The sequence below is a fragment of the Oncorhynchus tshawytscha genome, linkage group LG12 (assembly GCF_018296145.1).
Source record: "Oncorhynchus tshawytscha isolate Ot180627B linkage group LG12, Otsh_v2.0, whole genome shotgun sequence".
NCBI lineage: Eukaryota > Metazoa > Chordata > Actinopteri > Salmoniformes > Salmonidae > Oncorhynchus > Oncorhynchus tshawytscha.
Window position 1 is genome coordinate 27,169,145 of NC_056440.1, and position 60,997 is coordinate 27,230,141.

The 60,997-nt window shown below is 42.9% G+C and overlaps 2 protein-coding genes across 3 annotated transcripts; both read left to right on the forward strand.

Moving 5' to 3' along the window:
• The first annotated feature begins 4,854 nt into the window (after positions 1-4,854).
• On the forward strand, positions 4,855-9,961 carry tctn2 (tectonic family member 2). Of its 2 annotated transcripts, none has more exons than XM_024417619.2 (17): positions 4,855-5,015; positions 5,128-5,256; positions 5,359-5,429; positions 5,733-5,931; positions 6,037-6,137; positions 6,254-6,453; positions 6,598-6,718; positions 6,906-7,062; positions 7,160-7,354; positions 7,492-7,566; positions 7,685-7,780; positions 7,992-8,106; positions 8,469-8,572; positions 8,712-8,859; positions 9,042-9,179; positions 9,308-9,396; positions 9,492-9,961. In XM_024417619.2, the coding sequence occupies exons 1-17, from the start codon at positions 4,928-4,930 to the stop codon at positions 9,611-9,613; spliced, it is 2,148 nt and encodes a 715-aa protein (XP_024273387.1). In that variant the 5' UTR covers positions 4,855-4,927; the 3' UTR covers positions 9,614-9,961. The 2 variants fall into 2 exon arrangements, with proteins under 2 accessions (XP_024273387.1, XP_024273388.1); XM_024417620.2 differs by having other exon boundaries at positions 5,143-5,256.
• Positions 9,962-18,302: 8,341 nt separating this feature from the next.
• Positions 18,303-38,311, forward strand: LOC112248517 (V-type proton ATPase 116 kDa subunit a2). Its single transcript, XM_024417617.2, has 20 exons — positions 18,303-19,026; positions 20,889-20,967; positions 22,404-22,501; positions 23,834-23,971; positions 24,319-24,413; positions 24,504-24,630; positions 24,848-24,930; positions 25,090-25,183; positions 26,745-26,957; positions 27,604-27,754; positions 27,970-28,109; positions 28,271-28,431; positions 29,020-29,110; positions 29,401-29,519; positions 29,711-29,921; positions 30,173-30,295; positions 30,552-30,671; positions 37,081-37,198; positions 37,442-37,613; positions 37,747-38,311. The coding sequence occupies exons 1-20, from the start codon at positions 18,910-18,912 to the stop codon at positions 37,847-37,849; spliced, it is 2,553 nt and encodes an 850-aa protein (XP_024273385.2). The 5' UTR covers positions 18,303-18,909; the 3' UTR covers positions 37,850-38,311.
• The last annotated feature ends 22,686 nt before the right edge of the window (positions 38,312-60,997 follow it).

Below are 60,997 nucleotides of genomic sequence, written 5' to 3' on the forward strand. Positions count from 1 at the left end.
AAATTACACTGAAATGTGATATTTGACTCTGTGTGTGTGCATTACAGTTGTGAGAGGAGAGGAGGTCTTACAGTAGGGCAGCATTCCTCATGGTCCAGCAGTGGGAGCTGAGAAGGGTCAGGGACAGCATTGCCACAGCCTGGGTAAGCTGCAGCACACCTACCCTCAGCCCAGAGCCCCGTACCAGGGCCTGTAGGGTGTTGACTGCACACACCTGGGGGAGAGGAGGGGGAAAGCCAACATGAGACAGAATGCTAACTGACCTGTACTTGAGTATCCCTATGGCTGTGCATCTCATCTGTGTTGGTGGTAGGTAACTTGCATGCACAGTGCCTTCAGAAAGTATTCATACCCTCTTGATTTTTTCCACATTTTGTGTTACAGCCTGAATTTACAATGTATTAAATTTAGATATTTTGTCACTGGCCTACACGCAATATCCCATAACGTCAAACTGGAATGATGTTTTATTTTTATTTTTACTAATTAATAAAAAATGAAAAGCCTTGAGTGAATAAGTATTCAATTCCTTTGTTATGATTAGCCAAAATAAGTTAAAAAGTACAAATATGCAAACAAGTGACATAATAAGTTGCACGGACTCAATCTGTGTCCAATAATACTGTTTAACAGGATTTTTGAATGACTACCTCATCTCTGTACCCCACACATAAAAGTATCTGTAAGGTCCCTCAGTCGAGCAGTGAATTTTAAACACAGATTCAACCCCAAAGACCAGGAAGATTTTCCAATAGCTCACAAAGGACACCTATTGATAGACAGGTAAAAATAATAACCCTTTGAGCATAGTGGTGTTGTGTCTTTGGCATCATTAAAGATGAAGACTGTTTATCAAATCAATTCTCTAATTATTATTACGTGATTAAACTAATCATGTACATTTAATTAACTAGAAAGTTGGGGCACCACGGAAAATTCTTCAGATTACAAAGTTATACTTTTCTGAATATAACTGTTCAGATATTTTAATATCTGGTTAATTAGTCTTCTATTAATGAATTATTCTTTACCTCACGTCAGTCTCATCTGAACGTCGTAAATTATTGGTTATCTGCACGAACCCAGCTTTTACTATAAATCCTCTATACACCAATTGGCTTAATCATTTATTTACTAACTAACTAAATAATCACAGAAACACATAAACAACTTATGTTTGGAGCATTGATGATGTGTGTTACTTGTGGCAGGACCAGTGTCTTGTCCCAGTCCTGGGGCAGAGGGGCTCTGGCTGTGCCCAGCAGGGTGTGTATGCTGTGGGCCAGGAGGGACAGAGCCTTACTGGCCTCCTCTGCTGACACCACTCACAGGATGAGCATGGGCAGTCCTGCCGCCCGCCGGGTCATTGACGTACAGCGAGACTGCAGCACCTCTAGGCCCTGGAGAGAAAACCAGTTAGCAGTTTAGCACACACACGGTTTAACCATACTAGCTAAATATGCACGCAACATGATTGTTGAAGGTAAATTAGATATGAATTGTCAGAGAATGATGCTGTACATCCCATACATTGTTATGTCTGGAGGAAAAAGGGTGAGGCTTGCAAGTGTAACGGATGTGAAACGGCTAGCTTAGTTAGCGGTGGTGCGCGCTAAATAGCGTTTCAATCGGTGACGTCACTTGCTGAGACCTTGAAGTAGTAGTTCCCCTTGCTCTGCAAGGGCTGTGGCTTTTGTGGAGCGATGGGTAACGATGCTTCGTGGGTGACTGTTGTTGATGTGTGCAGAGGGTCCCTGGTTTGCGCCTGGGTATGGGCGAGGGGACGGTCTAAAGTTATACTGTTACACAAGCCGAAGAACACCATCCCAACCGTGAAGCACGGGGGTGGCAGCATCATGTTGTGGGGGTGCTTTGCTGCAGGAGGGACTGGTGCACTTCACAAAATAGATGGCATCATGAGGGAGGAAAATTATGTGGATTTATTGAAGCAACATCTAAGACATCAGTCAGGAAGTTAAAGCTTGGATGCAAATGGGTTTTCCAAATGGACAATGACCCCAAGCATACTTCCAAAGTTGTGGCAAAATGGCTTAAGGACAACAAAGTCAAGGTATTGGAGTGGCCATCACAAAGCCCTGACCTCAATCCTATAGAAAATGTGTGGGCAGAACTAAAAAAAGCATGTGCGAGCAAGGAGGCCTAAAACAGGAGGCCCACACCAGCTCTGTCAGGAGGTATGGGCCAAAATTCATCCAACTTATTGTGGGAAGCTTGTGGAAGGCTACCTGAAACATTTGACCCAAGTTAAAACAATTTAAAGGCAATGCTACCAAATACTAATTGAGTCTATGTAAACCTCTGACCTACTGGGAATGTGATGAAAGAAATAAAAGCTGAAATAAATCCTCCTCTCCACTATTATTCTGACATTTCACTTTCTTACAATAAAGTGGTGATCCTAACTGACCTAAGACAGTACATTTTTACTGGGATTAAATGTCAGGAATTGTGAAAAACTGAGTTTAAATATATTTGGCTAAAGTGTATGTAAACTTCTGACTTCAACTGTATGTGTATTAAAGTAGTCAAAAGTTAAGCATTTGGTCCCATATTCATAGCACGCAATGACTACATCAAACTTGTGACTACAAACTTGTTGGATGCATTTGCTGTTTGTTTAGGTTATATTTCAGATTATTTTGTGCCCAATAAAATGAATGGTACATAATGTACTGTGTCATTTTGGAGTCACTTGTATTGTAAATAAGAATATTTCTAAACACTTCTACATTCATGTGGATGCTACCATTATTACATATATTCCTAAATGAATCGTAAATAATTATAATGAGTGAGAGAGTTACACAGGCATAAATATCATATCCCCCCCAAAAATGCTAACCTCCCCTGTTATTGTAATAGTGAGAGGTTAGCATGTCTTGCGGGTATGATATAACATGGAACTTAAAACGAGGCCAACAAGATCACTGTTTATATTGACAATGCCACTCACACTAAAACAAAAATGATGACCTCTGTGGAGGTCTGAAAAGGAAAGCTGCTGAAACATTACTGCATTGCTAAAGAATACATCTCACCATGGATTATTTTTTAGAACAGTAAGATTTGTAATGTTCCACTATAGTGGACAAACAGGGTTGGATCTCTCTAAGAACCAAAAGGTGGTTGACTTTCGCCAGATGTTGAAACATCTGTAATGACATGATCAAACACATATTCAGGATAGCAAATTAGTTAATACGGATCATTGAAAACATCACCATGGAAACTCAAATTATTTATTATTGAAATAGCATGGACGACCGAGAAAAACAAATTGGTACAATTTAAGGCCATGTGAAAATCAATAATTGCCTCGTTAAATAAAGGTTTAAAAAAATATTATAATAATCATGCAGGCACAAGGGATGGGGGTGTGAGAATGCAGGACTGGGCAGATGAGATGTAGTCGTTGTTTGTGTGCGTCTGTGTATGTTTGTATCTGGTGTGGGGACAATATGTGATGCCATCAAGAGACAGTGACACAAACGGCAAACAATGAATGTGTAACAAGATGGTAGGAACAGTCAGTGGTGGGCTTGAACCAGTCACTCAGAGACCGCAGATAATATACCACTGCTGCCACCAACGTAGTGATTGAATGAGAACAGTCATTGCAGAGCTTGAAGCAGCAACCTTGTGGTTAAGGGGTAAAAATGTATTTCTTTTGTTTTACCTTTATTTAACCAGGTAGGCTAGTTGAGAACAAGTTTGCATTTACAACTGCGACCTGGCCAAGATAAAGCAAAACAGTTGGACACGTACAACAACACAGAGTTACACATGGAATTAACAAACATACAGTTAATAATACGGTAGAAAAAGTCTATATACAGTGTGTGCAAATGAGGTGAGATAAGGGAGGTAAGGCAATAAATAGGCCATGGTGGCGAAATAATTACAATTTAGCAATTAAACACTGGAGTGATAGATGTGCATAAGATTAATGTGCAAGTAGAGATACTGGGGTGCAAAGGAGCAAGATAAATAAATACAGTATGGGGATGAGGTAGTTGGATGGGCTGTTTACAGATGGGCTATGTACAGGTGCAGTGATCTGTGAGCTGCTCTGACAGCTGGTGCTTAAAGTTAGTGAGGGAGATATGAGTCTCCAGCTTCAGTGGTTTTTGCAGTTTGTTCCAGTCATTGCACTACCACATACTGCCTGTGCCACAAAATCCCAGATATTCTGGCAGAAGCAGTAGTACATCATTCATATACAGGTGAGGCTACACATGCTCTTCCCTACAACTGCCAGAGAAAACACATTAGGCACTTATTTTTTATATTTTTTATTCACATTAGGCACTTTCCAACCAGATTTACCTTGAGCACTCGTCAAGGTTGTTTATGAAGAGCTTCAAAGTAGTGCTGGCATCTGTGGGTATTTTATCCTCAGTGATCAGACAGTCTAGTACAGCTTTCATTTGATCTTCGACTGATCCAACAGGCTCCATTGTTTGCTAATTCCTAAGGCTTTTGCTTCCTTCCTCGTGTTTTTCCTTGTCATTTTAACTCTACTATTGGAGCTGATGAATTGCCGCCATCTAGTGTATAGGATTATACATTGGCTCAACAGATCATCTTTGCAACGTTATGCTTTTGTTTTCATGTTGTGTTGCAAATTAATTCGAGGCCATGCAGAGATTATATATAATGTTCCATGTTGGTTTCAAGAAGTTAGCGTTCTTTAACAGTTGCATGATTATTTGTCTGTTTTTATAGTACACACTCGGCTCCACAAGCGTCGCTGTTGACTGTCTGAACAGTAGCATGGCCTCTATGGCGCACGAGAGAACAAGTCATCGTATAAGCTGTGATTGGTTGATATGTCGTTGCCATAGCTAGACATCTCTACAACACTTCGTAAAAATGGCGACTCCCTGGTGAACCCATATTTTCAGCGATGGCTAATATACTTTCTGCACGTGTTCTATGTCGATGTGTATACATTATTCTGATTGTTTTGATTACGGATGCAAAGAGCAATGTCGGTAAGTCATTCAACTCTCATACTTTTTCCATCAATTAATTAACTAACATGATGTGTGGCCCTAAGGCTAGCTAACTGTAGCTAGCTAACGTTACCTGGCTAACATCAAGCAGCAATCCCTTTTCTAGTTTTTCAGCCGTCGTATCTCGTCACATCTGGACCTAGATTGTCTGCTTTCTTGCTTGGAAACACATCTGGCATATCCCTGACCCTGAGCTCTCTATCGCGCTCCAATCCCCCAGGTAAATAAGCTACTTGCATGGTGTTGTCAGTGAGCACTTGTCATTGTCCATGGCATGGGTTTTGTAAGCAATGACATGCATTTTGTGGATTCATTTTGACAGGTCGCCTTCCACCCCCATCATGCTCAGAAGATCTGACACAGTGGGTTCTCACACAGGAGTTGGTGGGCAAGGTAAGTGTGTGACATACTGCTCTCATCAGGAGCTGTTTTTTAGCACGACAGAGTCCCCCCTGACCACTGCTGCCAAAAATGACTGCTACCTCTACCTGGCCTTTTAGCAGCACCACATACCACACAAGTGGGCAGCTTTTTCATGGTTTAAGTTGACATAAAATATTTTGTTAGCAACCAAATAGTCTTGTCTGCACACAAAGACACCAGATGATTGACACCATTCAGAACTTTCTTCATGGAAATTACTCTTGCCACTTAATCGCTGTCTCCCTGCAACCTCTCTCTTTCCCTGTGTGTCAGACTACAGTGCGAGTGCAGCTGAGTCTGAACCGCAGCCTGCTCCTGTGTGGTAATAATAATGACACAGACTGCTGTCCTGAGCCACTGTGTGTGCTGGAGACTCTACGTGTGTCTGCCTGTCTGGGGAACACATCTCAGACTTCACTGCTAATCCAGGCTAGGATCTATGCCCAGGTGTTTCCCACTGAACCTGTGTCTGGTAAGTCTGGCTCTTTTTAAAGTAGGTATCTTTAATCAATCCAAGAGATATTTTGTTTGTCTGGTTGTCCCCCTTTTTTAATAGTGCTTTTTTTATTTTTGTCAGACAACAAAACAGTCATTCCCAACCAAGTGTACCGGCCCCTGGGCTCCTGTTCCTGCGACCTCACTGTGGGAGCCTGTGATGTGCGATGCTGCTGTGACAAGGTATTTACATCCATCTTTACACATACTAATCTGCTTGCTCTGTGGCTAGAGTAGACATTTTGATTCTGTTTGTCTGTCCATCAGGTAATGGTGTTTCTGTCATGTGTCTCCCCCAGGACTGTTCCCCTGAAGCCCTGAAGCTGTTTCAGGGCCAGTGTCTTTCGGGGGCCTTTGGAGGGGAAGTTTCTCCAGTTCCTGATTACCTGTGCATTGCACAGTCTGCTGAAAATGCCCCTGATTGGTTTCCATTTCTCTGTGTCATCTCCCTGCCTGAAAACAATCCCTTCCTTGGACTCTTTTATGAAGGGGACACAATGTGAGGCGCCGTCTATTTCCTTAAGACATTTTTGTCTTGATAAACGTAGACTTCAATCTTAATTGATAGAGGTTTTGTGTTTGCTATATCTCCTTTACTGCATCGACCTAATATGTGTTGTGCCTTCTTCTATACGTGCTCCAGCACACCAAAGCCCAGGCCATCTTTCCAAAGGCCAGTGCTGTCAGCTCCACTGCCCACCCATATCTACCAGCAGGGGGATCCCATTTTTACCATAAGTGATCAGTATTTCACCATTCCTCAGGTTAGGCTTGTGTGCCTGAATATCTCTCTCTCTCTCTCTCTCTCTCTCTCTCTCTCTCTCTCTCTCTCTCTGTGTGTGTTTAAACTGTGTGTTTGTAAATGTACAGTCAGAAGTCTCTGTGGCTCAAAGCAAAGTGTTTTGTCTTCTATGCCATCTGATGTGTCTAATTTATGTCTTAATTCCTCAGAACTCCCTGGTTGGCCAGTGTGTAGATAATGCCCCTGTGGCATTTTTGAAAAACTTCCAAGCGCAGTGTGTGACCCGTCTCCTTTCCTGCCCAACTGGACCCCCCTTACAGACGACACCAACTGAGCTGAGGGTGCAAGTCAGGGATGGCCAAGGGGGTACTGTCTCTCTCTATGATCAGAACAATTACTTACTTTTTCAACTTTTTCTGATTGATTTGATTTGCTTTGTGTGGTCATTGGGGAAACATTTCAGGTGTGGTCACAGTGGATGTCACGGATAAAATGGCTGTTGATCTGAGGCCCTTTGTCGCGAGTCCTGTGGCTGAAAATGGCAGACTGCTGTGTGAAAATGTGACCTTGGCCTTAAATTACAAATTCTTCTGGAAAGGGAATGGTCTCACAAATATCACACTAACCCGCATACTTGGGAATGTCCTTTCTGCTAGTGGTAAGGGCCTCTTTTGTTTAGTTTTTACATGCTGGGCATTACTGGGTATTTGTAGTATCATTAATTATCCGTATCAACGACGTTGTGTTTGTTAATAATTAACAGAGAATTGTTCTGCTTTTATGTGTTTCTCACAGTGGGTTTGACAGCCAGCTATTCAGTTGTGTTTCTGAATGGAGATGCTTTGGCTCAGCCCAACTCGGGGAACCCAGGTTTGTGCAACCTAATACACTTTTTCTAAGCGTTTCATAATGGGGATCTTAATGTGCAACATAAAAAGATGAGACTAGTTTCACTGATTTACAGACAAAGCCTTGTGTAATCTCTCAGGTTACCAGGTGGGCAGGCCTGTGATTGGTGGGATTGTGGACACCTTGGGGAATAGAACAGTCATACAGAGGACCCCAGTCAATCTTTGGAAGCCAGGTAACGGTCGTCTTTGTACCATGGATAGTGCACTGAAAAATCAACGGCTTTGAAAGGTCTCAATTATTTAACTCTACACATCAAAAATATATTACATATTTTAGCTTAGGCACTTCGATTAGACTATTGTGAGAACCAGCAGTTACATCTGTTGGATGGCTTGTGGCCTGTTAGTGTATGTGTATTCATGTTTTTCTATTTCTGTTTTCAGTAAGCAGTGGACTGTGTGCCTCTGAGGGGAGAATAGTACTATTTGGGGAGAACTCAACTGCAGGATGTCTGTTACCTGTGAGCCTACAGAACCTGACCCAATGTAGCCTGCTTAGGTGAGTCACTGGATACACAAAAAAAATATTTTCACGCCACTTCGACACCGACTTTTTCGTAGCAGGTTAGGAGACTGAGGTTAAGGTTAAGAAAAGGGTTAGGGTTAGCGAAAATGCTCTCCTAACCTGCTACGAAAATCTTTGTATCGAAGTCGTGTAAAAAGAGTGTGTCCCGTACTGTTTTACACATACTGTATCCTGTGCATGTGACAATACAACTTAGAAACTTGAAACACACACACACACAAATAAATAGCATTTCTGGAGTTGATCAAATTACAGCTGCATGCCTGCAAATGGAAAGGATCCATGTCTCCTGTAAAATGTTTGACCTCCTTTTTTTTCTTTTTTCTCTCTGCTAGTCAGAATGTGGCCTCTCTTCAGAGGGCACTGAGCACAGCAACACACATAGCGAGGAATGGAGACCCAGATGTTCTGAACCTGACTGACTGGTTGAACATTAGCTGTGAGTAGAAACCTTTCAAACTTTAACTGTTAAATTCATCTAAATATTAGCCAAAATATTCACCCTATTAATTCATTATTTTGGCTTTGTTGCTTGCTTCAATTCCACTTCTGTATCCAACACACTGAATAACCAACAGTTGTAGAACTGAACTCCAACCAGCCTGTGGGTGGTGGTATTGGAATATGTTCTGGGATTCCCTCCCACCGGCACATCCACGTTAGGAGCATTGTAACAGAGGTGGTGGGGGGGTTGCCTCAGCGGGAGATACAAGCAGTGGAAGTCAGGTATGTGGTAACAGCCTTCAACACTGTCCATTGCCATCACAAACATCTTTCCTTTCTGTCTGTGCTGACCTTCTGTTCATACTCAGGACGGGCCCATTACAATGCATTGATTGGATGTGTGATTGAATAAAGTCCTCCTTGTTTACTGCACTGTGTCTGATGTGAGTGTTGCCTCTCCACAGTGACCATGTGTCCACTTGGAAGTTTGAGTGTGGAGGGGGTGACCCCTGTCTGGAGCCAACTGGGATTCAGACTTTCCCTGTCACCTCCTCCATCACCTTCACTGATATCTCCATCAACACAGGACCACCCAAAACCAGGTGAGTCTGAAAGGCTAAAGGCCTGAGAATGTAAATATAGCCTCAGTATAAGGTTTCCTGACTATGTTGAACAGTTGGTAAGTGCAGTGAATAAAACTCTGATGTGGTTCTGCCCTGGTGTCCTTCAGGTTTCAGATTAACTTTACTGAGTATGACTGCGACAGGAACGATGTGTGCTGGCCCCAGCTTGCCTTCCCCCTCACCAGGTATTATACAGGTGAGACTCTGCTGTCCCAAAATGTGACTAATTAAATATGCTAAATGGATGATTACAGTAGGATGAACTCTTTCCCTCCACCCCTCTATCTCCAGGTGAGTCGTACTCCCTGTCTCTGGCCAAGGGCCTCATCTTGGTGTTTTTCTTCATCGCTGCCTCCATTCTCGGGACTCCATGGAAACAGATCCGACAGGCATGGAGAAGTGCTTCTCTCTAAACCAATGAATCTGAGAAAGAGAGCAATAGTAGACATACTGACATGCCCTAGTTCTTGACGTGGGCTACCCACCTTGACCATGACTGTAATGGCTTACATTTTCTTGCTCCTGCTGAAAGATAATGGATGAACATATTGTTATTGAGCTAGTAAACAGCCAGTAAGTAAGTAATTTTCAGGTGGTAAATTCGAACATGTTTAGCAGGTTTCTTTCATGGTTGGTAAGAATGTAAATTATCAAGTTGACTATATTTTGATATTTTTGTTACCTTTTGGAAATTTTCATTTTTGATTTAGGCTTGAAATGTGAATCTGGCCTGGGATAAATCAAATCACATTCTTATTTGTCATATGCGTCAAATTCAATGGGTGTAGACTTTACTGTGAAATGCTTGCTTACTAGCCCTTCCCAAAGATGCAGAGTAAAAAAAAAAATTATAGTAAAAAATGGTAACTCGAGGAGTAAAATACACAAGAATGGAGCAATATACAGACAGGGAATACCAGTACCAGATCAATGTGCAGGGGTATGAGGTACAGTATTTCAGGTAGATATGCAAATGAAGGCAGGGTAAAGTGACTAGGCATCAGGATAGATGATAAAGAGTAAAATAAAGAACAGAGTAGCAGCAGCATATGATGACTGCAGAAGTGTGTGTGTGTTTGTTTAGGTGTATATATAGTGTACAGTGCATTTGGAAGTATTCAGACCTCTTCACTTTTTCCACATTTTGTTATGTTACAGCCTTATTCTAAAATTGATTAAATTGATTTTTTTTCTCCCCATCAATCTACACACAATACCTCAATGACAAAGCAAAAACAGGTTTTTGAAATATCAAATTTTCATAATTATTCAGACTCCTTTTACTCAGTACTTTGTTGAAGCACCTTTGGCAGCAATTACAGCCTCTAGTCTTCCTGGGTATGTATGACGCTACATGCTTGGCACATCTGTATTTGGGGAGTTTCTTCCATTCTTCTCTGCAGATCCTCTCAAGCTCTGTCAGGTTGATGGGGAGCGTCTTTGCACAGCTATTTTCAGGTCTCCAGAGATGTTCAAATCGGGTTCAAGTCCAGACTCTGGCTGGGCCACTCAAGGACATTCAGAGACTTGTCCCGAAGCCACTCATGCGTTGTCTTGGCTGTGTGCTTATGGTCATTGTCCTGTTGGAAGATGAACCTTAGCCCCAGTCTGAGGTCCTGAGCGCTCTGCAGCAGGTTTTCATCAAGGATCTCTCTGTACTTTTCTCCATTCACCTTTCCCTCGATCCTGACTAGTCTCCCAGTCCCTGCCACTGAAAAACATCCCCACAGCATGATGCTGCCACCATCATGCTTCACCGTAGGGATGGTATTGGCCAGGTGATGAGCGGTGCCTGGTTTCCTCCAGATGTGACGATTGGCATTCAGGCCAAAGTGTTCAATCTTGGTTTTCATGGTCAGAGTCCTTTAGGTGCCTTTTTGGCAAACTCCAAGTGGGTGGTCATGTGCCTTTTACTGAGAGTGGCTTCTGTCTCGCCACTCTACCATAAAGGCCTGATTGGTGGAATAAAGGAGAGATGGTTGTTCTTCTGGAAGGTTCTCCCATCTCCACAGAGGAACTCTGGAGCTCCGTCAGAGTGACCATCGGGTTCTTGGCCATCTCCCTGACCAAGGACCTTCTCCCCCGATTGCTTCGTTTGGCCGGGTGGCCAGCTCTAGGAAAAGTCTTGGTGGTTCCAAATGTCTTCCATTTAAGAGGCCACTGTGTTCTTGGGGACCTTCAATGCTGCAGAAATGTTTTGGTACCCTTTCCCAGATCTGTGCCTCGACACAATCCTGCCTTGGTGCTCATGGCTTGTTTTTTTGCTCTGACATGCACTGTCAACTATAGGACCTTTATATAGACAGGTGTGTGCTTTTTACAAATCATGTCCAATCAATTTAATTTACGATAGGTGGGCTCCAAGTTGTAGAAACATCTCAAGGTTGATCAATGGAAACAGGATGCACCTGAGCTCAATTTTGATTCACATAGCAAAGGGTCTGAATACTTAGGTAAATATTTTTTAAACATTTGCAAACATTTCTAAAAACCTGTTTTCACTTTGTCATTGTGGGATATTGTGTGTAGATTGAGGAAATTTGTATTTAATACATTTTAGAATAAGGCTGTAATGTAACAAAATGTGGAAAAGGTGAAGGGGTCAGAATACTTTTCCGATTGCACTGTATGGGAATGTGTATAGGTTTTGTGTGAGAGTCAGGGGTGTGTATTTTTACATAAACATGCAAACACCCTCCAATAGAATTCATAGCAAGCAGTGCACTGGGTTAGTCAGATTTGATGAAATATATGATGATATTCCCTCTCACAGGGTAGGTTGCCAAAAGTAACTAACTGAAAGCCACACTAGCAATAAGCCACGGATATGACAGCATTGAGGCAAATGTCCCTCCACATCCTCATAGATGATCTAGACAACTATTCAAACCTTTCTGGATTACAACAAAATTCTGATAAGTGTACTATGTTACGTACTAGTGTCACGTCCTGACTTTAGTTCCTTTTTGGGCGTTCTATGTGTTCTATGTTTTTGTATTTCTATGTGTTTGGCCTGGTATGGTTCTCAATCAGAGGCAGCTGTCTATCGTTGTCTCTGATTGAGAGCCATACTTAGGTAGCCTGTTTTCCCATTTTGAGTGTGGGTGATTGTTTTCTGTCTCTGCACCAGACAGAACTGTTTAGTTTTCGGTCATGCTCTTGTTATTTTGTTTTGTGTTCAGTTTAAATAAATATTAACATGGACACGTACTATGCTGCATATTGGTCCGATCCTTCCTACTCCTCCTCAGAAGAGGAGGAAAACCGTTACAACTAGATCATTAAAAAAAATACAACTTTTACATTCCTGTGTAGTTTTTCAAATAAAATGGTATGATGGTGAAGTGAACATACTCAATATTCATATCCCAAAAGAAATTATCTCACTACAATACATTTTAATAGAAAGTTAACTAAAAGAGATAAGCTCTTGCAACCATGGAAAGGAAAATATCTGTCTATTTGTTGAAAAATCACCCTGATTTAACATATTAGTCCTATCCAAGTTTACCTATATACTTATAGCCTTGCTTACACCTAGCATCTTATTTTACGTCATTATATGAGCAGCAAAAAATATTAAATTGTATTTGGAACGGCAAGCAACACAAAATTAAATGGGCCTATTTAAAAATGAATATGAATTCGGAGGGCAGAAATGATTAAATATTAAAGCATTAAATCGCTCACTAAAGGCTTAGTCATACAAAAGTTATACTTAAATCTGAACTGGTTCTCTAGCAGATTAGTAAGAATTTCTTACCTCATGTTAAAGAATGGCCTTTTTCCCTTTCTTCAGATCACAACCTCTCCCTTTTGGTTATTTGAAAATGAAATAATCTCCAGTCAAAAGTTTGGACACACCTACTCATTCAAGGGTTTTAATTTATTTTACATTTTTCTCCAATGTTGAAAATAGTATAAAAACACCAAAACTGTGAAATATCACATGGAATCATATACTATACTTCAGATTCTTCAAAATAGCCACCTTTTGCCTTGATGACAGCTTTGTACACTCTTGGCATTCTCTCAACCAGCTTCACGAGGTAGTCACCTGGAATGCATTTCAATTAACAGTTGTGCCTTGTTAAATGTTCATTTGTGGAATTTCTATCCTTCCTAATGCGTTTGAGCCAATAAGTTGTGTTGTGACTAGGTAGGGGTGGTATACAGAAGATAGCTCTATTTGGCAAATGACCAAGTCCATATTATGGCAAGAACAGCTCGAATCAGCAAAGAAAAATTACAGTCCATCATTACTTTAAGACATGAAGGTCAGTCAATCCAGAAACTTTCATGTTTCTTCAAATGCAGTTGCAAAAACCATCAAGCTCTATGATGAAACTGGCTCTCATGAGGACTGACACAGGAAAGGAAGATGCAGAGTTACCTGCTGCAGAGGATAAATTCATTGGAGTTAACTGCACCTCAGATTGCAGCCCAAATAAATTCTTCACAGAGTTCAAGTAACAGACACCTCCCAACATTAACTGTTCAGAGGAGACTGCGTGAATCAGGCCTTCATGGTCAAATTGCTGCAAAGAAACCACTACTAAAGTACACCAATAAGAAGAGACTTGCTTGGGCCAAGAAACACAAGCAATGGACATTAGACTGGTGGAAATCTGTCCTTTGGTCTGATGAGTCCAAATGTAAGATTTTTGGCTCCAACCGCCGTGTCTTTCTGAGACGCAGAGTAGGTGAACGGATGTTCTCTGTATGTGTGGTTCCCACTGTGAAGCATGGAGGAGGTGTGATGTTGTGGGGGTGCTTTGCTGGTGAGACTGTCAGTGATTTATTTAGAAGTCAAGGCACACTTAAACAGCATGGCTACCACAAGTTTGCGCTTAATGTGGCTATTTTTTTTCAACAGAACAATGACCCAAAACACATCTCCAGGCTGTGTAAGGGCTATTTGACCAAGAAGGAGAGGGATGGAGAGCTGCATCAGATGACCTGGCCTCCACAATCACCCGACCTTAAACCAATTGAGATGGTTTGGGATGAGTTAGACCGCAGAGTGAAGGAAAAGCAGCCAACAAGTGCTCAGCATATTTGGGAACACCTTCAAGACTGTTGGAAAAGCATTCCTCATGAAGCTGGTTGAGAGAATGCCAAGTGTGCAAAGCTGTCATCAAGGCAAAAGGTGGCTACTTTGAAGAATCTCATATATAAAATATTTTTTATTTGTTTAACACTTTTTTGTTTACTACATGATTCCATGTGTTATTACATAGTTGTGATGTCATCACTATTATTCTACGATGAAGAAAATTGTAAAAAATAAAGAAAAACCTTTGAATGAGTAGGTGTGTCCAAACTTTTGACTGGTACTGTATTTTATATACACATACACTTCCATTCAAACGTTTGGGGTCACTTAGAAATGTCCTTGTTTTTGAAAGAAAAGCACATTTTTTTGTCCATTAAAATAACATCAAAATTGATCAGAAATACAGTGTAGACATTGTTAATGTTGTAAATGACTATTGTTGCAGGAAACGTACAGAGGCCCATTATCAGCAACCATTACTCCTGTGTTCCATTGGCACACTGTGTTAGCTAATCCAAGTTAATAATTTAATAAGGCTAATTGACCATTAGAAAACCCTTTTGCAATTATGTAAGCACAGCTGAAAACTGTTGTGCTGATTAAAGAAGCAAAAAAACTGGCCTTCTTTAGACTAGTTGAGTATCTGGAGCATCGGCATTTGTGGGTTTGATTACAGGCTTAAAATGGCCAGAATCAATTACCTTTCTTCTGAAACTCATCACTCATGCGAGAAACTGCCAAGAAACTGAAGATCTCGTACAACGCTGTGTAATACTCCCGTCACAGAACAGTGCAAACTGGCTCTAACCAGAATAGAAAGAGGAGTGGGAGGCCCCAGTGCACAACTGAGCAAGAGGACAAGTACATTAGAGAGTCTAGTTTGAGAAACAGATGCCTCACAAGTCATCAACTGGCAGCTGCATTAAATAGTACCCGCAAAACACCAGTCTCAACGTCAACAATGAAGCGGCAACTCCATGATGCTGGCCTTGTAGGCAGTTCCTCTGTTCCTCTGTCCAGTATCCGTGTTCTTTTGCCCATCTTAATCTTTTATTTTTATTGGCAAGTCTGAGATATGGCTTTTTCTTTGCAACTCTGCCTAGAAAACCAGCATCCCGGACTCGCCTCTTCACTGTTGACGTTGAGACTGGTGTTTTGCAGGTGATGATCTCCATTTTAAAGTACTAAACTCAGCAAAAAAAAGAAATGTCACTTTTTCGTAAAAATCCAAATAACTTCACAGATCTTCATTGTAAAGGGTTTAAACACTGTTTCTCATGCTTGTTCAATGAACCATAAACAATTAATGAACTTGCTCCTGTGGAACGGTCGTTAAGACACTAACAGCTTACAGACGGTAGGCAATTAAGGTCACAGTTATGAAAACTTAGGACACTAAAGAGGCCTTTCTACGGACTCTGAAAAACACCAAAAGAAAGATGCCGAGGGTCCCTGCTCATCTGCGTGAACGTACCTTAGGCATGCTGCAAGAAGGCATGAGGACTGCAGATGTGACCCGAGGACAATAAATTGCAATGTCCGTACTGTGAGACACCTAAGACAGCGCTACAGGGAGACAGGACGGACAGCTGATCGTCCTCGCAGTGGTAGACCACGTGTAACAACACCTGCACAGGATCGGTACATCCGAACATCACACCTGCGGGACAGGTACATGATGGCAACAACAACTGCCCGAGTTACACCAGGAATGCACAATCCCTCCATCAGTGCTCAGACTGTCCTCAATAGGCTGAGAGAGGCTGGACTGAGGGCTTGTAGGCCTGTTGTAAGGCAGGTCCTCACCAGACATCACAGGCAACAATGTCATCTATGGGCACAAACCCACCGTCGCTGGACCAGGCAGGAGTGGCAAAAAGTGCTCTTCACTGACGAGTCACGGTTTTGTCTCACCAGGGGGGATGGGTCGGATTCGCGTTTATCGTCGAAGGAATGAACATTACACCGAGGCCTGCACTCTGGAGCGGGATCGATTTGGAGGTGGAGGGTCCGTCATGGTCTGGGGCGGTGTGTCACAGCATCATCGGACTGAGCTTGTTGTCATTACAGGCAATCTCAACACTGTGCTTTACAGGGAAGCCATCCTCCTCTCTCATGTGGTACCCTTCCTGCAGGCTCATCCTGGCATGACAATGCCACCAGCCATACTGCTCGTTCTGTGCGTGATTTCCTGGAGACAGGAATGTCAGTGTTCTGCCATGGCCAGCAAAGATCCCATTGAGCACGTCTGAGACCTGTTGGATTGGAGGGTGAGGGCTAGGGCCATTCCCCCCAGAAATGTCTGGGAACTTGCAGGTGCCTTGGTGGATGTGGGGTAACATCTCTCAGCAAGAACTGGCAAATCTGGTGCAGTCCATGAGGAGGAGATACACTGCAGTACTTAATGCAGCTGTTGGCCACACCAGATACTGACTGTTACTTTTAATTTTTACCCCCCCCCTCCCCTTTGTTCAGGGACACATTATTCAATTTCTGTTAGTCACATGTCCATGGAACTTGTTCAGTTTATGTCTCAGTTGTTGAATCTTGTTATGTTCATACAAATATTTACACATGTTAAGTTTGCTGAAAATAAATGCAGTTGACAGTGAGAGGACGTTTCTTTTTTTTCTGAGATTATATGTTCTTCGTCATCTATAGCTGATTGTTGCCAACTAATAGGAATCCCCACACAGTTGACTACTTCAAAATGGTGGAACACTTCAATGGCAATGTCCATGCTAAAACAGGTTATATCCGTGATGATGTTGTTCTCTAGAGCGCATAGAAACAAGTCCAATGATTAAAGCATATGTACTTTGGATGGTGTCCATATTGATCGTGTCCATGCTTATAAATATCTGGGCATCTGTTAGATAAAAAGCTGTCTTTTAAAAAGCACATGGATGAGTTAGTTAAGAAGCTGAGAATGAAAATGGGCTTATTTTATAGAAATAGGTCCTGCCCCTCTTCAGTCGATGTTCCTATCTGTCCTAGACTTTGTCGACATCATCTATATGAACACAGCTGCCACTTGATTAAAACCGTTAAATGCAGTTTATCATGGCGCACTGTGCTTTATTACGGGCGACAATTTTTGTACAAATCACTGCATTCTCTACCATATAGTTGGTTGGCCTTCTTTGATGTCATGTATGTTGATATATTGCTATGTTTTCATTTATTAAGCCCTTTTACAAAAAAGTCCTACTGTACCTAACATCATTACTAATCTTTAGACATAGGAGTTACCACACCTGGTCTCAAGGATTGCAAACTCTGGAAATTCCTTTGATCTCTACTGAGTTAGGTAAATCAGGACCTTATTACTGATTAATGTTTTTTTTATTTTTTTTTTACATTTTTAATCTCATTTAACCTTTATTTAACAAGGCAAGTCAGTTAAGAACAAATTCTTATTTACAATGACAGCCTACCAGGGAACAGTGTGTTATCTGCCTTATTCAAGGGCAGAACAACATATTTTTAAGACAGACATTTATGACCGTGTTTTACTTTCTGCGTGTTGTATTTATATTTTGATGTGTGTATTTTCTGTAATTTATGTAATTCATGGATCATCTGTATAAAAAAAGAGACCTTGGTCTCAGTATGACTCCCTGATGAAATAAAGGTTTAAACAATAATTAGGCACAATTGAAATAAAGTATTTTTTCTTTAAAAGTTGCCGAAATGCCACATAGGTCCACTTATCCATAACTTATATCAGTGCACTCGTAACAACCTAACCATTACAAAACCTACAGTTGATCAAATAAGCTTTCCGCAGCAAATTAGCAATTACATTTTTTTGTTGATCAAATTCGACACCCTCTCATTTAACCTCCATCTAAAAATTCACCACTTCTGTGTTTTATTTTGTCGACAGATTTTGGGCGGAGTAAAACCTCTCGCTTCAGACGTCCGAGAAGCCATACATTATTCTAAACAGTTGCAAAACTAAAACGAGAGTTTCTACTGGACAAATTGAGGTAGGTCCCGCCCCATTTCGTTCTGTTAAAGAAACGTTTTGCAACATCGTAATGAGAATACGCCCCAGAGCACGCACAAGAGTTGTATGAAATGACGTGGAATTTGTAACTTGCTTACAAGCGCGATATCAAAGTGCGCATGATTTCGAGAGTATTCAATAAAACGAGCTACTGTAGTCTTTATTGAAGTTTAAAGTTTAAATGTGCTTATAGTCATAGTTTGCTACCAAACATGATTGTTTCTAGTGTCAGTTACCTAACAGTAGCTTCTGCTAACTACGACAACTAAATTGACAAGAGTTCACGGAAGCAGAGCTAGCTAGCCCAAGTGACAGAGCTCCTACTAGCTAGGATCTTCTGGTTCTCTATCGATAGCTAGGTTATATGGCTACAGCAAGATGACTTCAACAACCACTTCGACGGGAACGTCTTGACTGGACTCGAGACGTGTCACTGATTAGCCAATGATTGACACGGTGTTGAAGCGAATGCTCATCAGTAGTTTGTTAGCTAGCATGCTAGGTAGCTACTTCCAACGACGCCGGAGCCCGCATTTATAAGCCTACCCAGTTAAGTGGTTTGCGCTCGAGACTAACGTTAGTTAGCTGTAGTTGAAGCTAACTAGCTGGTTGTATTGTAAGGACAAGAGCAAGCTGTCAAGATGGGTTCGTTGTTCCGAAGTGAAGAGATGTGTTTGGCCCAGATGTTTCTGCAGTCTGGATCGGCATACGACTGCATTAGCGAACTGGGAGAAATGGGTCTGGTGGAATTCAGAGACGTAAGTAATTTACTGATTTCTTTCCAAATAAACAGTCTCATGTAACTAGCGCAGCTGTCGAAGTTAATCTCTCTTTGATGGTCCAGTTGCATTGTGAGCTGTCAGACATGATCAGGTAGGTAGAATGTTGCCCGATCCTAGCCCTTGATCATTACTCTCAGTTCATTACATTACACGCGTTATTGGACGAAGGCGTCTTTTGTAGGGGGGAGTTTTGTTAAGATCCCTGACGCTCAGCCTGAACATTAACATGCACCATTTGTGTTACGGGTTTGGAAGCATAAGGAACGTATTTTATGTAAATATACATTATTTTTAAGATAACATTTATACACACCTTGAATGGGTTAGTATGGCCACATCTCCATGTTACAGCGCTTGTTTACCTGTGCTATCTAGCATGCTCTGAACACCTGTGTGTAAGCGGTAACTTGGTTTAGTTTAGTCAGATGGAGGCACCCATAGTTTATGGATCTGTGCGAAGCTGCTACAGTAAGTGTATATTTTTTATTTTAAGAATTCTTTCTCGCCGATGAAAGATAAGGTGTATATATATTCCTAAATTTGTATCGCAGGCGATGATTATTGACGTTTCTAAATGTTAAAACACAGCGTGGGGATTGTAGTTCGCACGAGGCAGTCATGGGCGAAGCTAATGATGTCTGAGAACTGTAGGGAGAAGGCAGAATGCCGCCTAGAGTTTGAGAGAGAGAGCGTTCCTAACACAAGACTTGATAAAATAGCTTAGATTTCCCAACTCTGGTCCTCGAGTACCCCCAACGGCACACATTTTTGTTGTAGCAGTGGACAAAAACACCTGATTCAACTCATTGTTGTGTGTACTTGAGGAGTGGAGTTTGGAAACACTGGCTTAGATAACGTCTTGTCTAACCTAGTCTGATTAATCAGGCTGTAATACACAATTTATTGGTGTATATACAACCTGAAACATTTGTGTGCAGAATTGTGTAAATTTTCCGTACAAGCCAGAATGTTGAATACAATTAGATTTGAATTTACTCTACTGGTTATCTGTGCGGTTTGTCCTTCAGCTGCTCAAAATTGTAGACAAATTTCCAGTGGAATGTATTGTTGACCAGACTTTTTAGAGAGCCAGTAGGTATATGGTTTTATATTGGATATTCAGTTTTCTCTTGTCAATAGCTATTGAACCAAACAATACATTAAAATTGTATACTCTGAATCAGGTGAGGATGGAGAATATTCCATCCCTAATTGAAAGATAAATACAAAAAAAAGGGTGAATTGTTCTCCAACGTCCCCTGATATATGTTCATTGTCATGGCGTGCTTGGTTCAATGTTTGACGATAGAAAACAATTGAATATCCAACACAATACTAAATGTACCTTGGTTCCAAACCGAACTACCAGCTTTCTAAAAAGTTACCTAAGCAATACTTTCCTGTGGATATTTTTGTCTCAAATTTCGAGCAGCTGAAGGACATACCGCATAGACAACCGGTGGAGTAAGTTCCAATGTAATTTCTTTCAACATTCTGGCTTGTAAGCAACATTTACACAATTTTGCACAAATGTTTGTCTGTAGATGCCAATTAATTGTGTATTACAGCCTGATTAACCAGACTATATCTAACCTTACCGAGTACAGTAGATTATGGATATGCTTGTTTACTGACACTTTTAATAGGATCGTGAGAAGTCTGTGGACCAGTTTGATTTCATAGTGACATCTCAAAATGTTGCTACTTGCCCTGTAGGGTTGTGTATCAGAGAGAATGTGGAATGTTGGCGATCATTTGCAAAATCCATTCAATATCAGCTTAGACAGGTGTGTGTTCGTGGTGACAGTAACAATGTGGCTCTGCTCCTACTGTTTCAGCTCAACCCCAGCGTAAACCTATTCCAGCGGAAGTTTGTCACTGAGATAAAACGATGTGAGGAAATGGAGAGAATTCTAGGTAAGGATAAAACAGGTTGGCTTGTTCCTAACTTAAAAGCAGGAGTGAAAGTACATGTCATTTCTTACGGTACGGGACTCCCTATGTGTGTGTGTGCACTTAAAAAAAAAAATGTTTTTATAGCCTAGGTGGTGTAATCATGGAATTGCATATAGAATCTCTAATAATTTCATATGATCTGTGGGCTTAGTAAAGTATTGTCATAGAACTTCTAACATGTATTACCTTTTAATGTGGAATGAACACAACCAGCCATGATGTGTTCATCTGGTTGTCAATCACATCAAACAGGTGCTCCTGTAGGCTCCCCGTGTACGTTCTTCCACTCACAAAATAATTCCAGCATCCAAACTGTGCACCTGCAATTTGATGAATGGAAAGACGTCTGTCCCAAAACCTACACGTGTATTGTAATTGTAACAGTATAACTTTAGACCGTCTCCTCGCCCATACTCTGTCGCGAACCAGGGACCCTCTGCAAACATCAACAACAGTCACCCACGAAGCATCATTACCCATCGCTCCACAAAAGCCGTGACCCTTGCAGAGCAAGGGGAACCACTACTTCAAGGTCTCAGAGCAAGTGACGTCACCGATTGAAACGCTAATTAGCGCGCACCACCGCTAACTAGCTAGCCGTTTCATATCCATTACCTAATCACATTCTGCCATTAGGCCTACACTTGTAGCCCAAATTGATGCGTCCACTGCTGTCCACACGTGTCTCGGGCTTGGCCACTCATCTCCACCTTGGCAAAATGTAAGTGTTCTCGTCAAACCACAATGTAATTTGGAGCTTATACAACCCGGTTTCAAGTCAATTCGCTAAATGTTCATGCGACTGACATACAGTGAGGTTAAATAATGGTGTGATAGCCTATAGTATTCTTGGCATTTTGTGTTAATTATTGTGATGGGCTCATGTTTTAACGGTTCGGTGTACCCCCACTTTTTATTTTGCTGAGATGCTGTACTGGACCGTATAGGTTTACTTTCACCCTTGTTTAAAAGTGATGGGCATTGATGTACTCCTGAATAACTATTTAACTTTCACACAGTTGCTGCACAAATCCCAGTCTCCATTACATGACCACTGTACAGTTCTGAGATACGCTGTGCCCTGGCCAATGAGTCTCATTTAAAGGAATCTAAACTCAGGCTTAATTGGAGGCAGATGCTTGGAGATTAAATTTAGGCCCCCAAAAAAGGAAAGTACAAGGAGTGTTGAGGTAGGTTTCTCAGAGGAATGTGAGTTCCTGAGGGAAGAGCGAGAGAGTTAGCGTGAGGCAGAATAGAGAGACTTAAGATTCAATGAAAAACACTGTAGAGTTTTTAAATGAAAACAGATTAAGCTTATTGCTAAAGATGTAGTATTTTAAACAAATAGATTCAGTGACTGTGTGTTGTGTACTAAGACTTCACTGCGTCTTTGACAGGGTACCTTCTAAGGGAAATCAAGAGAGCAGACATCCCACTTCCAGAGGGAGAAGTGAACCCGATTGCACCCCAGCCCAAGCATGTCCTGGTTATAATGGTTAGCACACTCTACCTGTCTCTCATTCTCTAAAATGTTATGAATCCTTTTTTTCATAAGAATTAAGTATTTTATTTGTCCCAAATGGCACCATATACACTGAACAAAAATATAAACAGAACATGTTAAATGTTGGTTCGCTGTTGACATCCCTGTTAGTTAACATTTCTCCTTTGCCAAGATAATCCATCCACCTGACAGTTGTGGCATATCAAGAAGCACCTTGTTCTGGGGACAATAAAAGGCCACTCTAAAATGTGCAGTTTTGTCACATCACAATGCCACAGATCTCTCAAATTTTGAGGGAGTGTGCAATTGGAATGTTGACTGCAAGAATCTCTACCAGAGCTGTGCCAGAGAATTGAATGTTAATTTCTCCAGCATAAGCTGATGAAACTGGGTTTGACCAACCAAAGAATTTCAGCAAAAACTGTCAGAAACCCTCCCAGGGAAGCTCATCTGCATGCTCGTTGTTTACACCAGGGTCTTGCAGTTGGTATCGTAACTGACTTCAGAGGGCAAATATTCACCTTTGATGGCCGCTGGCACGCTGGCCATTGGTGTGCCCTTCACGGATGAATCCCGGTTTCACCTGTACCGGGCAGACAGCGTCTGTATGGTATCGTGTGGGCGAGTGGTTTGCTGACGTCAACATTGTAAGCCGAGTGCCCCATGGTGGGGGTATGGGCAGGCATAAGCTAATTTGGATGGCTGGCATGACAATTTTGAACACTCCGAGATACCGTGACGAGATCCTGAGGCCCATTGTCGTGCCAGACATCCGCCTCCATTCAGCATAGTAATGCACTGCTCCATGTTACAAGGATCTGTTCACAATTCATGGAAGCTGAAAATGCCCCAGTTCTTCCATGGCCTGCATACTCTCCATACATTTCACCTATTGAGCATGTTTGGGATGCTTTGGATCGACGTGTACGACAGCGCGTTCCATTTCCCGCCCATATCCAGCAACTTTGCACATCCACTTGGACAACATTCCACAGGCCAAAATTAGCAGCCTGATCAACTCTATGTGAAGGAGATGTGTCTTGCTGCGTGAGGCAAATGGTGGTCACACCAGATACTTAAAAAAAAAAAACAGTATGTGTGACCAACAGGATGCACATCTGTGAAATCCATAGATTAGGGCCTAATGAATTTATTTAAATTGACTGATTCCCTTATACAAACTGTAACTCATTAATATCCTTGAAATTGTTGCATGTTGCGTTTATAATTTTGTTCAGTTTATTTACTATATGGAGAATAGGGTGCCATTTGGGACATCCCATATTATCATTGCTAATTGACACTATGTATGGCTGTATCCAGGAGCAGTTGCAGAGGCTGGAGGTGGAGCTGAGCGAGGTGACCAGGAATAAAGAGAAGCTACAGAAGAACCTCCTGGAGCTGACCGAGTACACACACATGCTGCGTATCACACGCAACTTTGTGCGCCGCAGCACAGAAGTAAGTCCAACAGCTCCTCCACAAAGCAAGATCCCACTACTGACCAAGTGCTCTGCCCCACTGTTTGACTTCAGAGCACTTGCTTTGGTATGCTTGAGAAGGAGACACTAAATAGTTTAAATCACATGATTTGGCTTGGCTGCTTCCATTGTGACAATTTCTTTGCTCTTTCCTTCCCTCTATATAGGAGGTTTTGGGGATAAATCTTAGATTAGCCAAAACCTCATTCATGCAAGGGCAAAATGTAGCCTTTATTCTAGCAATGTGTTTTTCTCTCCTGGTGTGAATTTGGGGTATGTATTTTGGTATGTGTGTTTTTACGCTGTGAAAATGTTATTTTTTCCCAGCGTGAGCCCCTGCACGCCCAGCATGAGGAGTTCTCCTTCCTAGAGGACTCCATGATGGAGTACACTAGCATGCAGCGGCTAGGAGCCAAACTAGGGTAAGGTGCTATTAGCAGACATATAGATTTATACACACTTGTGTGTGCCTGTTTACTGTAGCACCCTGTTTCTCTCCCCTCCCCCTGCAGGTTTATATCAGGGCTGATTCAGAGGGTGAAGATAGAGGCCTTTGAGCGCATGCTGTGGAGAGTGTGTAAGGGCTACACCATTCTTAGCTACTCTGAGATTGACGAGTATTTGGAGGACCCTGACACGGTGGGTCAATCTTGTTCTGCGTAAAAGATATTGTTAACCATTTTCTACGGTAAGTGCTTGAGTGTGAAAGTGAAATCAAAGATAAAAGAATAAGATGCTGTTTATCACATAGCTAATAATAACAGCACCTGTGTTGGGCCTATGAGAATTAGAACCTCTCACCTCTGCAGTAATGTGTGTCTATTCTAAACCACTTCCTGTTCTATGGTTATTGCAGGGTGAGCCAACCAAGAGTGTGGTGTTCCTCATCTCTTATTGGGGTGAGCAGATCGGACAGAAAGTCAAGAAGATCTGTGACTGGTAATTAAACCTCCTCTCCCAATGACCTCCTGTTCCACTTTCAGCTTGAGGTCATTCTCTGTCAAACCATTAGGCCTAATATGTTGTCCCCAACAAGCTCTGAAGACGGTGACTTTAACCTGTGCGATAATAACATAATCTCCTCTTTTTGCCCCTCAGCTACCACTGTCATGTGTATCCATACCCTAACAGCAATGAGGAGAGGAATGACGTTGTGGAGGGACTCAGGACTCGCATCCAGGACCTGCACACTGTAAGCTCTATAAAAGCCTTGTCAGCCGGCCGCGACCGGGAGGATTGTGGAGCGACGCAAAATTGGCATAGCATCGTCCGGGTTAGGGAGGGTTTGGCCGGTAGGGAAATCCTTGTCTTATCGCGCACCAGCGACTCCTGTGGTGGGCTGGGCGCAGTGCAAGCTAACCAAGGTTGCCAGGTGCACGGTGTTTCCTCCGACACATTGGTGCGGCTGGCTTCCGGGTTGGATGCTCGCTGTGTTAAGAAGCAGTGCGGCTTGGTTGGGTTGTGTATCGGAGGACGCATGATTTTCAACCTTCGTCTCTCCCGAGCCCGTATGGGAGTTGTAGCGATGAGACAAGATAGTAGCTACTAACAATTGGATATCACGAAATTGGGGAGAAAAAGGGGGTAAAATTTTAATAAATAAAAAAGCCTTGTCAGCAACAAGATAGTGGTTGATGCGTTATTTATTAATTTTTTTTTTTTAAAGGGCAAGTCTGCAGTTGAAATGATAATGAAGAGCCCTCCCCGTCTCTGTTTTGGTAAAAAGCTGAGGCAGAGCCTGGAGAAATGTAACCACTCTCAAATGTATATATGGAGCTCTGGATGCAAGGACTTACCATCCAATATATAAAAATTATAGTTTTAAGCATGTTTTGAGGCTTTAGTGTTTGTTTACATTTACAATGTTTACAAATTGATGGGGTACGAGAGTTGAACTAAGCTCATGAGGCATTTATAAGTTAGTGTTTCCCCTAAATGTATTTAACAGCGGCAATTAGAATTGTAGGAAATTAGCTTTAAAACAGCAACATTTTGCTAGTTAAAATGTAAGCTATCAATGGCTTACAGCTTAAGGTGTTCCTACTGCTGGATTTAGCTGTTGAAATATCTTGTGCTTGATGAGGCATTTTAACAAAGGAGGATGTTGCAAGACTTGTGACTTTGGCTGTTAGATAAAATAGAAAATGAAGCTTGGCTGATAGTAAAGAAGTGCTGGAGGTATCCCTCACAGAATGGGCCTTGTGCTTCTGGCTAGAGCGAGGCATGGACAGCGGGTGTTTAGAGTGATTTAGAACATAACTTTTTGGAAAGAAGCAGAATGGCGTGTGAGGGGTATATTTCTCAGGCGCGAGAGAAAGGGAGAGCTCTCACTCAGGCGCCAGAGCACGTTTTCTGTCATGACCACTGTGGGGTCAAATGACTTAGCTTGTTCCTTGCTGTCTGGTAGACTTTTCAGATCAATCCTTTTGGATGTTCTACCCCCGGAGGGAAAAAATAATTGCATTAACCTCTGGTCCCAGCATATGATCTCCATGAGGACTTAGCTGAATGCTCACTCTTTGTTTTTTCTTTCTCGTTCGTGCTAACATTAACACACACTCACACTAAAACTACCAGCATGCACACTCAAATTCCATCCCTAGCATGTGCATTGGAAGATTTTCTCATGCACAGAACATTCTTAAACAGTCATTCATCATTTGCCCACACCCTCTTGATATTCTAAATGGATGGGAAACCCTCCCATTGTTAAAATGTAATACTATTCCTCTCCCCATGCTGGCTGTCCCCAGGTTCTCCATAGGACAGAAGACTACCTGAGACAGGTGTTGAACAAGGCCTCTGAGTCGGTCTACACCTGGGTCATCCAGGTCAAGAAGATGAAGTCCATCTACTACATGCTCAATCTGTGCAGCTTTGACGTCACTAACAAGTGTCTGATAGCTGAGGTGTGGTGCCCTGTCAACGACCTGCCGACCCTGCGGCGGGCGCTAGAGGAAGGATCGGTCAGTCAGCTCGTTGTTACCATGGCTACCTGTGTAATGTCATTGTTGGGCTTAACTCTTTGCGTTTTGGATTGTAATGTCATTGTTTGTGACCTCCCCCTTCTAAGTTCAGTATTTGGCTAAACCAACACAGTCACACACCTAGTCAGCATGCCCTGCTTTAGTAATGGGGTCATGGTTGTTGAAAGAGGGGAGTGGCATTGATCTTATCTTGACCACGTCTGATGATTTAAGCCATATTTAATAAACTAGACATGTTATAGGTCCTGTTGGGTCCCAATTGATGGCTATCAGGGCTTCTGTCCATTCATTAATTGCACTGGTTAAAGTACATAATTAAGGTCACAGTCAGTTCAATGGCAGTAGCCCATGTCAGCGTTCTGCCAGGGGTTTTAGTCCTTTAAACATGGCTTAAATGAGGTTTCCAAAAACGAGGCTTGAATGGTCAAAATGTATTTGAATGGTCTTAAAGTATTTGAACTTACTAGCTATTTGACAAGCTCTTAGGTTTCTGTCTTACCCTCTGGAAAATATATGTTTTTATGTCAAGTTATTGGCTTGCCCTCAAAAAACCTCTATGCAACTTTTAGACTAATAACATTGCAATAATCCTGGTCTGTCTGACATTATTGACTTGCCTTCACAGAGGAAAAGTGGAGCCACAGTGCCTTCTTTTGTCAACCGTATCCCCAGCAACGACACTCCGCCCACCCTGATAAGGACCAACAAGTTCACCTCAGGCTTCCAGAGCATAGTGGAGGCCTATGGAGTGGGAAACTATAGAGAGGTTAACCCAGGTACAGTAAGACCTCATCAGTCAATGACCACTGATGAGTATATTTAGGAAGCTTTCATTAGCCCTACGGCTTTTCTGTTTGTTTGCTATGTGTATGAGCTACATGCCTGTAGCCAAAAACACATTTCCACTCCTAACAAGAATGGACAATGAACTTGAGGGGTAGTTAAATGTGTATATGGAATATGATGTCTTGTTTTGTCTGTTGTCTGTCAGCTCCTTACACAGTCATCACCTTCCCCTTCCTGTTTGCTGTGATGTTTGGAGACCTGGGCCATGGTATGATCATGGCTCTGTTTGCTCTCTGGATGGTGCTGTATGAAGACAACCGCAAACTGAAGCGCACAAGAAACGAGGTGAGAGGGCCAGGGAGAGGCTCTTGGGGGTGCCACTCAAATGGCACCCTATTCCCTATGTAGTGCACTAGGTTTGACCAGGCCCATATGAATAAATTAACAGGAAACTGGTTAGCTAGATTATTTCGCCGACATTGATATTGGTGTGTTTGTATGCTCAGATCTGGAACACGTTCTTCGAGGGCCGTTACATCATCCTGATGATGGGCTTGTTCTCGGTCTATACCGGCCTCATCTACAACGACTGCTTTTCCAAGTCTCTCAACATCTTTGGCTCTGGCTGGAATGTCAACGCCATGTTTAAATCTGGAAATTGGACTTGGTTAGTACTATACTATAATCTGTTCTGTAATGTACCCAGGGCTATAGATTAACATTTTTCATTGGTCGAACTGGTGCTCCCAATTTTAAAAAGTTAGGAGCACCACATTAATTTAAGGGCACCAGAAAATACTATTTTTAAAATGGATTGAGATACAGCCCTTTAATTAATACTTTTGAAGCACATTGTGTCCTATAAATGTAACACTGAAAATACATACAAATACCTGTCATTGAAATTAGTCATTTGTGGAATATTAGGTGTCTAAATTGTGTAAAAGCACTGTTTTCCTAATGATATGGAGTACATAGAAAATTGTACACTGTCTCTTTAAAAAAGTCAGGTTTATGATGATGACGTGCAAGAGATTTGTCATTCATTCATTGATATGATCATTGATCTCCTGAAGAAGCTATCCCTTTTCCTTATTGCTGATTGAACACTCTTTTTTTCTTTTTCAATTACATGTGAATTAAATGTCAAATAAAGTTTCAAAATATCAATAACAATGCATGTGACATTAAACATTAAATCACCTGATAGTTTGCTCTTTATTATAATTGTTGACTTTGGTATTTTCTTTAAAAGGGATTCCACGCTCCGCACCAATGCCTTTCTGACCCTTGATCCCATTGTCCCTGGGGTTTTCAATGGACCCTACCCTTTGGGCATTGACCCGGTAAGTACATGGCTTTATGATCCATGGTCATAAACAGCATTGTCTTGTCTCCATGTTCACTACACTCTCACATGTTATTCCCTGTCCCTTAATAACCATACACACTTGCCTCTTGCCAACCAGAGCCAATAAAGTAAATCATGGATCATTACTCATTTTAATGTTCTTATAACAATATTTGTTAACAATTTAATGTGCTTATAAATATTTGTTAACAATCGATCTGACTGTGATGTAGTCTGTCCATACCTCAACCTGACAGGGTTTTCCTAATTTCTTCCACTATGTAGATTTGGAACTTGGCATCAAATCGTCTGACCTTTCTGAACTCCTACAAGATGAAGATGTCTGTGATTGTGGGTATCATTCACATGAGCTTCGGGGTCATCCTAGGTGTCTTCAACCACCTGTGAGTTACAGCACACACATTCCCCACAATATCAGCACTGGAATGCTAAGAACTATATAAGATTATGGCCAATTTAAAGATACAGAATGTTCTGCTCTGAATCCTAAAAGCTCTGTTTATCCATGCAGGCACTTTAAAGCCCTGTTTGTGCCTGTGCAGACACTTTAAAGCCCTGTTGTCTGTCTGTGCAGACACTTCAGAAAGAAGTTCAACCTGTACTTAGTATTCCTCCCGGAGCTGCTGTTCCTGCTGTGTCTGTTTGGCTACCTGGTCTTCATGATCATCTACAAGTGGCTGGCCTTCTCTGCCCGTGACTCCCAGATGGCCCCCAGCATCCTCATACACTTCATCAACATGTTCCTCATGCAGGGGGACGGGGTGCCGCCCCTCTTCCCAGGACAGGTACAAAGATGGGGATCGCACAGTGCCTGCATCCCAAATGTTATCCTATTCCCTATATAGTGCACTACTATAGAGCCCTGGTCAAAAGTAGTGTATTATATAGGGAATAGTGTGGCATTTTGGACGCACCCACTGGGAAAAGGGAGTGGTTTTCCTAGTGGGTGTGAAGACATGTATACAAGCCCAACCCGCTCCAAAGATACTTCGGTGAGACTAACAGACCTGTCTGTTGTGTCCCTCTGCTACGATAGGTTGGGCTGCAGGTGTTCCTGGTGGTAATTGCTCTACTATCAGTGCCTGTCTTACTGCTGGGGAAACCAGTTTACCTCTACTTGCTGCACAACGGAGGAGCCAACCTCATGGGAATGTACAGGGTGAGGTTTTGTGTCTGTTTCTGACCTCAAGAGTCATGTGTGTGTGTAGTTTGTCCATATGGGTCTGTGTTCTGGTTGTAACAGTATGCTGGTGTGTAGTCTGTTTATAGGAGTGTGTTCTGGTTGTAACAGTGTGGTGGTGTGTAGTCTGTTTATAGGAGTGTGTTCTGGTTGTAACAGTGTGGTGGTGTGTAGTCTGTTTATAGGAGTGTGTTCTGGTTGTAACAGTGTGGTGTTTGTGTGTGTCCCTCCCCAGGGTTATGAGCGTGTGCGGCGGCACAGCGAGGAAGAGCTTTCCCTGATGAGGGCTCATGACATGGAGGAGGGCAGTGTCCACAATGACCTTTCCACTAGCAGAGAGCAGCAGAAAGAGGAGGTTAGCACCATCACCACCTCCCACTAGCCTCTCATTCAGGCATCAGTACACTACAGTATGGGTACTAGGGTTGAATGGCAGGAACCCAGTTACTGCCCAAAACCACTCCCTTTCCCCGGGGTAAATAACTGAGAAACCGGTAAATTGTATGCAATGTCTAAATATGGCTTTTCTACGGCCTCATGTTGAATCAACACTCAGGGTGGGAACAGACAGCCCATCTCAGTATGTGTAGTGTAGTTCACAATGCATGCAGACCTACTTGAAGTATAATCTCATCATGGTAACTTTTTTCTTGTGACACGTAGACCTATATTTGCTGCAGCATATGCCACAGTAATATAGAGACTTAATGCGTGTCTAATTTACCCATCTCTATCTGGCTTTTGCTGGTAACCTTTTTTTTAATCATGAAGATTAAAAAATAATAATTGCAGCTGCTGTGTTTTAAAACAGCTTATCACTCGAATATTGTTGCTTTAAATCCATGCACCCATGAGCACTCTGTCTTTCTCTCTCGCCATCAACTCCATTCAAATTGCATCCACAATGGATCATCCTGTTCTAGATTGATATATAGATGTCCTAGCCTACCCCTTTCAGGTAATCAATTCAATGCAATATTAGCCTTGTATTTAGCTCATTAATAATGGGTTATGCATAATAAGCTTAACTTATAGCCTCTCTCTCGCGTAGTACGTAACCACCTGTGCTCCGCTGGCCTTTCTCTTGGAGTCCCATGCAGGAAAATCTAGACTAGATTAGTGTAACCGATGTGAAATGGCTAGCTAGTTAGCGGGGTGCTCGCTAATAGTGTTTCAATCGGTGACATCACTCGCTCTGAGACCTTGAATTAGTTGTTCCCCTTGCTCTGTAAGGGCCGCGGCTTTTGTGGAGTGATGGGTAACGATGCTTCGAGGGTGGCTGTTGTCGATGTGTGCAGAGGTTCCCTGGTATGAAACAAGGTAGAGGAGAGGGACGTGGAGAGGGACAGAAGCTATACTCTTACAATAGCTTGCTGGACATTCCTTTTTTTTTTGCACTTCTTATCCAGAGGGGTGCAAGCTCTGTTTTGCTGAATGTTAAATACAGCAACCAATAGAACTCACAGGTAGTTTGAAAGAAGAGCGAACGCGTAACGGCGGTAGGCTATAGCAGTTATTTATTCAGACCCATTTTTTATGAGCAAGTTCTCATTTACAATTTATGAACAAGTTCTCATTTACAACTGCGACCTGGCCAAGATAAAGAAAAGCAGTGCAACACAGAGTTACACATGGAATAAACAAACATTCAGTCAATAATACAGTACAGAAAGTCTATATACAGTGTGTGCAAATGAGGTAGGATGACGGAGGTAAGCCAATAAATAGGCCATAGTGGCCAAATAATTACAATTTAGCAATTAAACACAGAAGTGGTAGAGATACTGGGGTGCAAAGGAGCAAAAATAAATAAAATGGATAAAAGTATGGGGATGAGGTAGTTGGATGGGCTATTTACAGATAGGCTATGTGCAGTGATCTGTGAGCTGCTCTCTGACAGCTGGTGCTTAAAGCTAGTGAGGGAGATATGAGTCTCCAGCTTCAGTGATTTTTGCAGTTTGATCCAGTAATTGGCAGCAGAGAACTGGAAGGAAAGGCGGCCGAAGCAGGAATTGGCTTTGGGGGTGGGTGACCAGTGAAATATACCTGCTGTAGTACGTGATATGGGTGGCTGCTACTATGGTGAGCTGAGATAAGGTGGGGCCGAGCAAAGACTTATTGATGACCTGGAGCCAGGTGGTTTGGCGACCAATATGAAGCGAGGGCCAGCCAACGAGCGCATACAGGTCGCAGTGGTGGGTAGTATATGGGGCTTCGGTGGCACTGTGATAGCAAATTGGATGCATTCTGAGTAGTGTTGGAGGCTATTTTGTAAATGACATCGCCAAAGTCAAAGATCGTTAGGATAGTCAGTTTTACGAGGGTATGTTTGGCAGCATGAGTGAAGGATGCTTTGTTGTGAAATAGGAAGCTGATTCTAGATTTAATTTTGGATTTGTGATGCTTAATGTCAGTCTGGAAGGAGAGTTTACAGTCTAACCAGACACCTAAGTATTTGTAGTTGTCCACATATTCTAAGTCAAAACTGTCCAGAGTAGTGATGCTGGGCGGGCGGGCAGGTGTGGACAGCAATCGGTTGAAGAGCATGCATTTAGTTTTACTCGCATTTAAAAGCAGTTGGAGGCCACGGAAGGAGAGTTGTATGGCATTGAAGCTCGTCTGGAGGTTAGTTAACTTCTCTAGGGTAGGGGGCAGCATTTGGAATTTTGGATGAAAAGCATGCCCAAATTAAACTGCCTTCTACTCATGCCCAGAAGGTAGGATATGCATAGAATTAGTAGATTTGGATAGAAAACACTCTAAAGTTTCCAAAACTGTTAAAAATGTTTGTGTATAACAGAACTGATTTGGCAGGTGAAAACCTGAGAGAAATCCATTCAGGAAGTAGGATTTTTGTTGTTGTAGTTTTCTATTCAATGCCATTACAGTATCCATTGACTTAGGACTCAAATTGCAGTTCCTATGCATTCCACTAGATGTCAACAGTCTTTAGAAATTGTTTCAGGCTTGTATTCTGAAAAATGAGGGAATAAGAGCAGTCTGAATGAGTGGACCCTGCAGTGTCAGAGATTTTTCATGCGCGTGACCGAGAGTGCCTTTCTTGTTTACCTTTTCTATTGATGACGTTATTGTCCAGGTGAAATATTATTGATTTATTTAGGCTAAAAACAACCTGAGGATTGAATATAAACATCGTTTGACATGTTTCTATGAACTTTACGGATACAATTTGGATTTTTTTGTCTGCCTGTTGTGACTGCGTTTGAGCCTGTGGATTACTGAAGAAAATGCTCAAACAAAACGGAGGTTTTCGGATATACCGAGAGACTTTATCGAATAAAAGGAACATTTTATTGAATAAATTAATGTCTTCTGAGTGCAAACATGAAGATCATCAAAGGTAAGTGATGAATTTTATCTCTATTTCTGACTTGTGTAACTCTTCTGCTTGGCTGGTTACTGTTTGTAATGATTTGTCTGCTGGGCTATGTTTTCAAATAATTGTAAGGAATGCTTTCGCCGTAAAGCATTTTTGAAATCTGACACCGTGGTTGGATTCACAAGAAGTTCATCTTTAAACCTATGTAAAATAGTTGTATCTTTTCTGAATTTTTATCATGAATATTTCTGTATTTGAGTTTAGCGCTCTGCCATCTCACCAGATTGCATAGCGGAGAAGGTATGGTGGATTTCGAAATGGTCGGTGATCTGTTTGTTAATTTGGCTTTCAGGGTAAGATGGATAGGTCTGTAGCAGTTTGTCTAGAGTGTCTCCCGGTCTCTCGTGGTCATCCCCCTCTTCAAAGGGGGAGACACTAAAATCACATTCCTATCTTAACAAAAACTCATATTGGATGAAAACTTAACAGATATAGGGGGCATCCATTCCAAGTTGGTCCATACAGTTTTTAATAACATCACACAATGAAAAACAATATTACATTAGTTTTCTACATCTCCCCACTGACCATTCCCCAAATTCTTTGTTAGAATTGTTCCATTCTCCACTTTGGGACGGTAGAGTTTTGGACGGGCAAAATTCTCTGGGGACTAAAGTACATTCCTTTAGTTCAGTGGTCGCCAACCGGTCGATCGTGATCTTCAAGGCATTCTTAGTCGATCACCAAATATTTCTGTAGAAAAGCCAACGAACGATAAAGGCTTGCGCTCCTTTTTAAAAAATCGTGTTGAGCTGTTGCCGGTAGGTGCACTTGATTCAAAACTCCGCCTACCCGGCGAACCGGAAAATCTGTGACTAAATCGAGTGCTCCTGCTCTGCTGCCCAATCGGTTAGCTCAAATCACCGTGGCTACAGAAGAGCTTCCATGACCCTGGCCACAGCCAAGTTTAATAGGCTACTAGCCTGCGTAAGATTTAATCACTTTTAAAACCATGACCACCGAGAGACTGTCAACGATTACAGTAAAGCACTGCTGTTTTTCTGATTTAAGTTTATATTCAGCACTGTCACTTTTTATTCAACACTATTATGAACGCTCTTCTCCGTACTTCCGCTCTGGCTGCAGCTGCAATGAATGAGTTGCCAAGTATCGATAGCCCTGCGTTTTATTATTAGCAGCTCGTCGTGTCGATTTTATAATATTAAGGTATATTTAACTTTCTCTGGTCATAGGAACAACATGAATTTGTGCATGAGGCAGATGCGGTGCGCCTCGAGTTTTGCCATCAGGTCGAAGACTGTGTCCCCTCTCTTTGGGCAGTCTCACCGGAGGAAGGGAAGGAGAGAGAGCAGGTGGAAGACGCTGTCCCCTCTCTTTGGGCAGTCTCAACGGAGGAAGGGAAGGAGAGAGCAGGTGGAAGACGCTGTCCCCTCTCTTTGGGCAGTCTCACCGGAGGAAGGGAAGGAGAGAGAGCAGGTGGAAGACGCTGTCCCCTCTCTTTGGGCAGTCTCAACGGAGGAAGGGAAGGAGAGAGAGCAGGTGGAAGACGCTGTCCCCTCTCTTTGGGCAGTCTCAACGGAGGAAGGGAAGGAGAGAGAGCAGGTGGAAGACGCTGTCCCCTCTCTTTGGGCAGTCTCACCGGAGGAAGGGAAGGAGAGAGAGCAGGTGGAAGACGCTGTCCCCTCTCTTTGGGCAGTCTCACCGGAGGAAGGGAAGGAGAGAGAGCAGGTGGAAGACGCTGTCCCCTCTCTTTGGGCAGTCTCAACGGAGGAAGGGAAGGAGAGAGAGCAGGTGGAAGACGCTGTCCCCTCTCTTTGGGCAGTCTCAACGGAGGAAGGGAAGGAGAGAGAGCAGGTGGAAGACGCTGTCCCCTCTCTTTGGGCAGTCTCACCGGAGGAAGGGAAGGAGAGAGAGCAGGTGGAAGACGCTGTCCCCTCTCTTTGGGCAGTCTCACCGGAGGAAGGGAAGGAGAGAGAGCAGGTGGAAGACGCTGTCCCCTCTCTTTGGGCAGTCTCACCGGAGGAAGGGAAGGAGAGAGAGCAGGTGGAAGACGCTGTCCCCTCTCTTTGGGCAGTCTCACCGGAGGAAGGTAAGGAGAGAGAGCAGGTGGAAGACGCTGTCCCCTCTCTTTGGGCAGTCTCACCGGAGGAAGGGAAGGAGAGAGAGCAGGTGGAAGACGCTGTCCCTTCTCTTTGGGCAGTCTCAACGGAGGAAGGGAAGGAGAGAGCAGGTGGAAGACGCTGTCCCCTCTCTTTGGGCAGTCTCACCGGAGGAAAGGAAGGAGAGAGCAGGTGGAAGACGCTGTCCCCTCTCTTTGGGCAGTCTCACCGGAGGAAAGGAAGGAGAGAGCAGGGACCGTGAGAGGAGGTTGGGGAAAAATAGTTTTGAACGGTCATCCAACTCGGGCATCTTTCTAGAGCTCTGACTTTTCGACCTGAAGATCATTGAGGTAGTGATTTGATCTCGTTGACCATCAGATGCAGGTACAATCAGTCCTGTAATATAAAAAAAGCTAACTATTTATGTTCATGCTCCACAGTGCCTCACAAGTGCTAAACCAACTGATCTATTTTGTTTTCTGAAAAAGTTTGAGTTTTGAAATATAACATGGTCTGACTAACAATATTGGCAGGCCAATCATATAGCCAATATGCTGTGGTAATGTATTAGGCCTACTGCCCAAACCTCATTCTTACAAAACTGTTTGAGTTAATGTAAAAAATAAAATGTATAGATATTTTTTTATCTGAGCAGTAGATCTCAGCTTGCTTTTTGAATGCGAAAGTTTTCTTGACTCAGGTTGGTTACCACTGCTTTAGTTGATACTAAAGGGTAAAGAGTACCCTCCTGCTTAATTTCCAACCGTGTGAACGGTTGTCCATCCAACAGCTCCCCCATCTCCCCTCTTTGGGAGAGAGAAAGAGGCCTGGTTATGGTCACGCCCCCCCTCCCCACACCAGTCTGATGTGACCCATTCTGATCATCAGAGGACAGTCATGACAAGAGCATATAGCTAGCTACATCTATGGGCTTTTGTTTTTCTTTTGTGTGTAATGTGCAATAGCCCATATGTATTAGATAACGGCACAATCATTTGGGCTTCGGCCCATTAAATGTCGTTAATGTAGGGTTTATAAAATGTCTATGTCTCACCAGGCTCCGGTAGCATCAGGTTTGAATTTTCATGCTGATCTAAGTTCTAATCAAATCTAGACAAATTTATATGATTTTGAATGACACTTCCCGTTTTGGCGGGAAATACCGGGTTACCTGGGATTATTTATTTTTTCTCTCTGGATGGAACATTTTCTAAAATACTGGAAAAATATTAAACCCTAAGGAGGACCCAATACTTTCAGTACCCATGTCTTTTTTTAATTTTTTTTTTTTTTTTTTTTTACAGTTTGACTTTGGGGATGTGTTCCTGCACCAGTCTATTCACACCATAGAGTACTGCCTGGGCTGCATCTCCAACACAGCCTCCTACCTGCGCCTCTGGGCTCTGAGTCTGGCACATGCCCGTGAGTATCACCGCACCTAAACAGTTTGGTAAATTCATCTTTCTGATGGATGAGCATTTTAAAGTTTATTTTATTGTGAGAGTGGAACACATTGGAAATAAGCCTTGTGTTAACTTATTACAAACATATATATATTTTATTTATTTTTCTTTTGTCTCTGACTTGAAGCCTTCTTTTTAGTTAACAAATGCATTTAATTAAATCAGAGACTGATGTGACGTTTATTTGTCCTTGCTCCCCCAGAGCTGTCGGAGGTGCTGTGGTCCATGGTGATGCGGGTGGGCCTGCGGATGGACACCAGTCTGGGCATCATGTTTCTGGTGCCAGTGTTTGGGATATTCGCTGTGCTCACTGTGTCTATCCTCCTGGTTATGGAGGGACTGTCTGCCTTCCTCCATGCTCTCAGGCTGCACTGGTTGGTTACTTACTAAACTTGCAGAATTGACAGTGTAGTACAGGAAATCTGTGTAAAAATGCAACACATCACGCCTTTATAATGCTTTGATTAATTCGTACTCTATATTCAGTGATCTGTTCTCTCTCCATAGGGTGGAGTTCCAAAATAAGTTCTACAGTGGGACTGGAATCAAGTTTGTTCCCTTTGCCTTCTCCCTCCTGCCCTCTAGCTTTGAACATGATGGCTTGCTGTGAATGGGACACAATGTTCCCGCCCTCCGAGGCAAACTGCCACAATGTACCAGCAGGATCCAGTGCTATTGAGCTAGCCTGGGTACCAGTCTCTTTGTGCCATCATGCCACTCCTTTTCATGCCAAACATGATCATCTACAAGTGGCTGGCCTTCTCTGCCCGTGACATGTGATGGCACAAAACGATTGGTACCCTAACTACTATTGAGCCTCATCGATGTACAGTTCAATTTCATAGTGTTTTTTTAATACTATTTGATGTACTGACTGACTGCCTTACATATGTACAAACAAATGTCAACATATCATGCTCTATTTTCAATTGAATGATATTCTGGGTTACCAAAACTTTGCAAAGAAAAGCCTCATTCAGTCTTGGTTGAAAATGAAAAGTATTTTTAGATGAATGTAGGAGCGGGATGTACATTTTTCTTTTATAAAAAATAAAGTTGGAATGAGAGTTTAGCATTTGAAAGACTACGACAGGCTTAACTATAGTGGTGCATATATTCAAGAGAAAATGTATGCATACTGTTGTGCTGAATGTTAGCAAAAATGTCCTAACACATGTTGCCTATGCCTCTATCGTTTTGTGGGAGACTACTCTTAACTGTACATTCCATCAATGGAAATTGAATGTATAGCTCAAGACATCATTCACAGAGATGGTTCTGCTGGTCAAGAGCCATTTTAATGACACCAACAATCCCTGATTAGGAATAAAGCAAGAAAAGCAGGTACTGGACCAGTGCAGCGATCAATTCTTGCTGGAGCCTTTTCCTATATTCCCATCCTGTAGCACCATAGCAGGAGAATGTCGTTTTTGTTGTTGGGTAATGGCATTGTACCTTAAAGATTAAAAAAGAAGGGGTATAATTTATTTTATATATATATATATATACACAGTACCAGTCAAAAGTTTGGGTTTTTCTTTATTTTTACTATTTTCTACATTGTGGAATAATAGTGAAGACATCGTAACTATGAAATAACACATGAAATCATGTAGTAACCAAAAAAGTATTTAAAAAAAAAAAAAATCAAAATATATTTGAGCTTCTTCGAAGTAGCCACCCTTTGTGGTCAAATTGCCCATACACAACGTGGAGGTGTCTTTTGGGTCATTGTCCTGTATGATAGTCCCACTAAGCGTAAACCAGATGGCATGGTGTATCGCTGCAGAATGCTGTGGTAGCCATGCTGGTTGTGTGCCTTGAATTCTAAATAAATCACTGACAGTGTCACCAGCAAAGCACCATCACACCACCTCCATGCTTCATGGTGGGAACCACACATGCAGAGATCATCCATTTACCTACTTTGTGTCTCACAAAGACATGGTGGTTGGGACCAAAAATCTCATTTGAACTCATCAGACCAAAGGACAGATTTCCACCGGTCTAATGTCCATTGCTTGTGTTTCTTGGCCCAAGGAACTCTTATTATTGGTGTTCTTTAGTAGTAGTAGGGGTTTCTTTGCTGCAATTTGACCATGAAAGCCTGATTCACGTGGTCTCCTCTGAACTGTTGATGTTGAAATGTGTCTGTTACCAGAACTCTGAAGCATTTATTTGGGCTGCAATTTCTGAGGTGCCATTAACTATAATGAACTTGTCCTCTACAGCAGAGGTACCTCTGTCTTCCTTTCCTGTGGCAGTCCTCATGAAAGCCAAATTCATCATACCATTTGATGGTTTTTGCGACTACATTTTCCAGATTGACTGACCATGTCTTTAAGTAATGATGGATTGTCGTTTATCTTTGCTTATTTGAGCTGTTCTTGCCATAATATGGACGTAGCCCTATTTGGTAAAATACCATCTTCTGTATACCACCCCTACCTTGTCACAACACAACTAATTCGCTCCAATGCATTAAGAAGAAAAGAAATTCCACAAATTAACTTTTAACAAGGCACACCTGTTAATTGAAATGCATTCCAGGTGACTACCTCATGAAGCTGATTGAGAGAATGCCAAGAGTGTACGAAGCTGTCATCAAGGCAAAGGGTGGCTACTCTGAAGAATCTCAAATATAATGAATATTTTGATTTGTTCAACACTTTTTTGTTTACTGCATGATTCCATATGTTTTCTTTAATAGTTTTGATGTCTTCACGATTACTCTACAATGTAGAAAACAGTCAAAATAAAGAAAACCCTTGAATGAGAAGGTGTCAACTTTTGACTGCTACTGTATATATATTGTATTTGTCTAAATGGTATTAAACCCTTTGAAGAGGAGCTAATTGATTTAATTGTGTATGGGGAGTTTGCACCATTTCATTGTAAACTGACTTTCTGTGTTATCAAACCTCAATGAGCTGTATGTTTTTGATGCTTAAATATGCTCCTAAAGCAGGATTCTATGGGAAATGCTGCTGTGAAGTTGAGATGAGGTCATGTCAAAATAGTGGCTAGAAAGACTTCTACAACTATGATCACCACTAATTCTTAGAGAGGTGTAGTATGTCATTAGCTTCTTGTCATCTAATCCTTGATAACACAATCTGTGTGGTTTGTTGAAGGGTTGCTGTAAATGTCTGTTCCTGGTCTAGATGTAATCATATTTATTTTAAAGAGTAATGTAACTACTTGATTACTTTGCATCATTAAAAAGTCCATACTTAGGGGTATCCATACATTCCTCTGTTTTGGCTTTGCATAATTATTTTCTTTTTTATAATGGTGAACATGTCAAAATATGACATGTCACTTGTGAATAAACCTGATGATTTGATTGAAAAAGTATAGAGGCCAAGCATTCCTGACTGAATTTGGACACGCACACTGTTTTTGAAAGCAAAAATTGCTTAGTAACATTCAATTGTTACAGCTGCATTGACCTAATGTAACCTCCATTATTTGTGATCTGGAATCTGTTCTATTCCATCTAAGGCAAAGAGGAAAATAGTTCCAAAAAGCCAGGGGAGCAGGGCACCGATACAACTGCTGGTCAGAGATTTACCTCTTGTATGTTGGTTCTCTATGCACATCTGTGATGTGCTGGTTAGGTCTAACAAGTCAAACTGGAGTAAGAAAGGTTGCATGGATAGTTTTATTCAAATAGGCCTATCGTAACAATTCTTGTGAGTATAGTATTAAGAGATGAAGGTTTTGATTTCTCTTTTTTTTTGCTTTGGCACTCGTCTTTAGGATTGAGTAATAAACACCTGGACAGGATTAGCTCCTGAGCTCCTGGAGAAGAAGGCTGTTAAGGCTGCATTCAGTCCAGGCAACAAGGATGAGATGGAATACTGCTACCCAATCCTCATCTCATTCCGGTGCAATCTGACTGATAGGTATGTTAGGCCTACATGTTTTGCTCTAGCCTCACATACAAGAAACTGACAAAATATAGGAAACACCAACATAAAGTGTCGTTAGGCCACCACGAGCCAGAGCTGCTTCAAACGGCAAAGATTCTACTAGTGTCTGGAACTCTATTGGAGTGATACAACACCATTGTTCCATGACAAATTCCATCATTTGGTGTTTTGTTGGTGGTGGTGGTGGTAGAAAAAGCTGTCTCAGGTGCCACTCCAGAATCTCCCGTAAGTGTTCAGTTTGGTGACTGAGACAGCTATGGCATATGGTTTACATTCAGTTCCTCATCGTTGGAGGGAGTACGTTTTACTTCAGCCTCAGTCATTGAAAAGATCTCGAGTGAAGGGTCAAGTGAAGAGTTTCAGATAAAGGCAACCAAGAAAGTCAGAAAAATACTGATAAAATCTGTCAATTCCTTCCCCAGCAAAGTTGATTGAAGCCAGAAAGATTATAAGATTCTAACATCCACCATTTTCTTGAAACATACAGATTCAGCTGCTTTTGAAATTGTTGGATCAAATGCGAACGGTATGAAGAGAATTTTCCTGCCCACAGTCTTCTACTACTCTATGGCAGGCAGACTTTATCCTTCAACAGAGTAATGAGAAAACGTCAGAAGCCACCGAGCCCGCAGCAGTATGATGTGGACACCAAGGAACTTGAAGCTCTCAACCTGCTCCACTACAGCCCCGTTGATGAGAATGGGGGCGTGCTCAGTCCTCCTTTTCCTGTAGTCCAAAATCATCTCCCTTGTCTTGATCATGTTGAGGGAGAGGTTGTTGCCCTGGCACCACCCGGCCAGGTCTCTGACCTCTTCAGCATGTTAGTGGTGAGACTTTGAACAAAAATCCAAATCCAAACCCAGTTGACATTGCATGCAAGTCACAAGACCAGGGTCCACATCTACAAAGTGTAGCGAATGCTCGGAGTACACGTTGTGGTAATCCGTCTGGCCCTGCAGCCTTGTGAATATTGACCTGTTTAAAGGTCTTACTTACATCGGCTACGGAGAGCGTGATAACACAGTCATCCGGAACAGCTGATGCGCTCATGCATGCTTCAGTGTTATTTGCCTCGAAGCGAGCATAGAAGTAGTTTAGCTCGTCTGGTAGGCTTGTATCACTGGGCAGCTCGTGGCTGTGCTTCCCTTTGTAGTCTGTAATAGTTTGCAAGCCCTGCCACATAAGACGAGCGTCGGAGATGGTGTAGTACAATTCAATCTTAGTCCAGTATTGACGCTTCTCCTGTTTAATGGTTCGTTTGAGGGCATATCGGGATTTCTTATAAGCTTCCGGGTTAGTGTCCCACTCCTTGAAAGCTGCAGCTCTATCATTTAGCTCAGTGAGGATGTTGCCTGTAATCCTTGGCTTCTGGTTGGGGTATGTACATTCAGTCACTGTGGGGACAACGTCATTGATGCACTTATTGATGAAGCCAGTGACTGATGTGCTGTACTCCTCAATGCAATCGGAAGGATCCTGGAACATATTCCAGTCTGTGCTAGCAAAACAGTCCTGTAGCTTAGCATCTGCTTCATCTGACCACTTTCTTATTGATCGAGTCACTGGTGCTTCCTGCTTTAGTTTTTGCTTGTAAGCAGGAACCAGGAGGATAAAATAATGGTCAGATTTGCCAAATGTAGGCCGAGGGAGAGCTTTGTATGCGTTTCTGTGTGTGGTGGTCTAGAGTTTTTTTCCCCTCTGGTTGCACATTTAACATGCTGGTAGAAATGAGGTAAAACGGATTTGAGTTTCCCTGCATTAAAGTCCTCGGACACTAGGTGCGCCACCTCTGGATGACCGTTTTCCTGTTTGTTTATGGCCGTATACAGCTCATTGAGTGCGGTATTAGTGCCAACATCAGTTTGTGGTGGTATATAGACAGTTACGAAAAATACAGATGAAAACTCTCTTGGTAAATAGAGAAGTCTACAGCTTATCACAAGATACTCGGGTGAGCGAAACCTTGAGACTTCCTTAGATTTCATGCACCAGCTGTTGTTTACAAATATACATAGACCCCACCCCTGGTCTTACCAGAGGCCGCTGTTCTATCCTGCCGAAAAAGCTTAAAACCTGCCAGCTGTATGTTCTTTATGTCGTCATTCAGCCACGTCTCGGTGACACATAAGATATTGCAGTTTTTAATGTCCCGTTGGTAGGTTATGCGTAATCGTAGTTTGTCTATTCAATCGATTGATTGTACGTTGGCTAATAGGATCGATGGTAAAGGTAGATTACCCTCTCGTCGACAGATCCTTACAAGGCACCCGGATGTTCGTCCCCGATACCTCTGTCTCTTTCTCCTGCGAATGATGGGGATGAGGGCCTTGTTGGGCATCTGAGGTAAATCCTTCCTGTCTGACTCGTTGAAGAAAAAGTATTCCTCCAGTACGGGGTAAGTAATCGCTGTCCTGATATCTAGAAACTTTTCGGTCATAAGACACGATGGCAGAAACATTATGTACAAAATAAATGACAAATTACGTGAAAAAACATACACTATAGCACAATTGGTTATGGGATAGTAAAACGGCAGCCATCTTCTTCGGCGCCATTCTCAAGTCGGATCCCTCTGGACTTTGCTCAGTTCACAGCACATTGCTGCCCCCAACATGCTTTACGGTAGGGATGGTGCCAGGTTTCCTACAGACATGAAGCTTGGCATTCAGGCCAAAGAGTTACATTTTTGTTTCATCAGACCAGAAAATCTTGTTTCTCATGGTCTGAGAGTCCTTTAGGTCCCTTTTGGCAAACTCCAAGCGGGCTTTTAAGTGCTGTTTACTGAGGAGTGGCTCCCGTCTGGACACTCTACCATAAAGGCCTGATTGGTGAAGTGCTGCAGAGATGGTTGTCCTTCTGGAAGCTTCTCCCATCTCCACAGAGGAACTCTGGAGCTCTGTCAGAGTGACCAACAGGTTCTTGGTCACCTTCCTGACCAAGGCCCTTCTAGCCCGATTGCTCAGTTTGGTCAGGGAGCCAGCTCTGGGAAGAGTCTTGGGGGTTACAAACTTCAAATCAAATTTTATTTGTCACATACACATGGTTAGCAGATGTAAATGCGAGTGTAGCGAAATGCTTGTGCTTCTAGTTCCGACAATGCAGTAATAACCAATGACTAATCTAACCTAACAATTTCACAACAACTACCTTATACATACAAATGTAAAGGGATGAAGAATATGTACATAAAGATATATGAATGAGTGATGGAACAGAATGTCAGTGGAGGACAGAGGAGCCTCTAAAAGAAGAAGTTACAGGTCTGTGAGAGCCAGAAATCTTGCTTGTTTGTAGGTGACCAAATACTTATTTTCCACCATAATTTGCAAATAAATCATTACAAATCCTACAATGTGATCTTCTGGATTTTTTTTCTCATTTTGTCTGTCATAGTTGAAGTGTACCTATTATGAAAATTACAGGCCTCTCATCTTTTTAAGTGGGAGAACTTGCACAATTGGTGGCTGACAAAATACTTTTTTGCCCCACTGTACATATGAGATGAGTAATGTAGGGTATGTAAACATTATATTAAGTGGCGTTGTTTAAAGTGGCTAGTGATACATTTTTTACATACATTTTTACATTATTAAAGTGGCTGGAGTTGAGTCAGTATGTTGGCAGCAGCCACTCAATGTTAGTGTTGGCTGTTTAACAGTCTGATGGCCTTGAGATAGAAGCTGTTTTCTGTCTCTCGGTCCCTGCTTTGATGCACCTGTACTGACCTCGCCTTCTGGATGATAGCGGGGTGAACAGGCAGTGGCTTGGGTGATTGTTGTCCTTGATGATCTTTATGGCCTTCCTGTGACATCAGGTGGTGTAGGTGTCCTGGAGAGCAGGTAGTTTGCCCCCGGTGATGCGTTATGCAGACCTCACTACCCTCTGGAGAGCCTTACGGATGTGGGCGGAGCAGTTGCCATACCAGGCGGGGATACAGCCTGACAGGATGCTCTCGATTGTGCATCTGTAAAGGTTTGTGAGTGCTTTTGGTGACAAGCCAAATTTTTTCAGCCTCCTGAGGTTGAAGAGGCGCTGCTGCGTCTTCTTCACCACGCTGTCTATATGGGTGGACCAATTCAGTTTGTCCGTGATGTGTACGCCGAGGAACTTAAAACTTACTACCCTCTCCACTACTGTCCCCTCGATGTGGATAGGTGGGTGCTCCCTCTGCTGTTTCCTGAAGTCCACGATCATCTCCTTTGTTTTGTTGACGTTGAGTGTGAGGTTATTTTCCTGACACCACACTCCGAGGGCCCTCACCTCCCTGTAGGCCGTCTCGTCGTTGTTGGTAATCAAGCCTACCACTGTAGTGTCGTCTGCAAACTTGATGATTGAGTTGGAAGCGTGCATGGCCACGCAGTCGTGGGTGAACAGGGAGTACAGGAGAGGACTCAGAACGCACCCTTGTGGGGCCCCAGTGTTGAGGATCAGTGGGGTGGAGATGTTGTTACCTACCCTCACCACCTGGGGGTAGCCTGTCAGGAAATCCAGGACCCAGTTGTACAGGGCGGGGTCGAGACCCAGGGTCTCAAGCTTGATGACGAGTTTGAAGGGTACTGTGGTGTTAAATGCTGAGCTGTAGTTGATGAATAGCAGTCTCACATAGGTATTCCTCTTGTCCAGATGGGTTAGGGCAGTGTAGTTGCGATTGCGGTGAAGGTGATATGGTCCTTGACTATTCTCTCAAAGCACTTCATGATGACGGAAGTGAGTGCTACGGGGCGGTAGTCGTTTAGCTCAGTTACCTTAGCTTTCTTGGGAACAGGAACAATGGTGGCCCTCTTGAAGCATGTGGGAACAGCAGACTGGGATAAGGATAGATTGAATATGTCCGTAAACACACCAGCCAGCTGGTCTGCGCATGCTCTGAGGATGCGGCTGGGGTTGCCGTCTGGGCCTGCAGCCTTGTGAGGGTTAACACTTTTAAATGTTTTACTCATGTCGGCTGCAGTGAAGGAGAGTCCGCAGGTTTTGGTAGCGGGCCATGTCAGTGGCACTGTATTGTCCCCTCAAAGCGAGCAAAGAAGTTGTTTGGTCTGTCTGGAAGCAAGACATCCTGGTCCGCGACGGGGCTGGTTTTCTTTTTGTAATCCGTGATTGACTGTAGACCCTGCCACATACCTCTTGTGTCTGAGCCGTTAAATTGCGACTCTACTTTGTCTCTATACTGACGCTTAGCTTGTTTGATTGCCTTGCGGAGGGAATAGCTACACTGTTTGTATTCAGTCATGTTTCCGGTCACCTTGCTCTTGTTAAAGCAGTGGTTCACGCTTTCAGTTTGACACGAATACTGCCATCAATCCATGGTTTCTGGTTTGGGAATGTTTTAATAGTTGCTGTGGGTACGACATCGCCGATGCACTTGCTAATAAACTCGCTCACCGAATCAGCGTATTCGTCAATGTCGTTGTCTGACACAATGCGGAACATATCCCAATCCACGTGATCGAAGCAATCTTGAAGCATGGAATCAGATTGGTCGGACCAGCGTTGAACAGACCTGAGCGCGGGAGCTTCCTGTTTAAGTCTCTGTCTATAGGCAGGGAGCAACAAAATGGAGTCGTGGTCAGTTTTTCCAAAAGGAGGGTGGGGGAGGGCCTTACATTTTTTATTTAACCTTTATTTAACTATGCAAGTCAATTAAGAACAAATTCTTATTTTCAATGACGGCCTAGGAACAGTGGGTTAACTGCCTGTTCAGGGGCAGAACGACAGATTTGTACCTTGTCAGCTAGGGGCGTTTGAACTTGCAACCTTCTGGTTACTAGTCCAACGCTCTAACGACTAGGCTACCCTGCCACCCCAGGGTATGCGTCGCGGAAGTTAGAATAACAATGATCCAGGGTTTTACCAGCCCTGGTAGCACAATCGATATGCTGATATAATTTAGGGAGTCTTGTTTTCAGATTAGCCTTGTTAAAATCCCCAGCTACAATGAATGCAGCCTCAGGATATGTGGTTTCCAGTTTACATAGAGTCAAATAAAGTTTGTTCAGGGCAATCGATGTGTCTGCTTGGGGAGGAATATATACGGCTGTGATTATAATCGAAGAGAATTCTCTTGGTAGATAATGCGGTCGACATTTGATTGTGAGGAATTTTAAGTCAGGTGAACATAAGGACTTGAGTTCCTGTATGTTGTTATGATCACACTACGTCTCGTTAATCATAAGGCATACCCCCCCGCCCCTCTTCTTACCAGAAAGATGCTTGTTTCTGTCGGCGCGATGCGTGAAGAAACCAGCTGGCTGTACCGACTCCGATAGCGTGTCTCGAGTGAGCCATGTTTCCGTGAAGCAAAGAACGTTACAGTCTCTTATGTCTCTCTGGAATGCTACACTTGCTCGGGTTTCATCAACCTTGTTGTCAGGAGACTGGACATTGGCGAGTAGTATGCTAGGGAGTGGTGCGCGATGTGCCCGTCTCCGGGGCCTGACCAGAAGACCGCTTCGTCTGCCCCTTTTACGGCGTTGTTGTTTTGGTTCGCCAGCTGGGATCCGATCCATTGTCCTGGGTGGTTGGCAAAACAGAGGATCCGCTTCGGGAAAGTCGTATTCCTGGTCGTAATGATGGTGAGTTGACGTTGCTCTTATGTCCAGTAATTCCTCCTGACTGTATGTAATAAAACCTAAGATTGCCTGGGGTACCAATGTAAAAAATAACACGTAAAAAAAAAAATACTGCATAGTTTCCTAGGAACGCGAAGCGAGGCGGCCATCTCTGTCGGCGCCGGAAGTATTCTTACATTTAATAATGATGGAGACCACTGTGTTCTCGGGGACCTTCAATGCTGAAATTTTTTTTGGTACCTTTCCCAGATCTGTGCACTGTCAACTGTGTAAAGTAAAATAAAATAAACTAGTAAAATAAATGTAAAAATTGTTCCTCCTCCCAGACAGGACCCACTCAACAGGGTCAGGATGTAGTTCATCAACCAATCTACGTGATGTGTGTGAATGCATGCATACATCATGTAACAAGTGCACTGTTTTTCATTGGTGTTTTACACTGTATCTGAATGTTTTTGTGGTGAATGTTTATGTGGTGAATGATAATGCTGTGGCCTCTCCATTGCAGGTGAGATTAAGTTTCACATCCCTGAACTGGAACTGGATCCAGAGGTGGATTTGCTGCTGGCCACTCTAGAGGTGATGGAGAAGCTGGAGCAGTGTGTGTTGAACTAGCAGACTCAGATCACCATTGTCGTCGAGGCGCAGCAGAAGAAGAAACCACAGGCGAGAGAGGGAATAGCTTTTTGGATCCATACTTTTCATTCAGACCTTTTATGATTTCAAATGAAAATGAATTGAGTAGAAATGGCTGGTTAGTACTATTACTGGTTGTTTTATACATTCCCAGGCACCAGGCCCCATAGCAGACATAGAAACCTGGACCTGTCCATGACCGAGCTAAGCAATCTCCATGTGGGGATTGTGCGCTTCCTTAGCACACTGGAGAGACACTTCAAGGTGGGCTTATAGTCCTGAGGAACAGGCCCTGTTCTCCCTAAGCTTCACATTATAGCAGAAACATTCCATGTGTTATTGAAATATGTAAATTACCAGTCAAAAGTTTGTAAACTCTTACTCATTCAAGGGTTTTTCTTTATTTTTTCTATTTTCTACATTGTAGAATAATGGTGAAGACATCAAAACTATGAAATAACACATATGGAATCATGTAGTAAACAAAAAAGGATTCAACAAATCAAAATATATTTTATATTTGAAATTCTTCAAAGTAGCCACCCTTTGCCTTGACAGCTTTGCGCACGTGAAGCGAGGCGGCCATCTCTGTCGGCGCCGGAAGTATTCTTACATTTAATAATGATGGAGACCACTGTGTTCTCGGGGACCTTCAATGCTGAAATTTTTTTGGTACCTTTCCCAGATCTGTGCACTGTCAACTGTGGGACATTATATAAACATGTGTGTGCCATTCCAAATCTTGTCCAATCAGTTGAATTTACCACAGGTGTACTCCAATCAAGTTGTAGAAACTTCTCAAGGATGATCAACGGAAACAGGATGCACCTGAGCTCAATTTCGAGACTCATAGCGAAGGGTCTGAATACTTATGTAAATAAGATATTTTTGCTTGAAAAATTTTATAAATGTGCCGAATTTCTAAAAACCTGTTTTTCCTTTGTCGTTATGGGGTATTGTGTGTAGATTGATGAGGAATTTGTTTTATTTAATCAGAATGCTGTGGTAGCCATGCTGGTTAAGTGTGCCTTGAATTCTAAATCAATCACAAACAGTGTCACCAGCAAAGCACCCCCACACCATACACCTCCTCCACTATGCTTCACGGTGGGAACCACACATGCGGAGATCATCCGTTCACCTAGGCTGAGTCTCACAAGACACTCAAATTTGGACTCATTAGACCAAAGGACAGATTTCCACTGGTCTAATGTCCATTGCTCGTGTTTCTTGACCCAAGCAAGTCTCTTCTTATTATTGGTGTCCTTTAGTAGTCGTAGTGGTTTCTTTGCAGCAATTTGACCATGAAGGCCTGAATCCCTCTGTCTCCTCTGAACAGTTGATGTTGAAATGTGTCTGTTACTAGAACTCTGTGAAGCATTTATTTGGGCTGCCTGCAAACTGAGGTGCAGTTAACTCTAATGAACTTGTCCTCTGCAAGATAGGGGTGGTATACTCCGGGTCTTCCAGAGATAACTCCGGGTCTTCCTTTCCTGTGGCGGTCCTCATGAGAGCCAGTTTCATCATTGTGCTTGATGGTTTTTACGACTGCACTTGAAGAAACTTTCACATTTCCCGGATTGACTGACCTTCATGTTTTTAAGTAATGATTGACTGTCGTTTCTCTTTGCTTATTTGAGCTGTCCTTGTCATAATATGGACTTGGTCTTTTACCAAATAGAGCTATCTTCTGTATACCACCCCTACCTTGTCACAACAGAACTTATTGGCCCAAACGCATTAGGAATTAGAAATTCCAGGTGACTACCTCATGAAGCTGGTTGAGAGAATGCCAAGAGTGTGCAAAGCTGTCATCAAGGCAAAGGGTGGCAACTTTGAAGAATCTCAAATATAAACTATATTTGGATTTGTTTAACCCTTTTTGTTTACTACATGATTCCATGTGTGTTATTTCTTAGTATTGATGTCTTCACTATTATTCTACAATATAGAAAATAGTAAAACCCTTGAATGAGTAGGTGTGTCCAAACTTTTGACCGGTACTGTATATATACACATGCACACTATGCACTTTTCATGCAAGTGTCCTATTAGACCTTCACAATAGTCCCTCCACTGATTTTTGTTCTTGGTTGTTTTTGTTGTCTCCTTCTAGCCTTCATTACACTACACTCTTGACTTTTGGTGCTCTCATATGAATATCGCAATACTGTCAGTCTGTCAACCAGCTGAAGCTGACTGATGGAGGCTACCAGCAGGGGGCAGCAGCCTCCTAGGATAAGGAGGCCAGTGGTGATGGGAACGATGACAAGGATGAGAAACCTGTGGAGTCAAATTGGTTACCTAATGATTTGTGATGAGTTACTCAAGAGCTGTCACAAGTTCCTGGGTCACATCGACAGGATTCTCCAGCAGCTGGAAGGTGTGTGTGTCTGTTTGTGGATCATAGTTACCATGGGCTCTTGAGTGGCACAGCGGTCTAAGGCACTGTATCTTGAGGCGTCACTACAGACACCCTGGTTTGAATCCAGGCTGTATCATAACCAGCTGTGATTGGGAGTCCCATAGGTGGCGCACAATTGGCCCAGCAACGTCTTGGTTTGGCCGGTGTAGGCCGTCATTGTAAATAAGAATTTGTTCTTAACTGACGCCCCTAGTAAAATAAATGTAAAAAAATGTTCCTCCTCCCAGACAGGACCCACTCAACAGGGTCAGGATGTAGTTCATCAACCAATCTACGTGATGTGTGTGAATGCATGCATACATCATGTAACAAGTGCACTGTTTTTCATTGGTGTTTTACACTGTATCTGAATGTTTTTGTGGTGAATGTTTATGTGGTGAATGATAATGCTGTGGCCTCTCCATTGCAGGTGAGATTAAGTTTCACATCCCTGAACTGGAACTGGATCCAGAGGTGGATTTGCTGCTGGCCACTCTAGAGGTGATGGAGAAGCTGGAGCAGTGTGTGTTGAACTAGCAGACTCAGATCACCATTGTCGTCGAGGCGCAGCAGAAGAAGAAACCACAGGCGAGAGAGGGAATAGCTTTTTGGATCCATACTTTTCATTCAGACCTTTTATGATTTCAAATGAAAATGAATTGAGTAGAAATGGCTGGTTAGTACTATTACTGGTTGTTTTATACATTCCCAGGCACCAGGCCCCATAGCAGACATAGAAACCTGGACCTGTCCATGACCGAGCTAAGCAATCTCCATGTGGGGATTGTGCGCTTCCTTAGCACACTGGAGAGACACTTCAAGGTGGGCTTATAGTCCTGAGGAACAGGCCCTGTTCTCCCTAAGCTTCACATTATAGCAGAAACATTCCATGTGTTATTGAAATATGTAAATTACCAGTCAAAAGTTTGTAAACTCTTACTCATTCAAGGGTTTTTCTTTATTTTTTCTATTTTCTACATTGTAGAATAATGGTGAAGACATCAAAACTGTGAAATAACACATATGGAATCATGTAGTAAACAAAAAAGGATTCAACAAATCAAAATATATTTTATATTTGAAATTCTTCAAAGTAGCCACCCTTTGCCTTGACAGCTTTGCGCACGTGGCATTCTCTCAACCATCTTCATGAGGTAGTCAACTGGAATGCATTTCATTTAAGAGGTGTGCCTTGTTAAAAGTTGATTTGTGGAATTTCTTTCCATCTTAATAAGTTTGAGCCAATCAGTTGTGTTGTGACAAGGTAAGGGTTTTATACAGAATAAAGCCCTATTTTGTAAAAGACCAAGTCCATATTATGGCAAGAACAGCTCAAATAAATCAAATCAAAGTTTATTTGTCAAGTGCTGTTACGGCTGTCGTCGGAATGAGACCAAGGTGCAGCGTGGTAGGCGTACATTTTTAATGTATTAAATGATCACCAACAAAAAAACAAGATAAACGACACGTAAAGAATTGTAGCGCTAAACCAGCAACTAACAAAAACAAGGTCCCACAACAGAAAGTGTGAAAAAGGGCTGCCTAAGTATGATTCCCAATCAGAGACAATGATAGACAGCTGCCTCTGATTGGGAACCATACTTGGCCCCCCCCCAAAAATAGACAATATAGAATACCCACCCCAACTCACACCCTGACCTAACCAAATAGAGAAATAAAACGTCTCTCTAAGGTCAGAGCGTGATACGTGCGCCAAATACAACAGGAGTAGACCTTACAGTGAAATGCTTACTAACAGGCTCTAACCAATAGTGCAAAAAAGGTATTAGGTGAACAATAGGTAGGTAAAGAAATAAAACAACAGTAAAAAGACAGGCTATATACATTAGCGAGGCTATACATTAGCGAGGCCATACAGACACTGGTTAGTCAGACTGATTGAGGTAGTATGTACATGTAGATATGGATAAAGTGACTATGCATATATGATGAACAGAGAGTAGCAGTAGTGTAAAAGAGGGGTTGGTGGGACACGATGCAGATAGCCCGGTTAGCCAATGTGCGGGAGCACTGGTTGGTTGGCCCAATTGAGGTAGTATGTACATGAATAGTTAAAGTGACTATGCATATATGATAAAAAGAGAGTAGCAGTGGTGTAAAAATAAGGAAAGAGAAACTACAGTCCTTAATTACTTTAAGACATGAAGGTCAGTCAATCCGAAAGATGTCAAGAACTTTGAAAGTTTCTTCAAGTGCAGTCGTAAAAACCATCAAGCGCTATGATGAAACTGGCTCTCATGAGGACCCCCACAGGAAAGGAAGACCCGGAGGTAACTCTGCTGCAGAGGATACATTCATTAGAGTTACCAGCCTCAGAAATTGCAGCCTAAATAAATTCTTCACAGTGTTCAAGTAACATCTCAACATCTCAACATAAACTGTTCAGAGGAGAGTGTGTGAATCAGGCCTTCATGGTCAAATTGCTGCAAAGAAACCACTACTAAAGGACACCAATAATAAGAAGAGACTTGCTTGGGCCAAGAAACACGAGCAATGGACATTAGACCAGTGGAAATCTGTCCTTTGGTCTAATGAGTCCAAATTTGAGATTTTTGGTTCCAACCGCTGTGTCTTTGTGAGACTCAGCCTAGGTGAACGGATGATCTCCACATGTGTAGTTCCCACCATGAAGCATGGAGGAGAAGGTGTGATGGTGTGGGGGTGCTTGCTGGTGACACTGTCAGTGATTTATTTAGAATTCAAGGCACACTCAACCAGCATGGTTACCACAGCATTCTGCAGCGATCCGCCATCACATCTGGTTTGCGCTTAGTGGGACTATAATTTGTTTTTCAACAGGACAATGACCCAAAACACACCTCCAGGCTGTGTACGGGCTATTTGACCAAGAAGGAGAGTGATGGAGTGCTGCATCAGATGACCTGGCTTCCACAATCACCCACACTCAACCCAATTGAGATGGTTTGGGAAGAGTTGAACCGCAGAGTGAAGGAAAAGCAGCCAACAAGTGCTCAGCATATGTGGAAACTCCTCCAGCACTGTTGGAAAAGCATTCCTCATGAAGCTGGTTGAGAGAATGCCAAGAGTGTGCAAAGCTGTCATCATGGCAAAGGGTGGCTACTTTGAAGAATCAAACATTTCAAATATATTTTGATTTGTTTAACAATTCTTTGGTTACTACATGTATTATTTTATCATTTTGATGTTTTCACTACAATGTAGAAAATAGTAAAAAATTAAGAAAAGCCTTTGAATGAGTAGGTGTATCCAAACTTTTGACTGGTATTGTAGGTCTGACTTTTCTGCTGCTGACATGCTCTTTTGATATGTTGTCCTTCTATCCCTGAGGCTAAGTTGTAGGCTCTTCTCCATGCCCAGAGACTAAGCATTTGTGTTGTGTGTTCCAGAACCTGGCCACCGGGGCAGACTTTGCTGTGATTCTGGATACCATCCCTCTGATGATGAACTGTCTGTCCATGGTGTGGATCATCTCCAGCTACTACAACAAGGACAAACACATGGAGCCCTTCACGGAGCGCATTGCCCGGGAGCTGTTTGTGTGCGTGGCTCATATCATCAATGTCCACGTGCTCTGTTTGTGCACCAGCTTTCTGCTATGATTATGAATACATGGGGCTGAATGGTCATCTGGTCATCACCCAGCTGACTGGCCGCATCTACCTCACCCTCACACAGGTCCAATACCTGAACCTCAACTAAGATTTTACAACTTAGCTACCACTGTGTTTGTGCTTGCCTCAGGCTCTGTCCATGTACCTGGGTGGAGCCCCTGCAGGGCTGACTGGAACAGGGAAGACAGTCCACCAAGGACCTTACCAAGGCTCGGGGCCACACGGCAAAAATAAAGTTTTATTTTCTCTATAATTATTATTTAAAAAATGCATAATATGCTTTTACATTATTAGCGCTGTTGCAGGTATGGTTATAACGGCAATTGTAGTCCATATTAATGGTTTCTCTATTTACCTTATGTATTGTTTTCTCATATTTCTCCTCTCCTCTGTCTTCCCCCTCTGTGTCCAGGCTGTGGGTAACATTTTGTCTAGCCTGGCCCAGTGTGTTGCCTGGGCTGCTTTGATGAATTCAACCTCATCGATGACTCTTGCTGTCTGTCATCTACTCCAAGATCCAGACCATCTGCAATGCTCTCATCCTGCACCTCAAAGTGCTTCCATGTGAGTTATTATGGCACACAGTGATTTCTTTGATGTCTGGAGACTGCCAGGACAGTTCTGGATTGGGAGAGGCTGTTACAAAAACATTGCAATTTGAGTAAGTAGCTAGAAACAATTGCTACAGAACATCAATGATGTACTTATGGCAAGGTAATAACAATTTTAAGATGTTTCCCTAAAGACTGTTGGTGACATTGACTCAGGAGGCTTTGAACTCAGTTTTGTTGTGGGTGTCAGTTTTCAGGGCCTGGAGATCAGCATGGACGACCGCATGGGAATCTTCAGCACTATGAACCCTGGCTACGCTGGACTCACAGAGCTGGACTCACAGAGCTGGATGCATAGAGCTGCCTGAGTCAATCAAAGCCCTGTTCAGACCTGTGGTGGTCATGGTGCCTGACCTGCAGCAGATCAGTGAAACTTCTTCTCAGGGGGATTCTTCTTGGCCAAAATGAGCAGCATATCCTCTCATCAACACACACACACACACACACACACACACACACACACACACACACACACACACACACACACACACACACACACACACACACACACACACACACACACATGCATACACTCACGTGCACAGACACATACACTGTTATAGATAAATGTTGTACCTGACATTGTTAGACAGTCACATTACTCAGTTAGTGATCTTCATTTGAATGCAGATTCTGGCCAAGAAGATGACAGTGCTGTACAAGCTGGCCAGGGAGCAGCTGTCTAAGCAGTTCTGCTATGACTTTGGACTGCAGGTTCTGAAATGTGTGTTAGTGATGGCTGGAGAACTGAAGAGAGGCTCACCAGATCTCAATGAAGACCTGTGAAAGTCCACTGTGATCCATCCGATTCCTCTGTATTTTATTTACAGTAAGTAGACAAAGAGAGCATTCATGATTTTCTGGAAATTGTGGGTGGTTTAATTTCTATGCCCTTGAAGATGTCTCAGACAATTGTTCTCTTTCTCTCTCCCTCTGTTTTTTTAAATGATCTTTCCCCTTCTCCTTCCCCAACTCCTTCTCACCCTCTCTCTCTCACTGTTTCTCTCTCAGGATGTAGGGTTGATGCGTGCCCTGTGTGACATGGACCTGCCTAAGTGTGTGTTTGAGGACGTGCCTCTGTTCCTGGGGCTGATCTCAGACCTGTTCCCGGGGCTTGACTAACCCCGTGTGCGCTACCCCAGATTCAACGATGCTGCAGAGCAGACCCTTATCTGTCTCAACATTAAATCTCAGGGCATAGGAACCTTTGTGAAAATGACCATTAGTATTATACAATTGAAAGATGACAAATTCTGTTATTATTTCAACACATGAAACTGGAGATGTTAAGTCCCTATCCTAATGCTGTGGTGTGTCTGTGGTGTTCAGGTGGACAAGGGGGTGAAGATGTACGAGACCATGATGACCAGACACACCGCTATGCTGGTGGGCCCCACAGATGGAGGCAAGTCAGTGGTCATCAGCACTCTGTGCCAGGCCCAGACCAGGTCAGTGGTCTTCAGCACTCTGTGCCAGGCCCAGACCAGGTCAGTGGTCTTCAGCACTCTGTGCCAGGCCCAGACCAGGTCATCAGCACTCTGTGCCAGGCCCAGACCAGGTCAGTGGTCATCAGCACTCTGTGCCAGGCCCAGACCAGGTCAGTGGTCTTCAGCACTCTGTGCCAGGCCCAGACCAGGTCATCAGCACTCTGTGCCAGGCCCAGACCAGGTCAGTGGGACAGCTGGCTTCCCAACAGCTTGGCTTCTCAAAGCATTCAAAAGAGAGTGTTTTGGGGGATAGTAGCCCTCATAATTGTGGTTGTTTTCATCAAATCAAATCAAATCAAATGTATTTATATAGCCCTTCGTACATCAGCTGATATCTCAAATTGCTGTACAGAAACCCAGCCTAAAACCCCAAACAGCAAGCAATGCAGGTGTAGAAGCACGGTGGCTAGGAAAAACTCCCTAGAAAGGCCAAAACCTAGGAAGAAACCGAGAGATGAACCAGGCTATGAGGGGTGGCCAGTCCTCTTCTGGCTGTGCCGGGTGGAGATTATAACAGAACATGGCCAAGATGTTCAAATGTTCATAAATTACCAGCATGGTCCAATAATAATAAGGCAGAACAGTTGAAACTGGAGCAGCAGCACGGCCAGGTGGACTGGGGACAGCAAGGAGTCATCATGTCAGGTAGTCCTGAGGCATGGTCCTAGGGCTCATGTCCTCCGAGAGAGAGAAAGAAAGAGAGAAAGAGAGAATTAGAGAGAGCATACTTAAATTCACACAGGACACCGAATAGGACAGGAGAAGTACTCCAGATATAACAAACTGACCCTAGCCCCCTGACACATAAACTACTGCAGCATAAATACTGGAGGCTGAGACAGGTGGGGTCAGGAGACACTGTGGCCCCATCCGAGGACACCCCCGGACAGGGCCAAACAGGAAGGATATAACCCCACCCATTTTGCCATAGCACAGCCCCCACACCACTAGAGGGATATCTTCAACCACCAACTTACCATCCCGAGACAAGGCCGAGTAAAGCCCACAAAGATCGGCACAACCCAAGGGGGGGGGGGCCAACCCAGACAGGAAGATCACATCAGTGACTCAACCCACTCAAGTGACGCACCCCTCCCAGGGACGGTATGAAAGAGCCCCAGTATGCCAGTAACTCAGCCCCTGTAATAGGGTTAGAGACAGAGAATCCCAGTGGAAAGAGGGGAACCGGCCAGGCACAGACAGCAAGGGCGGTTCGTTGCTCCAGAGCCTTTCCGTTCACCTTCCCACTCCTGGGCCAGACTACACTCAATCATATGACCCACTGAAGAGATGAGTCTTCAGTAAAGACTTAAAGGTTGAGACCGAGTTTGCATCTCTTACATGGGTAGGCAGACCATTCCATAAAAATGGAGCTCTATAGGAGAAAGCCCTGCCTCCAGCTGTTTGCTTAGAAATTCTAGGGACAATTAGGAGGTCTGCGTCTTGTGACCGTAGCGTACGTGTAGGTATGTACGGCAGGACCAAATCAGAGAGATAGGTAGGAGCAAGCCCATGTAATGCTTTGTAGGTTAGCAGTAAAACCTTGAAATCAGCCCTTGCCTTGACAGGAAGCCAGTGTCGGGAGGCTAGCACTGGAGTAATATGCTAAAAAATGTTGGTTCTAGTCAGGATTCTAGCAGCCGTATTTAGCACTAACTGAAGTTTATTTAGTGCTTTATCCGGGTAGCTGGAAAGTATAGCATTGCAGTAGTCTAACCTAGAAGTGACAAAAGCATGGATTAATTTTTCTGCATCATTTTTGGACACAAAGTTTCTGATTTTTGCAATGTTACGTAGATGGAAAAAAGCTGTCCTTGAAATGGTCTTGATATGTTCTTCAAAAAAGAGATCAGGGTCCAGAGTAACGCCGAGGTCCTTCACAGTTTTATTTGAGACGACTGTACAACCATTAAGATTAATTGTCAGATTCAGATTCATCTCTGTTTTGTCCGAGTTTAAAAGTAGAAAGTTTGCAGCCATCCACTTCCTTATGTCTGAAACACATGCTTCTAGCGAGGGCAATTTTGGGGCTTCACCATGTTTCATTGAAATGTACAGCTGTGTGTCATCCGCATAGCAGTGAAAGTTAACATTATGTTTTCGAATGACATCCCCCAAGAGGTCAAATATATAGTGAAAACAATAGTGGTCCTAAAACAGAACCTTGAGGAACACCGAAATGTACAGTCGATTTGTCAGAGGACAGATAAGATCTAAACCAGGCCAGAACTTGTCCGTGTAGACCAATTTGGGTTTCCAATCTCTCCAAAAGAATGTGGTGATCGATGGTATCAAAAGCAGCACTAAGGTCTACGAGCACGAGGACAGATGCAGAGCCTCGGTCTGATGCCATTAAAAGGTCATTTACCACCTTCACAAGTGCAGTCTCAGTGCTATGATGGGGTCTAAAACCAGTCTGAAGCATTTCGTATACATTGTTTGTCTTCAGAAAGGCAGTGAGTTGCTGCGCAACAGCCTTTTCTAAAAATTTTAAGAGGAATGGAAGATTCGATATAGGCCGATAGTTTTTAATATTTTCTGGGTCAAGGTTTGGCTTTTTCAAGAGAGGCTTTATTACTGACACTTTTAGTGAGTTTGGTACACATCCGGTGGATAGAGAGCCATTTATTATGTTCAACATAGGAGGGCCAAGCACAGGATGCAGCTCTTTCAGTAGTTTAGTTGGAATAGGGTCCAGTATGCAGCTTGAAGGTTTAGAGGCCATGATTATTTTCATAATTGTGTCAAGAGATATAGTACTAAAACACTTGAGCGTCTCTCTTGATCCTAGGTCCTGGCAGAGTTGTGCAGACTCAGGACAACTGAGCTTTGAAGGAATACGCAGATTTAATGAGGAGTCCGTAATTTGCTTTCTAATAATCATAATGAATTTATCACTGCTGAAGTGAAAGCCATCCTCTCTTGGGGAATGCTACTTTTTAGTTAGCTTTGCGACAGTATCAAAAAGGAATTTTGGATTGTCCTTATTTTCCTCAATTAAGTTAGAAAAATAGGATGATCGAGCAGCAGTAAGGGCTCTTCGGTACTGCACGGTACTGTCTTTCCAAGCTAGTCAGAAGACTTCCAGTTTGGTGTGGCGCCATTTCCGTTCCAATTTTCTGGAAGCTTGCTTCAGAGCTCGGGTATTTTCTGTGTACCAGGGTGGCTTAAGTGTGTACCAAAATGGCTTAAGGACAACAAAGTTAAGGTATTGGAGTGGCCATCACAAAGCCCTGACCTCAAACCTATAGAACATTTGTGGACAGAACTGAAAAAGCGTGTGCGAGCAAGGAGGCCTACAAACCTGACTTAGTTACACCAGCTCTGCCAGGAGGAATGGGCCAAAATTCACCCAACTTAATGTGGGAAGCTTGTGGAAGGCTACCCAAAACGTTTGACCCAAGTTAAATAATTTAAAGGCAATGCTACCAAATACTAATTGAGTGTATGTAAACTTCTGACCCACTGGGAATGTGATGAAAGAAAAAAAGTTGAAATAAATCATTCTCTCTACTATTATTCTGACATTTCACAATCTTAAAATAAAGTGGTGATCCTAACTGACCAAAGACAGGGAATTTTTACTTGGATTAAATGTCAGGAATAGTGAAAACTGAGTTTAAATGTATTTGGCTAAGGTGTATGTAAACTTCCGACTTCAACTGAATGTGTGCTCAGCAGAAAACAAATAAATAAGCCATCCACTGGATTCCCACAAATAGCAAATGTACTCTTTTTTCAAACCTCACTTTTTTCTCCCTCACCATCATTTTTCTTTTCCCTCTTCCATCCCTCTCTTTCTCTCCCCCTCCTCTCTCTCCATCCCTATCTCTCTTCATCTCTCTCTTACAGTCCCTACCGTGGGCACCACACAAGCCAGCTGGCTAATGGAACAGATGGTGAAAATCAAGAGGCCTGTAGTTCTGGTGGGAGAGTCTGGCATCTCCAAGACAGCCACCACCCAGAACTTCCTGAAGAATCTCAACATGGACACTACTGTGAGTTTACATCATAGGATGTCACAGAGACACAGACAGAGCCCAAGGCTCTGAAATAACAACCTACTGCATTCCATATAGTGCATTACTTTTGACCAGGGCCCATTTAGGACACACAGCATGTGTATGAACTATGTTTAATGTTGCTTCCTTCAGCCTCCAGATGATGCTGATCATCAACTTCTCATCGCAGACCACATCCATGGACCTCCAGAGGAACATTGAGGCCGGCGTGAAAAAGAGCACAAAGGAGATATACGACCCTCCCATGGGCAAGAGACTGCTGGTCTTCATGGATGATCTCAACAAGCCCAGGGTAGGTACCTGCCTGCTCTGGCACACCATCACCCTCTCTTCCATTCCTCAACTTTTTTCATCCTTTGCATGTGTCTGTATTGATGTAGGTTAACATGTTTGTTTGTCTGTTTGTTTGGATGTTTGTATGTTGGTGTATAACTTTATCTGTGTCCTATGAGGTGGATGAGAATGGGACGAGGCAGCACA

Coding starts and splice junctions, on each gene's coding strand:
- tctn2 (XM_024417619.2), top strand. CDS start 4,928: ATGGCTAATATACTTTCTGCACGTGTTCTATGTCGATGTGTATACATT. Junction 7,781..7,991: donor AGTCAATCTTTGGAAGCCAG/GTAACGGTCGTC, acceptor TTCTGTTTTCAG/TAAGCAGTGGACTGTGTGCC. Junction 9,180..9,307: donor ACAGGACCACCCAAAACCAG/GTGAGTCTGAAA, acceptor GGTGTCCTTCAG/GTTTCAGATTAACTTTACTG.
- LOC112248517 (XM_024417617.2), top strand. CDS start 18,910: ATGGGTTCGTTGTTCCGAAGTGAAGAGATGTGTTTGGCCCAGATGTTT. Junction 20,968..22,403: donor GGAAATGGAGAGAATTCTAG/GTAAGGATAAAA, acceptor CGTCTTTGACAG/GGTACCTTCTAAGGGAAATC. Junction 23,972..24,318: donor TTGTGCGCCGCAGCACAGAA/GTAAGTCCAACA, acceptor ATTTTTTCCCAG/CGTGAGCCCCTGCACGCCCA.